Source organism: Acartia tonsa, chromosome 2, assembly GCF_053477335.1.
Source record: "Acartia tonsa isolate MP-2025a chromosome 2, ASM5347733v1, whole genome shotgun sequence".
Classification (NCBI taxonomy): domain Eukaryota; kingdom Metazoa; phylum Arthropoda; class Copepoda; order Calanoida; family Acartiidae; genus Acartia; species Acartia tonsa.
The window spans coordinates 21,525,035-21,597,123 of record NC_137261.1 but is presented as its reverse complement, the minus strand read 5'-3'; the positions used below and the strand labels follow the sequence as shown (position 1 = coordinate 21,597,123).

At 30.8% G+C, this 72,089-nt stretch overlaps 2 protein-coding genes across 2 annotated transcripts in view; both read left to right on the top strand.

Moving 5' to 3' along the window:
* Positions 1–4,587, top strand: part of LOC145312745 (clusterin-associated protein 1-like) — an 18,795-nt gene extending 14,208 nt beyond the window's left edge. The window contains exons 7-11 of the mRNA XM_080151993.1: positions 18–126; positions 2,058–2,126; positions 2,288–2,398; positions 2,794–2,873; positions 4,321–4,587. Coding sequence (XP_080008119.1) covers positions 18–126; positions 2,058–2,126; positions 2,288–2,398; positions 2,794–2,873; positions 4,321–4,416 — 465 coding nt within the window. The 3' untranslated portion in view covers positions 4,417–4,587. The remainder of the gene's footprint in view (positions 1–17; positions 127–2,057; positions 2,127–2,287; positions 2,399–2,793; positions 2,874–4,320) is intronic.
* A 31,493-nt stretch (positions 4,588–36,080) lies between these two features.
* LOC145306648 (uncharacterized) lies at positions 36,081–55,541 on the top strand. The gene is made up of 5 exons (XM_080148949.1): positions 36,081–36,203; positions 47,624–47,723; positions 51,482–52,582; positions 54,686–54,783; positions 55,002–55,541. Exons 1-5 carry the CDS (start codon positions 36,189–36,191, stop codon positions 55,098–55,100), a joined length of 1,413 nt encoding a protein of 470 aa, XP_080005075.1. The 5' UTR covers positions 36,081–36,188; the 3' UTR covers positions 55,101–55,541.
* The last annotated feature ends 16,548 nt before the right edge of the window (positions 55,542–72,089 follow it).

Genomic DNA, 72,089 nt, shown 5'->3' with positions numbered 1-72,089 from the left:
AAATTTTGTATTCTCAGATTGATGAATTTGAGAGAGTGGAACAGGAGAGAATGGAGGAAAGACAGAATGCTACAAGGAAAATCATTGAAAGAATGAAACAAGATGAAAATACAAAGGCATCTGAGGGTAAGATTATTTTGTTCTGCTTAAAAAATATATTTTTGAGTATAACAGCATTACAGCCATTAACTAATCCGTATCCAATCTGAAAGACTGAATTACAATAATATAGTACAAAGAAAAAATTAATATTTTGCCTTATTCCCAATTCTGATTTTAATTTTATTCATTTTCATACTTTCTTATTTGCTAGTTGCCTCGCCCATAGCCTTTAGGGGAAGGGGGGGGGGGAGGTCGGGAAAATAGCCTGGAACCACCCCATACATTTACCTAGCCTCCATGAATAGTACAATTTATTCAGACCAGAAATTTTCGAGATCTTAAGCTTCAGATAAAAAAAACTTACTACTTTATATTGAAACATTTCACCTATATATATATATCAACTTGGAAACTGTATAATAATACTAATCTATGTGTCTATTTGTGTATAACTGACACTTTCACTATTTCCTTTTCTCTTGATACTTTATTGCATTGAATTTTAAATAAAGTTTTAAGATTGGACAAGAAGACGGGATAAGTATTTTAAAAAGTATAACACATAATAAAGTGATAAAGAATTAAGACAAAATAATATTAACATAGTACAAGCATCTAACAAATATAATTAATATTGAAATTTTAAACTTTGTTCAAGTGGGTTGTGAAATCTACAAAAATTTCAAGACAAGATAGGATAAGAAAGATACTTATATGTCTGGCATTGATAAGTTAGTTAATTACATAATGAAACTTAATTTGCTTTTTTTAAGTTGAGAATTATTAAATATAGGAATAATAAATAAATTTTCCAAAAAAGTGTACTTAGAAATGTTATTTTAGAATACTTCTGTGCACATGTCCTTGAGGAAGATTAGGTTCTGCTGACAATGACATTTGTACCTGAGTTATATATCTTTCTATGCAATATTGAAACGTGTGGAAGGGGAGTGTAGGGTAGAATCAACTTTTCCATAAAATACAATTCTAGGAAGGACTGCTTTCCTAAGCTTCATATTTATCTGCAACAACTATTTTTTTTACACAGACTTCTTACTTTGATCACTTTATACTATTTATGCTATACTATTTTATTAAGTACTAGCGGCTACGCCCCTAGAGGCCTCTAGGGGGACTTGAGGAGAGAGTTGAATTTAATAATTAAATTTCTTATTTTAGATATGAAAAGAAAAAGTAAAAAAAAAATTTTTGGGGGGGAGCGAAATTTTTTTGAGGGGGGGATGCCCCCCCCCCCTCATTTTTCATTTTAGTTAAAAAAATTCAAAAAAAAAAAATTTGGGGGGGGGTTTTCATTTTTTGGGGGGTTGGGGGTGTCCCACCCCCAAGAAAATAGTTATAAACCTTCCCGAGACCTATGAGAAGCTACCCTGTTAAGGAGAACCCAATCGGTTCAGCGGTTAGCGAGATCCTTCATTACAAACAAACAGACAAACAGACAAACACACAAACAGACAGACATCGTTCTACTTTGTATTATAGATATACATCCCATAACATCTTATAAATACATAATTTTTCCTTAAACTTTTTCTCAAATATTTTTACATAAATTGTACATGTAGTGAATATATAAATACACCATACTTTAGCATAATAAGATAATAAAGTGAGGTATTACATACATGGGGAAATGTATCATTAATTTTACTTTGGGCAACATTTACAATTATGTTGTTAATAATATTATTCTACAAGAAATTATATATGACAACATTATGTAAATAGACTTTGTAATAAAGTATTAAGAAGTTTAATGAAATCGGTATGGCTATTGTATTTTTTATGCCCTGTATAATCAATACTTTTCAATCAATTTACAAAAGACTTTTTACGTATAACCTTTGACTTATAAACTAAAATATAGTTCAACCATAAACTATTTAGTTAATTGGGTCTTAAAATACTAAGATTAAGAATTAAATCAAACTATTCAGATATGCTCTCAGATGGAGAAGATCTTGATGACACAGAAGATGAAGAGGATGAAGTTGTTGATACTAGAGGTAGAATCGTTTATATAATTCCACTTATATATCTTAGTAGATAGAAAAAGTTTTCAGCTTTTGGCCTTTGATTTTTTTATAATTATTGCAAGATCTTTTATTTTAATTGACATATTTGTTAATTGCATAAAGGCTTATAAACAAACCATATTATTTATTAGAAACAAGAGTACCATCAAAACCAGAACCAGAGCAAAGGAGACCAGGAAAATCTGCTAGGAACAGGCCAGCTGGTCCAAACTCCAACAGGAGGGTGTATGGTAGTATGACAGGTAAAATAATTCATGGTATTTAATTATCATCATATGATGCATTATAGAAAACAAGTCTGATTGCATAGCAAAGCAGTAAGACATACATTTATCGAGTGAGATATTATGGACAAAAGAAAAAGAAATATCATACAGTGTTTTTAATTTTAGATTTCAATAATATCCTAATGTTGGCCTACTAGCCCTCATAAATCCAGAAAATCACTTTTATTTTTACTTACTTGCATAACAATGAAATTGGAGACAATGTATCTTTTAGGATATCCCTATTAACAAAATTCATAACTTTACATAAAATTGGTGAAGAAGTGTATTAAATTGTTTATCATTTTATGGTTATTTTAATTTTATGTTTGTTTTTTTACTGTACTTTAATGGAATACTGAATGTTATAGGTGGAGAGGATGATGACAGTCTTGATTCAGACAGTGACATGTTACTTGATGAAGATAGTGCAGATAGTGAGGAGTTAGAGGTAGGTGTTCATAATAATAATCTGGACACAGTTAGTGACATGCTACTTGATGAAGATAGTGCAGATAGTGAAGAGTTAGAGGTAGGTGTGCATAATAATAATCTTGACACAGACAGTAACATGCTACTTGATGAAGATATTGCTGAGTAGTTAAAGATTGGCATTAATAATAATAATCTTGATGAGGGTATAGTATTAGAGGTGTTTTACTTTATTAGAAAACCTGAAAATCTGGTGTAAGATAAAAGTATTATGTATTCATTTAGACCTATAACCTCTGAGAGAAAATAAATTGTGTAAAAAAACAGTTTTAAACTTAAGTTATTACATTTTCTTGAAAAATAGTTTATTAAAATCTTAAACAATAGCATTCATTAGGCTTTAGAAATATGCCGTCATAATATTGGCTTGATTTTTGATTGATTGATTTAAACGCAGTCGACAGAAAAGGAAAACATAAACAAACATATATAAGTTGTCTTAATTTCTAGCTTTTCAAAACTCTCCTCTTTACTTATTTTTTTATCAATAGTTGTTTAAATCACAACATCCAAAAATATCTTTTCAATAATAATTCTTTGACATCCACTACAATATTTAATCATACTGTTGCCATACACTTGACAAGAAAACAGTGATGTCCATATAAATATGTATTAGTACTCTGTAGTAATTAGATGAAGTAGTCCCACTTGGCACCTTATACATACCTCATATCCGGACTAGAAACTTAATTTGCCAGAGGTTAGAGCTTGTAGTGATTACACAAACAAACAAAGCCGAGAAATTTGAAATATTTTTTGACATTAAACAATTTATTTTAGGAATAGTAATTTTTTTACAATCAAGATATTTTTTGCCAAAATGAAGAAAATATATTATATTACAGAAGGAATCTATATAAATAGCTTCACATAATTAAAAATCTTTATAAAAACTTTAATGAATACAGGTAGAATATCTAAATAAAAATGTTTTACCGACTAAATTTGTTAAAATACAATTTTTGTTGTTTTGTTGGAACTCAAATATTGGCAAAATAATGTAAATACTGTTATTACAGGAAAACAATCCATAATTTCTTTTCATTTATGTCTGATTGTTGATTCACATTAATCAAAATATAAATTATTGTTGCTAAGGGTTAATCAAGCTGAGAGGCAAAGATGCCTGTAAAAGATATTTTTTTATATAACTTCTTTGATGCATATGATCTTTAATCATGAGTTGTATATCGCCTGTATGATTTTTATAACCATTTAATATGTATTTATCCAGGGAGGGACGAGACATTGGATTGTAAACGTGTCCTCAAAGTTTTACATAAACACGCTTTTGCATGCATTAGCTTTAAAACTTTGGGGCATTTTATCAAATATATCCAATACAATCTCTGTAAAATCATATTTCTTTTTATATCTTTAAATTTCATAAATGTTTTGTTAAGGTGAATGAGATGGCAGCCGCAGAGTTGAAGAATCGTAAATCAGCTAAAGCCAAGCTGGTCACTCAAGCAGCTGAAAACAGCGATGGCGACTTTTGAATTTTAAAAAGATATATTCTGCCTTTTTAATTATAAAGCAGCTACAGTTTAAAATTTTTAGTTTAGAATTAAACATCATTCTTTTTTTTATATTTCAATTGAAAAAAAATATCTCATTATATTATTAAACGTATTATTAAACATTATAACCACAATAAATTTTGATATGAATGTTTTCTCTTTTATTACAACTTAAGTATCTTTTTTAATGCAGGGCTTTTCTTGTACTTTTAGCGAAGCTACTCTATAGTTCTCTATGACCATCCATTTGTCCGTAACGCTATGGGGGAAATGCGATTTACTCAGACGTCATTAAAGCTAACCTAACTACCGCTTATCAATGTACTTTTGTGAGAAAGTGCCAAGAAATGTAGCATAATTATCGAGGAAAAGAAATAATATGAAAATTAAATGTATTTTTTTCATGTGATATATGTTTACATCTATTTATGTATTCATGTGGAATAATTGTATAATACCTTATATGTATACAAATGTCAGTATAGAAAAAAGTATATCTTTTATTATACTTTTAGTGACATTTTTATTCCTAGATCGAAAAAGAGTGCATATTTTTTAAAGGGGTATTATCTAGATACTATTTTAAATTAACCAATAGAAAAAAGAGTGGAGGAACAAGACGACAATATTATTTGTTAGAAACTATACAGATTTTGATACAAGGGCATTCTTTTTCATTTTGTCCTTATAATGAGTTTCTATAAATATCAATATTAAGATAAAGCTATGCTTGTGTATATTTTATCGTTAAAAATTTCTTCCCTTGTATAATGTGAAGATTAAACATTTATAATAAATTATCTATGAATAGTTTGATTTCTTAAGTTAAAATTGTCAAAATATTTGATCGCTCGTATTATTAGTATATGAATCTCATTGAACAAAAAAATGTGTTTTCTGCTAGAATTTCCCTTTTCAGTTTGACGGAATATGGAGCAAATTTGACCATCTATTTCTAAAAAATATATTGGGTTTACCAAAAATTATCAACTTCAATGCATTATCCAATGATGAGATGAACGACCCTTTCATTTTAAGATTAGTTCTTAAGAAAAAAAGTAAAAACCAAATTGAGGGGTGATTTTATATGGGCGATTTATCTTTACATAAACCTAGCGGCATACACATACAGACATCCTGTTATTCTATAAAAAGATGATGTTGCACTGACCTGCTTTGTTGTATCCAAATGCGCGGAGTGCAGGGGGTAAAGTTTCATCATCACCATCCTCACAGGAAACCCTTCACAAAATATTTCATTTAAAATAAATTAGAAATAGTAGAGGGGGGTGTTTTTTCCACCTACTTTTAAAATAAGATTAAACAGAGGATTATTTTTAATCTATGTATTATCCCCGCGGGGCTATAACTATATATCCTAACTGTACCAAACCTAAGGTAAAATACTAAAACACAAAAATATGTGGGGTTAGTGAGCTCTTTGAGGGAAGCCGCTAAAAGTATTTTCTTGTTTAATAGTCAAAAGAACTTTTCTGAATTATCTTAGACCTTTGCTGGCTTTTTAAATGTAAGAAGTTTCTTTTATTAATTTAATTTCAACAAAATAAAATTAATCTCATTATTTTTAAATTCCCTGAAATTATATAGATTTTAAAGAAAGAAACTCTATGAAAAGCTTTTATTTAAATTTTACAGTTAAACATCCAAAATTGCTAAAGCCAATAAATTTTCCAGTTCAAATTGATTTTGTGGGTCAAAAATGGATTTATACAATTGCACAATAGGACAGACAAAATTGGTTTGAATTCCGCAATTTAATGTTTTTTTTCGATTTAGAAAGATATATACGTATAGATTTAAGAAAAAAAAGTATTTTTAAAAATATTAACATTTAAGCATAATGACATAATCTTTAAATTGAAGAAAAGTTAATGCAGTAGAGAACTTTTATATAATGATATTAAAAAAATGAAAGTCGCACTTTGCAGTTTTGTAATAATATACTGTTTATGGAATTTTCTTAAGTATTCTTGTACCCTTTCTTTTAATTTATGGCTTCAATATACTTAAATTTGAAAAAGACAGAAATCCTTTACTTACATAATCTTTCATTTTCAATTTTAGATTTATGTCTTTAATTTTCAGTAATTTTCCTTTCTTAGTTTTTATTATAGTAAACAAAAATGTTTTAGTTTTTAAATGAAATTATGACACATGAAATTATGACACATGAAATCTATTTAGAACATCTAGCCTTCTTTCCCATTCTCCAAAACACTATTTCTTTCTCACATTTATGACTTCTGAACATTTGTGTCATGAAAATTAACTTTATTCTTTTTTTATTCGCTGTTAGAGATGTTGTCATCCTTGTTAAAATCATGTTTGGGTCTTTTTGAGCAGACAATCATCTAAAAAGTAAATACCTGTCTAAAACACTGGATAGCCTATTCAGATCTGCCCTTGAGTGTTGACTACCAAAACTCCGTCTCAGATTTGACTCTAGTTTTGCAGGATTCAGGACCAATTCACCATCATCCCCGCTACGCAAGTTTGAGTCCTGGCTCTGGGAAATACCTACAATTTGTTCCATATCTTCTGTAGATAGTTGATAATCATAAGGAGATCTTACAAGCTGAGGTTTATTTATAGGCTGTGCTCTCGCTAACTGTGGTGTTCTTGTCAAGGCTTTAGGAGCTTCTTGCTTTTCAACCTAAACCAAATTTTAGATAAAATTATTTGTATAGTCTTCAAAATTATTTGGAAAATGAAAATATACACATTATTCAAATTGATTGTGTGTGTACAGCATAGAGGCTTAAACATTGATCTTAACATTTTGATTTAGCAGTTATGCAATGAGAACAACATCCATAAGAAGCATAGTCTAAATAGTTTATGGATTAACAAACGGATAAAGTGAGAGCATATGCAACCAATCAAATAAAAAAAAATCACAAAACCTTTATGAAAAATAAGTATCTTTGTCTGTTAAAGCACGAACGACAGACAAATGGATATATTTTATAATTTACTGGATGCTTGATAGTTCAGGGATTCGTCAAAACTTTACATTTCCCCTATATGTAAATCTCAAATCCACTGTAAAATGGATTGAAAAAACTTACATAAAAGATGCTCTTGCTCATAAGTCATATTTAGATTTTTTTGCTTTTTTAAGCTTATCCCAAACGCTCCAGACATATGGATTTACATACGGATATTTGGAATAATAGAGTAGCTTTGCTAATATGTAATATATGTTAGTCCTATAATCTTTCTATCATGTGATATAATATAATCACCCTAAACAAACAGATATACTAACCCACTATGCATACAAACAAACATATTATATTATGGTAATTAAAGTTATATTTTACTAGACATTACTGTTGTTTTGTATACATTATGATGTGAATCATACATATTTAAGTCCTAAAAGCGTCCTTAAATTAGAAAATAAACTCGTGAAGCCTCCTATTAACAAAACAATTTTTCATCTCTAAAATGTAAGTTCTAGTTTCAACCAAAAATCTATAATACAAAGTAGAATGATGTCTGTCCGTCCGTTCGTCTGTCTGTACGTACGTCTGTCACTTAAGATCTCGGTAACAACTGAACCGATCGGATTCTATTCTTCAGGGTACATACCTATGGTCCTGTGGTGGTTTTAAGATATTTTCTTGGAGGTTGGGACACCTCCAACATCCTCAAAAATGAAAATTCCACCCCCCCCCCAAAAAAAAAATGTTTTTACTCAGTTACTTCACAATTAATGGCAGCACCAGAAATACTTAATTTAAAAAAAAATTTAAATCACCTCTTGGGGCGAAACCGCTTGTAATTTAAAAAGAAGGTGTAATAAACTATATTTTTCTTATTCCCTAATATTTTTCTCATTCCTCAATTCTTTTACACATAGCCAGAGATAAGTATCTTATGATTTAATTTATATACAAAAAAATTTAAACTTTGTAATAGCCACAACTACGTTCTCTTCCCAAGAAAGTTTTTTCTGTGTGCAAAAGATAGAAGACTTTTAAAATGTTTCATGCTGGCATTAAAATTATTTAAACAAGTTACTATCCTGGTGGGCATAACAGGCTAATAAAATTAAATACTGAAATATTCTAACATAGCACAAAATAAAATAAAGTATAGGTGTCAAAGGCAATTCTGGATTCCAGGTATGATTATGCTGGTCCTGATCCGATATGTTTGAAGCAAACTTTGTATTGCTCCCGTACTTATAGACTTACTAACATAGGCTTGTGTTTCAATTGCAATTTCTGTAAAAAATTCACAGCTGTTTTCTAGCCAAATGTTGGCTAGACCATCGGCATTTTCCGTTTCCACATGTTCATGAATATACATGCAAATGAAAGTTTTAAGAAAACATGTCCTTAGTGTGCAAATATATTTTTCTACAGATTATAGTCGTTTCCTCTCATGAATAACTTATCCACTACAATGGTGTACAAGAACAAAATTTTACATTCATGGGCATGACAAAGTTTTTTTAAAGGTTTTCTGCAAATTAATTATTTTTATGTAAACTACCAAACTGTATCATTTTTATGGAACATGTTGACACTTGTAAGAGCTATTTCATAGTTGCTACGCTTATGATATTGTTGAATACCATTAAAAAGCAGAATAATTTTGTATAGCCATAAAACTACAATATTATGTAATGCACTTCGTCGTATAATAATGTTCTTTAGCTTTCATCTTATACATGAAGAACGTATTCATTAAAGATTTGTCTCCCTCACTAAAATGGTAAATTATATTTTGAATATTTTATATTATTTTTTTCGGTGCTTTCTTTCAAAAGTTGTAGATAATACAGAACCCTCTAATTAGAAATAAATTAAAAATAAAGGGTGTAGTTCTTATTCTTTATGCACTTTATGAGTTTGGTGACTTAACACTGCTAGGCTACTGTGTGCTTGCTATGTCTTTACATTGTCATAGGCATCAATTGATACAAGAAAAAAACTTACTTTCCACCAATATTTCCAATTAATTTCGAAATAAGTTTGGAAGGGAGGGGAATTTGTTGTTGATGTTGTGCTGGACTGGAAGCCACAATATTTTGACATTTTCTCGTTTAATGCTATTCCTTCATTTACATCAATTAAATTAGTAACCATTTGATAATTGATTATGTATTATGAAATGCCTTTGACCTCTTTTTTTAATATAATGACAGTTGGTGGTCCTAATTGTATAAGATTGTATTCAGAATAAAATTGAAGTCTCTTTTACCAATTAAAGGTTGTAGGTCCTTAAATTGAAAATGTAAAAAGCATTACAAAAAAAGTAAAAACTTAAAAAGAATATGAAAATGAAGTCATTTCAATTAAAACCTTAAATATCTTACGGGTATGCTCTTCCATTCTATTTAAATTACACTATTTTTCTGATATGATTACATCGGATAATATTTACATGCAAAGGTAGGGAGGTTATTAAATATTCTACCTGTTCCAGTTTACTCTGAATTTGTTCAAACTTTGTGGAAAATAATTTCACTTGCTCTGATAAATCAGCAATTCTGACCAATATCTCATTCTAAAACAAATAGAAGTAAAGGGATAGTTAATATATTTTTTTTCTTTTTGACCAATCTGATTTCCATCTGAGAAACAGTTAGCCATTAGAGTCAATGTTTTATTTGGAATTATCAGAAAGAAAGGGACAGTTTTTAATTGTTAGTTAGAGGACCAGACTCTAAAAAATTTGAAAATTTTTCTCAGTTCCATTAATTTCTTATGTTTTGTAGATTCTAAGTTCAGAATACCAGGAAGGACTCAATGAATAGGTTTGAATGAATGAACAACAACTACAAGATGTTTTTGAATATCTAATGTTAAGGTTTGTAATTTTTTGCAGGGGAGGATGGCCATACAAATCCATCCTTTCATTCCTGGAAAACTAGTGAACACTAAATCAAAACTTGTAATTGACTTATATTAGATATCATAAAGAGAGAAAGATAGCCAGGAATACAGGGAAATGCAAAAAATAAAGTTAGGGTATGATATTTCTTTTCAATTTTTCTACACTTTTTGGTGATGTGAGGAATTTTTTCCCAAAGAGACAACTAAATACTTCCAATAGATCGATTCTGATCATAAAGTATTTTTTTGGTTATATAAAATAAGTAAAAATTTTACTTTACCCCTTAGCGACAGATGAAAATTACATACAGGTTTCGTATTTTTTTTAAAATTAATTTCGTTATAGGTATAAGCTGGTAATGTTCACTTTGATAAAAAAAAGTTTTGCTTTAGTTTCTACTTCTTTATGCTTCAACCTATTACACATTTAATGAATGTAATTGCTACACTAATAATGTCATTGAAGAAAATAAGTTTGTTTCCTTTCAGATTAAAATATATTTTTATTTCTTACATATATTTTGGTCAATTAAATTAACGGAAAATAACCTCCTTGAATTTTATATTTTTTGTTGCAATCTTTTTATCTTATCTAACTCAAAGTCAGACTATTTCTACCCTTTGGAAACTTTTTAGCTATACGTATTACAGTCTACTATACATATTTCTCATGAATATAATATTGACGTGAAATTTAATTGATTTACCTGTGTATCATTTTTTTCAACAGTTGGTTTATTTTCAACAAGATCAGATTTGATGGTTAGTTCTTTGGTTGATCCAGGTTTAGAAGTTAGTCCAGCAATGTCAGGCGTTGATCTATACACTGCCTTTCTTCGTCCATCCTACATTTAAATATGTCATGATTATTAAAAATTAAAAGCAAATTAAAGCTGAATTTAGTTGATTCCGAATGTTGTTAGGTTAGTTAGGGAAGTAGATAAAGGGACGGGAACTGTAAGGCTAAGAGATTCTAGAGAGATAGGAAAAAAAGTTAATTATCTGCAATTCTACAGAAATTAAGGCCATACTATAATTGAGGACCTACCAACCCAACTCCAGAGAGACATGAACACTTTTAAAGTAGCTTTGCTACTGAAAATTGTATCAATATTGTCTACTAAGAAAAACACATTATACTTGGTAAATAGTGGCCAAATTCAATGGAATTTATTATTTGTCGCACTGTTTTTATCTATTTATTTTTCATACTTCTGCAATCAATGATATTATGGAAAAGACTCAAATAAAAAGGTTTCAGCTAATTAATTGATATCTTAATACTAAATTTATAGTTTAGGTCTTTTGTTCTGAACATTAAAACACTGTTTAAAGGGTAAAAAGCTAAATTTGAGAAGTCTTCACTCCTTCATTCCTAAGATATGCAAATAAAAAAAATAAAAAACAGTAGGGAACTGTTCTAAGATGTTGTTTATATACAGTTAATTGTATTTCTAGGGAAAAATCTGCTGTACTTAATTTGAAGCAACCGCAAAAATCATCCAATTTAAGCTGCAACAATTTAACCTGTCATTTTATGCATGGTTATATTATTTTGTAAAAAATATATCTATTTTGAAATAAGAATATATATTTTCACTTAAACTTGTTGAGACCATAAATTTGCTTTGTGTCTGGCCAATACAAATTCTAAATATATTTAATATGTATTAGAGGGCTTCACATTTGGACATTTCTAATTTTTATTTTATAATTAGCTAGGTGTAGGATGTGTTTTATTATCGATTGTATCAGATAATTTTAATAAAAACAATTAATTTGTAATTCATATCGAATGTAAATCGAAGGGACTAAAAAGAAATAAATTAATATTTTTAAATTATATAAATAAACACGTTTCACGGAAGTGTGTATTGGATGTTTAACCTTATATAACTCTACTAGTTGCTTTGATCATCGCCTCTCGGGGTAAGGCCCGGGGGGGGGGGATAATGTAGAACCATCCTAATATATCTATAAAGCTTCCCTTATAAGAAAAACTAATCTGGACCAGCCTTTTCCAAGATCTAAATAAAAAATTATATTATATAATACTTTTTGTTCATGAAATTACTTTCGTGAAAAAATTTAACTTGGAATCTATTCATCCTGGCGGCCATCTGAGCCATCCAAATTTCAGGTGTATTTTGATGGAGCCTGAAAAATAACCAAACACACCTTTAGCACCTATTTGGTCAAAATAAAAATATTAAAATTCAATAAGATTTTAGACCTAAAAAAGGCGTTTGACAAGTATTTTTGCCTCGCTTATTGTACGCTGTTTTCAGAAGCAAGTGACAACTGATTTTGAATATTATTAAAAAATTGAGAAAAAAAAGTTGTGATGATCCCTAATTTGTATGTATATGTGTTTGTATAATATATTAACTTACATTGTCTTTGTTTATTTTAAATTCTATTATTTTATATTTGAACAATTCTGTAATTCACTTATGTTCGAACTTGTATTGAAAGAGGGGACTTCATGAAGGGTTATATGAAAACAAAGATTTTATACATAATCCTATAATGTTAGGTAGTAAATTTTTTTTTGTCTGAAGCTAAAGTTCTTAAAAATCTCAAATAAATTCTGTACTACTAAAAAAAGGGGGAATTTAATTTTGATATTATAATGGCCACAAAAAAACTTTGCAAATCAGACCAAAAGCACCAAAGATATGGGAAAATCATAAAAAAATAAAAGCGGCTTAAGAGTTGCTACAAAGCAGTCGGACTGTTATGTTATACATTCAAATATGCCATAGAATGAGAAAATGTTGACAACAATTCAAAGATATAGCTTTAATAGCATTTGAGTAAATCTAATTTCCCAAATAGATTACAGAGGACTTACTGACGGACGGACAACAAAATGAATTATAGAGTAGCTTCTCTACTAAAAATCAGACCCATAAAACATATTTTTATTTACTTGTTTAAATTGTCCATAACATGATACGATATTTTTTTTCAATAAACCCCAGAACCGGTTTGGATCCAGGGGAAACGAATCAGATTCAGATTCATACTGTAAAGAATATTACAATATGCCTATAAATGTCAAAAACAAATCCAATAAAATTGAGAATATACTGTTCTAGAATTTTATTGCTTTTCTACCTAAATAGTAAATATTACCAATATTTCAGTTTAGATTTATGACAGTAGGAATATATAAAGATTTTGTATAAAGATTAATATTGTTTCTAATAAAATAAAAATATGATAATTTTTTAGCATAATTTTCTAAAAAAAACTAATAATTCAATTTAATTTTGTTAATTAATTGCATTTTAGTTTCCAAAAGTTATAAGTTAAGGTCCTAAGTAGCGTGGAATAAGGTAAAGCTAACAAGCGAAATGAATCTAAAATTACATTGGGGGGGGGGGGGGGGCAGAAAAAAGGTAGTCAACTGCATTACTTTTTGGCTCATATATCAGTAGCAAATATCTTAAAACTAAGTACCTGATGTTGAATAAAGGGATAAGTACCATCTGTTACCATTGGAGCAAGAGAGAACAGTTTTCCTAAAATCATGATTGGTTTTTAATAAAGTATATAAATGCATAAATAATTTCAAAAAAAAACTTTAGTGTTTCTGAGACCGTTAAATTGTATATATACTAGGTAAAAAATAGCCTAAAACCACCTCGGGACCGTTAATAAGCTTCAATGTAAAGGAGAACCATATCAGTTCGGTGGTTAGCGAGATCCTTCGCTACAGACAGAAAAAAGCTTACTACTTTATATAATTGTATATATTTTCATTTTCTACAATTTTTAAGCTTCATAATGTTATGCTATTTCGATAAAGTGCCAGGTCAGTTTCATTCATATTGACTTTTCACTGTATCCATGATTTTGCAACGTGCCAGATCATATTTACATTTGTACCTGATTCTGCCCGAGGTAACTTTGGTGTTCCTGGTGTCCTGTGGCCGCCGCCAGTCTTGGGGGTAGTTGAGAATCCGGATGGAGGGTCAGGTGACCAGGGGGTGGCTAGAGAGGTCATTGTGGTGGAGGCTGATATTGTAGATAGTTCCTTCAATTCAAGGTCCCTAGAATCGAACAAATAATGGAAAGTGTTTATTTACTACAAGTATTGTACAAATTCTTATATGGTCATCACTAGAGCATGGTCGTTTTAAGAACCAACAAGTGTAAGCTTAGGTGATTTATTGATCTTAATAATTTCAAGAAAACGCACCTTAAAGTCTCACGTCAACTACAAAATCAAAAAAAGTTGTTAAAAATGGACAATGACATTTTGTTTTCAAAGGCAATGTCAAGTTAAATTGATACTTTTTTCGTTGATGGTTTTCAAAATAGCAGATATAAAATCTCTAAATAGTAAATATTAACGTTCCCCTTTAGCAATGACTATCGGATCTTTTTTTCTAAATCAAGAACGTTATCGGTTGAGTAGTTAGCTACATTTTTAAAGGACAAGTAAAAAAACTGACTATTCTATCTAATATAGAATTAGATGATACCTTGGTACCAAGCAAACTGAAGGTCGTCTTCCCAGTCTTATTCCAGAAAATGTGCTGGATCGAGACGAAATTATTCCCTAGAAAGAAATTAAAGCTTTAGAGAGAAACTAGAAAACTATAAAAATCATATTATTGTAAAAAGAACTGTGTAAGAAATTTAAAAGTCACAAATACAATAATTTTATGAAACAAAACTACTTGAAAAAAATTATGATTAATGAAAAATTGAATAAATAACGTTATACAATTTTGTGAATCCTAAATCTAAAACATTATAATTATGCAATTTATTGTATTATAGTTTTATGTTATAGTCATAAAAATGCCCAATAAGTTTCAGTGTTGTATATTATATTTAGATAAAACAAGGATGGCAACATCCATAAAAGCGAAGCACTGAAACAGTAGGACAAACGGACATTAACACTTGTATAGTGTCAGAACTGAATAATTATAATATAAATGTATAAGAGTCAAAGCAAAATTGTAAGTAAAATCGTTGAAAAACTGCTTGATTCAGGATAATATTTATGGACATACTTACATTTTTAGGACTTGATTATAGAGTTGCTTCGATAATTACATTATACTTTGTTGTCCCAGGAATCAATATACCAAAAATCAGATCAATCGGATAATTAGATCACATAAAAATTTGTTGTTAAAAAAAGTAAAAAAATCAACATGTTTAAAATGGACGTACGGACATTTTGGTGATGATTATAGAGTTGCTACGCTTTCTAAATCGTACCTAACTATTAAAGGAATCACCATGCAAAATTTGAAATCGATAGGACAATTCTAACATGCCTAAATTAACGAAAAAAGCTATCCGTTACGGACGTACGGACGGACCGACCCTAATTATAGAAAAGCTTCGCTTTTAAATACCTTTTCTTTTGGTTTATTTAAAGTTTGTTCAATTTCCATTTCCTCCACCAGATTAACAGAACTTCCATAGTCAATATATCTCATTGCATTCGGGCTTTTCATCTCCTAAAATCATTTACGTTGGTTAATATGTTTGTATGTTACTTAGAATCTCTAAAATGGGCCAACACCATGATTGTAGCCGTCAATAAAGCTTTTAATTTAACAAAAGAAAATTTAATGGAAGCAGACAAAAAATTCAACGTTTCCGATCTTCAAAAGTTTAACATTTTCTAGTTAGACGAATTATTATAATAACATACAGGGTAAAAAATCTATTTTATAGTAACTTTTACAATCAGGAACAAGGTATTGTAAAAAAGAATTTTTTTTGGGGGGGGGGGATAGCAGCTTATACCAACAATGAAATTTAATCGGAAAAAAATCATGAAACCTATAAGTGTTTTTCAGTTGTAGTTGGGAGACAACACATTGTAAAATTGACGACCACTCCATTTGCCCCCGAAATATTATTATATGTTTATTTCGCTTGTTGGTTATATCCTATACCTGGGGAGATAAGAGGAAAATAGGTCGTCATTCAAAAAAAAATCACTAAACCTTCCAATACCAAATTTATACCTTCTGATGATCCATAAATGATGATATGGGTTCCCTTTGGAGATTTGGTGTAGTTGGGGTCTTCACAAATGTTTCTGTCTGATGATGTCTTAGGCTACCTTTCAATTATTCAACGATTATTTTTATAATTTATGTTCTATGCTTACAATATAAATGCATTTTTGTTATTATAAAAGTTCAATGTTTAATGTTAATTATTTGACATTAGTAAGGGTTGTTTTATAACGACATATTATATTGTCGGTTATACATATGATCTTAAATAAAAGTTATCTTTATAATCTTAATAAAATTATTGATAAAATTACTAATTTTTCATTTATATATTCATTGTTTATAGATATATAGTGTTATCAATTTAATATCAGATATAAAAACTGTTTAAAGTCATAAATGTAGAACAATTTTATATTTCAAATTGGAAAAAGGATTTGAAAAATAGTTTTCCTACGTTACCAAATAATTCTCAAAATTATTTTCTCGTATTCATTCGAATCTGGTGGATAGGAACCGGTTCTCATCCATACAAAAAAAAACTATGTCTAGCATCGTATTATATCCAGCTTTCTACGAATATACTTCGGCACTTTGGGGCTAAAAAAACTGGTTTTAATCTTAAAATTGTACAACCTATATCCGCGAAAAGCTGTTTATAATACGATGCGAGAAATAACTATTAAGGGATCATAAGCGATAAGATAATGGTAATGGATTAATATTCATTCCTAATAATGATAAGGCTGGCCTCTACTGGTTTGGGACAGCCAAATAAAAAGACAATATAAGTACCCAAAAATTGTTAGCCTACGAATAAGATAATTTGGTTATGATTTGGGTACTAGTGTAATTTACAGTTAAATGTCCCTTTCTACTCTTTTCCAAACTTACCTGGCGAAGGTTCTTGAGCAGGTCTGTATATTCCAGGCCCATATGTTGACCTCAGACTACTGGAAGCAGCTCCAGATATCCTTTGACTAGTTCCAGGTATATTTCCAGTTGGATATCTATTCATTATACACAACTTATTTACTTAAAGTTCCAGAAAAAAGTAATAGTTAGTGAAAAAATTAACATACTTCAAAAATAAAAAAAAACAATGAAGAATTAAAAGTTCATTAGGGCATCCTCATTTAGTCACAGGGCTTAAATAAGAAAACCAAAACCCCAAAGTTATTGTCTTAAAAAATAAAATTAAAAACTTTATATAAACTTTATGTAAATAAACCTTGGTAGAGATAAATCCATTGACTTTTGAGTCCTAGGGTTACGCTTGGGTGCTTCTGGAGAATTACCGTGGTAACTGGTAAAGCTGATAAGTAAAAAGGGATAATGTTTTTAAACCTTTGAAAATACCAGGATATTGAATGGTAATGGTACAACAAAATTCTTATAGTTTTATGATATCGTTTTCTTGATCGTTAATTATGGCTCAATAACTTTGGGGACTTTTATTGGTTTGTGTCCAATCGTTTCAACCACTAATTACATTTTTCTATCAAATAATCTACAGAAGGGGTAATTTTGTGTATCATCATTGGGGATGTACATCAAATTATCAGCCATTGTCTTATCCCTCTAGATCCCTGGCATAATATGCGCCCAACCCTCTCAAAACAGAATTAACATCTTCTAAAATTGATTTCCTTACGGTGCAAACACAAAAAAACACACTAGAGTTATTTTTTACAATGGCTGTCAATCGTTTTTTATCCATTGGCAAGGATATTTGAATATTTATCCTTATCCCTGGTAGAAAGATGAACAGGAGCACTCATGAGTTGACCGGGGTAGGTAGTAGCTGCATGTGCTGGAGTACTGGTACAAGGTTCACCAGAGGAATATGTAAAGTAAACTTTGGTCTCTTCTTCACTTGTGTTAGCCATCTAAAAAACACATTCAAACAAGGATGACAACATCCATGAAAGCGAAGCTCTGAAACGATATGACAGACGAACATTAACTATTGTTGAGTGTCAGAACTGAATATACAAAATATGAAAATATAAGGTTTGAAAAAATTATACGTACATTTGTTGGAAAACTTATTAAATGCAGAATTCTGTTTAAGGATATACTGACATTTTAATACTTGATTATAGAGATGCTTCGCTCATAATATTGTACCTTATTGTAATAGGAATCAGTAATAAAAAAATCAGATCAATCGGATGATTTTATAACATAAAAAATTGTTATTAAAAAAGTAAAAAAATCAACATGTTTAAAATGGACGTATGGACATTCTGGTAACGATTATAGAGATGCTTCGCTCATAATATTGTACCTTATTGTAATAGGAATCAGTAATCAAAAAAATCAGATCAATCGGATGATTTTATAACATAAAAAATTGTTATTAAAAAAGTAAAAAAATCAACATGTTTAAAATGGACGTATGGACATTCTGGTAACGATTATAGAGATGCTTCGCTCATAATATTGTACCTTATTGTAATAGGAATCAGTAATCAAAAAATCAGATCAATCGGATGATTTTATAACATAAAAAATTGTTATTAAAAAAGTAAAAAAATCAACATGTTTAAAATGGACGTATGGACATTCTGGTAACGATTATAGAGTTGCTACGCTTTCTAAATCGTACTCAACTACTACAGAAATCACCATGCAAAATTTGAAATCGATAGGACAATTCTAACATGCCTAAATTAACGAATAAAAGCTAACTATCTCGGACGGACCGACCGACCCTAATTATAGAAAAGCTTCGCTTTTGATAATCTATAATCCAAAGTAATACGACTTTAGTATATTTTCTTATGGATGTGAATCGAAGAAAAATGTTCAGTATTTCTGTCATTCTAAAAATATTAACAAACATAATAATGACTGCTTAGGCGCACATTTTCATTCCTACACTTTGAGTATCTATGAAATTTAGACAACATGGCATTGATCAGTATTTATGCTTAATTTGCAAAAATATTACAGTACTATATACTAGCGGTTGTGCCACTAGCATCTAATGACACTAATTCAAAGGGGAAAGTAAGAATGAGACAGATAAATAGTTTAAAACTAAAAGGCTTTAACTAAAAATAAAATAGCCTAAACCATCCCTAGGACTAATAAGAAGGTTCCCTAAAAATGAAAATTCAATCTGATCAATGGTTATTGGAAGTTTGTTTCAGACAAAGAAACCTTACTACTTTACAAAATAGGATATCACACATGTTATTTTTAGTACAAAATTGTTCTTGTTTTAATGAGTTTGACTTATGTTTTACTTAAATCTAAAACTAAAAGTAGATAATGTAAATTTACATCCTGTCTGCCAACTTAATTTTTATTTTCAATAAATACAACCTTTAGATGATGCCAAACAAGGGAACAATTTTTTCCTTAAACTTTTTGGAGACAAAACATTTAGCTTTTAAATATTACAGTAATAAAATGTTGTTTTTTTTAAAGCAAAATATCTTAGAAAATGCTGGTCTGAAATGGTAGCACTTTTTTGGTAAGCTTTTTAAATGTCTAGGGGAAGTTTTAGGCTATTTTTCTGACAAACTTCGTCCTCACCTAGAGACAGGGGCGAAGAAACTAGTGTCATAACACGTAAATTTGTTGATGACGTTAAATTAATGAATTTATCCTTCTATATAAAGTTTAAGTAAAGGTATTTAAATTGAAATTTAGGCTTTTTTAAGGCTTGCCTTTTTAAAATGATTAAATTGAGTGAGTCAAAAAAAATTACTCGATCCTATAACTAAGCTAAAAGTACCAATTTAGTTTCTAGATTCTGATTCTATGTTTCATAGATAATTTTTTGTATTAAATAATTTGATTTTTATTGATATTGAGGTTGTTTAAATGTTTCAACCATTTTAAACCTCTTAATTTTAATGTCTTAAAAATAAATTAAAGTTTATAAGACAATTCATTATTCTGAAATTAAAGATTTCAGGTTTGGTTTGGCAGAATTTTAAATCTATTTTACATTTTGCCAAATATTTATTTTGAAATTTTTTGCAACCCTTGTTTCTTTCTTTTAGTTTTAGTAGGTAGGTAATTAATTTTGATTCATTATTATCTTAAACTCAATATTTTTAGGTCTAAGTATTGGTCTCGATTAAACCTCATGAATTGGAGCAAGGCTTAATTTGTTTGGGGAAGGGTTCAACTCAACCCCCCCCCCCTCCTCTGGTCCACCTTTTACTATATACATCTATGTGCTCCTATTAAAGCTAAAGGTCTAAACTAACATATTCTATACCCTTTTTCATAAAGTCAATGGCATAGGATTGAATTCCTAAAATATCCTTAATCATGATTAACTATGTACACTTAATAATATTCTTGTATTTGACAAGGAGACGAGTGATTGAGTGATTAAATAATTTTATTGAAAATTTGATATTAGAAAATTCAAAACTTTGTAAAACCAGACTAATAAATATAAGCAAAGAAATAGATAATTAGAAATTATAGAATAGGGTGGGTCGATTTTGGACATTTTTTTTCTGAGGCCAAAGCGGGGATCTGCACTCAATTTATATAGATATAATACACCTCTGGATGATTTAAAATTTATCCTAAGTCTTAAAACCGCTGACGACCAGACATTCAATTGTATAGCTATTTGTAAATGGGAGTCAAAAATTTATTGAATCAGAACTATGGCTTCATGGTGCTCCCTGGAAATGCCTTGAGGAGCTGAGTCAGGAACTTTTGTCCGTTTCAAAAAATCTCGTTCCTAGCCTGAGAAAATCTAAAAAACCTCTACAAATTGGACAATTCTCAATAAACCTTAAAAAATTTTGGTTTTTTAGTGATTTCTAAGGCTAGGAACGAGATATTTTGAAACGGACAAAAGTTCCTGATTCAGCTCCTCAAGGCCTTTCCAGGGGGCACCATGAAGCCATAGTTCTGATTAAAAAAAAAATTTGAATGTCGTCTTTGCATACTAATAAGTAATGAATTATATTTTTAAGTGGTCGTGTTCTAAAACTCAATTTTTTAAGATTCTTTTTCGGTCAGAAATGTTTTTAAGGTTAATTTTATCTGTTGCATATCCCCGCTTTGACTTATTCCGATATGAACCCACCCTATTATAGAATGCTGCAACACTGTAAGTTGCCATCAGATCTAGTCATTTAAACCAATTTATCATCTTCTATAGGTAACCATAAACAGGACTTAATAAAATATACTATGTGATATGATGTATTACTTATTTCAATTAATAAAGGTCGATTTTGCATTTTAAGTAATATTACGGTAGTACTAGGCATAGGCGTCCAAGGGGGGGGGGGGGTAATTGGGCGATTACCCCCCCCCCAAACGAATTTTTTTTCATTTTACCCCCCCCCCCATTTAAAATTTACCCCTACCCTGGGGGTGCCTACAGCACCCCCAACCATTTAGGAGGGGGTATTTACCCTCCCCAAACAATTTGGGGGGGGTAAATACCCCCCCCAAAAAATTTTACCCCGGGGGTAAATTTTGGGGGGGGTAAACAAATTTTACCCCTGCCAACAGATTTCAGGGGGGGTAACTACCCCCCCAAGCAAATTTTACCCCCGGGGTAAAAATTTTGGGGGGGGGTAAAAAAAATTTGCGGCGCGCTTCGCGCGCCATTTTACCCCCCCCAAAACCGAATTACCCCCCCCTTAAAAAAATTTTACCCTCCCCAAAATAAAAAAAAGCTTGGACGCCCCTGGTAGTAGGGGTGTTGTCATGTTCAATTGTTTCCATTTCTATGTAATACTCGAGTAATTTTTGAAAGCGAAGCTTTTCTATAATTAGGGTCGGTCCGTCCGTACGTCAGAGACGGATAGCTTTTTTCATTAAATTAGGCATGTTAGAATTGTTTCATCGATTTCAACTTTGCATGGTGATTCCTGTAGTAGTTAGGTACGATTTAGAAAGCGTAGCAACTCTATAATCATTACCAGAATGTCCGTACGTCCATTTTAAACATGTTGATTTTTTACATTTTTAACAACTAATTTTTATGTGATCTAATTATCCGATTGTTCTGATTTTTGATATACTGATTCCTAGGACAATAAAGTAGAATTTTATAAGCAAAGAAACTAAATAAACAAGTCCAAAAAATGTAAGTATTCCATAAACAATATCCTGTATCAAGAAGTTTTTCAACAAATTTACTCACAATTTCTCTTTAACTCTTACTCATTTATATTCTGATTTTGCAGTTATGACACTATGCAAGTGTTAATGTCCGTTTGTCCTACCGTTTCCGATTTTCGCTTTTATGGATGTTGTCATCTTTGTTTTTTTTAATACCCTAGTCTAGTTCAATTAGAATGAAAGCAGATTAGAGAAAATGATTGTTTTTAAATACATATTAATGATGTAATGTGTTAAGCACAAGGATTTTAAAATGGTAAAAAAATAGTTTTGGGGGTTCACAACATACATCCTGTTTTTAGTCTAGTGGTTGTTGAAGCACCCCTTTTGCATCAAGTATGGAATCAACATATTTAAAGGAACACTTTTTGACATTTATTAGGCAATAAAATGCAACTTTGTACATTACTAGTTATTACCCTATTAAAGATTCAATTTTCTAAATTAATAGTAAATTATCTGTCTGAATAGTCGAATGAAACTGTCGTAATAATCTTGACATTCTATCCAAACTCTTGGTAAACTTTTCAATTTAAACTTGATATAGATTATGTTGGTTTTTCATTAAGATTTTTTAATTCATGCTTTAATTTGTCTTTCTCTTTTTCCTTTAAAGAAATTTTTTGATGATTTTGAAACAACTTCAAATTTACTTATCGAAATTTTCAAGGTTTACAAGTAACAACTCTACCGTACCCACCCATACTTTAGTTAGCTGTTCTCTTTTTGTCTGCTGCTGTTAGAGTGTTTTATTTTTCATAATAATATTTAAATACAAAAAAGTCGGGGCAATTTCAAAATTTAACTGCATTTCTAGAGAATCTAAGCATTTAAAATCCGCAAACTTTATCTGTAATGTGCTAATCTTTTTTTCAAAATACAATTGTACGAAACCTAAAAAAATTAAGAGAAACAGATAAAAATTTAGTGAAGCAATGCATATGATTATAATTGACCTTGGCCTGGAGCTTGTTTTATCCTGTTTACAAATAATGACTCAAATACAAAGATAAATAACCTTTGCTGGCAGCTTGTTGTATCCTGTTATCCAGGTTTGAAAAGACTGACTCAGGGTTGATTCACCTGAATTTAGATATTTTATGCTTCTTAATTCCAAGAACACAGATAATTATTACAACGAAATATTTTAAATACTGAATATGATGATATGCCTTATTTTAAACAACCCAATACTAAGTAAAATATAATACATTTTGGAAAGTTTTTAAATTAATTTGAAACAATAATGGCTTTGCCCCTAGCCTAGCTTTCACTTTTAGTGGGTAAGGGAATAAACTCCTTCAATAGATATTTGTTAAAATGAAATAAAACAAGGATGACAACATCCATAAGTAGCAAAGCACAAAAGTTATGTATAAGATTTTAAAGATTAGTTGTCAAAAACATGTATATTAGGGAAAAATCACGAAACCTTTCAATATTTGTTTTTAATTTTTAAATACTTATATATCAGTACTATGACTAACAGACTGATGGTCAAAGTAAATTGAATGATCAAAACAACGGGAAATTTAATTTTGATATTTTTAATTCAAAAAATTTTGAAATTGGACCATAAACACCAAAGATATCAGGAAAAATGAGAAGAATATAAAAATAGCCAAAAACCTGCAAAAAAGCAGTCTGATCTCCATTGATGTTTCCTTGAAAAGACAGGAAATTTAATTTTGATATCTATAACTGACAAAATTTTGGAAATCGGACCATAAACACCAAAAGTATGGATAAAAATGTGAAAAATACAAAAATAGCCTAAAACCTGCTTAAAGGCAATCTGACCGTCATTTTTTTATGAAAAGACAGGAAATTTTATTTTGATATCAAAAACTGAAAAAAATTTGGAAATTGGACCATAAACACCAAAGATATGGAGAAAAATGTGAAAAATACAAAAATAGCCTAAAACCTGCTAAAAAGCGGTCCAACCGCCATTGATGTTTTATAGTTAATTGGGTTCCTTAATAATGGAAATGTTGTCAAAAAATTTCAGCCTTTTATCTTTTATAGGAGCCGAGAAAATCACGTTTCCCCCAAACTAAGACATACGGACATACAGACAGACGGACATTTCAAATTATAGAGTAGCTTCGCTACTAAAAATATCATTATATTCAGTTAGTTTACTAGAAGTGAACATTGAATATTTGTTTTGTTTTAATTGGGGGGGGGGGGATAAGAGCATAACCACCACCCCCATAGAAAATTTCTGAAATTTAACCCAATGAGCGCAACGTTTATATTCAACAAGCCTTGAATAAAGATATTTTAATTTAGAATATTTATCCCCTATTCTATGGAGTTGAGAGATGAAGGGGAAATGCCAACTTTTGGTTGTTTCAATATTAATTTTGTTTTGACTCGAGATAATTTAATTCCGCCAGTTTATCTTTCTCCACCATTATAAAATACAAGGACAATATTTGATGTTTCCCTCAAAGCAACTAGCGACCACAGGACCCCCCATCTTTATGTTGATGTAAATTGAAAATTATGGATGAGGGAGGGGGGTTCTTTTTTGCTTATGATTTACTCCTGTGATGGTTCCTAACTCTGCTAATATAATGAAATACACTGACACACAAAAAAACAACCGCCTTTCAATATTTGAAATAAGTGTTAGGGGGATGGGGTATAGTCGCCATGCATTTTCAGAAAAACTGCCCTATACTTACCACTCTTTGGAATATGAGTTTGAAAACTGAAAATGAACCTGAGACTTTTTTGGTAGGCCTACTTAAAGTTAGTGTTGGTTGATTTAAAGATGACTTTTTACAAAAAATAAACCCAAAATCATAAGTAAGGCATATGTTAATATTACAAATAAGAGATTTTCTATATTGTTGCTTGTCTGTCCGTTCATTTCTACGTTATTTTCTTAGTAAGGTTCTATTTGTCTTGACATAATGTAGTTTTCTTTTTCTAATAAAGAAATTATAATGTAGCTGAGTCAAAGTACCGTTTTGCTTTATTTAGTAACCCTTTTTTATGTTTTTTTTATGTTAATTTTACGTAAAATCTAATCAATTAGTGTAAAAGTACGATTTTGTTTCCTGCTTCAATATTAAAAGATTTGCTACACTGCACTATTCATGAATATTTCCGTTAGTACTTATGTATGATTTTAAAAGCTACCCTTAAGGAAATATTTTATCCTTTTGTTGTTTATTACAGCATTAAAATGATAATAAACTCACTTATTACCCAACTGTTGCTAAAATTATATGCACATACTTGATTTCAACACTCACAATTTACTTATTTGAGCAAATACTTATTTACGTCAAATATTTTTTGTTATAAAGATCATTATATTGATTATATGATTTTTGTTTTAATATTTGTAGAAAATTATATGTTAAACGATGCTATACATGATTTTACATTATGGCTGAGAAAAGAAGCTAATTATAGTGCCTTTAAAAAAGGGATACGTAGGCCAAAAGTTTTTAAATTCATAGGCAATCTAAAGAGCTTCTTTTGTTATTCAACATGTAATAAGAACCAAATAAGAACCAAATCATAACACCAGTTGTATTAGCTCAGGGTCTTCGATAAATAAGTATAATATTATCTTGTTTATATTCAAAACTGTTTGTTGAAATATATAAATTTTTGACAAAATCAGTAAAGTGTGTTTACAATTTACTTTGACAGTACGTTACAGTTGTTATAATCGAGCAAGTGCAACATAGGATTCAGTTATATGGCAGTAAAAAAAATAATTTAAATTAAGATCAAAATCTTGAAAACAGGCTAGCTATGTTGTGTTAGTTTGCGAGAGTTCTACCCGTGGCTTCGACCTTAGCCTCTACCGGTAATTAAAATATAGATATTATAACAGAATTTTTCTAATTAAAGTTACACTTTGGCCCAATTTGTAGTACACGTTTGTTTGAGAAAAAAATGGAGGTTGGGTGTGTCCCACTCCCCATAGAAAAAGCTTTAAACTGCAGGAGCAGTGGCTATATTTTTCGAAGAGTAGAGCTCAACCTTTTCAGTGTTTACAAATATTTTAAGCTTCAGACAGACAAACAGACAGCGTTCTACTTTGTATTATAGACAAAGAGTATAACACACTATACTTTAAATTATACAAACCCTCAATTTTATAGGTAGACTTGCAATGAAGCACTGGAAAGTTTCTAAAATACGTGTAAAAAGGAGGGATGAGAGGAAAAGTGAGAAAAGAAAACACTGAAGTAAAAAATGGATAATACACGTATTCTTATTACGTCATTCATGACACTTTCCAGCGCTTTCATGCAAATATACAAAAAAAATTCCTATTCAGGCTGTTTAATCATTACCAAACCTACCAGTTCAGTTCGTATCTTTTGTAAACATTATACTTCTTGCAATCTTATTAATAAATTAGCTAAAATAAATGTGTACAGTAAATTGCTTAAGGGTTTAAAACATTTAATTAAAATATTCAAAACAAGAATGAAGAAATAATTTAAAATATTAGGTTATTAATGGCTTGGTATCCGTTGTATAATAAGAATAAGCAATGAAAATTATTCTATGTTAATTTTTATGATAATTATATTGGCAGTTTTAGGAATTATTTATCATTATTTGGATCTTACACCAGATTATCAAGTACTTTAATAAAGTGAAATTTGTAGCTGTCTAAAATAACGATCCCTACCATTCATCCCCTTTACCCCATTCCCTCCCTTTCTACTGGATGTACGAACTAAAAAAAGTGATGTCCATGTATATTCTATATCATATTGTTACATGTCAGTTCGGACGAAGCCCAATCTGTACAACTTTTGCACCACTTTTGACGTCATATTCTCCATCTCTTATTAGGGATTTTCTTTTCAACTTCTCCTCTAATCTCGCTCATTTTATGACATCACAGGAATTAAAAGTGGTGCAAAAGTGGTACAGATCGGGCTTCGTCGTCAGTTCGCAAATGATTTTTGAAGAAAATAGCACATCAGGCAATATCGGCTGCATTTGCGTGGCCCTAAAAAAATGTTTTAAAGGTTAGATTGGCTGCAAATTACTGTTGACTGCTTCTAAATTTTCAGCCATTTGTTACTATCTTCGACTTAGATTTTGCTAAATTTATACAAATCAGCTACAGCTGAAGTACATCAAATTACTTGATTTGTGATTGTGGGTTTTTGAAAATTTGAGTGCGAGTAATGTTCTTTAAGAATGGAAACTTAATGTTTTTTGCTGCGATGCTGACTGAAATAATCATCTCCTACAGTTTTCGAGAAGGAACATTAATCTTATTTTTAAACAAGTTAATAAGTAGCCGAAACATATATATATATAAGATATTTACTTTCTTCTTTCTTAATATACAAATATATTTTTTGTGACAAATTTACCAATTCCTGTTTCCCTGATTTTTACTATTATTTAATATTTTCCGACTTTACTGTTTATGAAAACACAACTCATCAATCAATAAAACATTTCTTTTCAGACTAAATTAATTATTCTAGCTCTATTAAAAATGTCTTGGTAAGATTTTCATTGTATTTTTATCTCTATAAAAAGGTAGACATGAAAGTATGTAATTATAGGTCAAATAATATAAAAATTTCCAGGGCTTGTCTAGGCGTTAGGGTTACCCTAGCATTGAACAATCCTTATAATAAAGTAACAAGATGTTTGTTTGTCTGTGTGTCTGTATGTGTGTCTGTTTGTACCGAAGGCTCTCGCTAACCGCTGAACCGATATGGTTTTCCTTTACAGAGTAGCTTTTCATAGGTCCTGGGAAGGTTCATAGCTATTTTGGGGAAGGGTATCACCACCCTACCAAGAGAAATCGCCCTGCGGATACACTACATGTTAAGCCACGGTCACAGGTTTATATTTTTGAGTATCTACACTATCCTTTTACAAATTCTTTCTTAAATAACTGACGCATAGAAAAATATAGGGAATAACTGCGTTTCTAAAAATGAATTTAAGAATAAAACAATGAACATAAAAAATTAATATACATACAATATATTTCTGTGATTGTTTTATTAAATAATTTAAATCATGTTAAAACCCTGTTTTTTTTGCTGACCCCCTAATACACCCCTCCCACTAAACACATCTAAAACATAATGTAAGTATTATAGTAGTTAGAAAAAAATATAATTTTTACCTGAATATCATGTCTAACTTTATTGGAATTCTTAATACTTTTTTTCAGCCTATTGATAAAAACAACTCAAACTAATTGAAATTATTTCAATCATTTTTATTTTAAGTAATTTGAATTTTTTAAATTTACAAAAGTGGTCTTAGGTGGTCCATATCCTAATCATGGATTTTTCTAAAATTAATTCAAGATGGTTAGCCTAGGTTTCAAGGTTAAATAAGGAACAGGGACATATATTCAACAATCTTAATCCATTAAATATTTTATTCTTTACTTTCACAATTTCCAACAAAAGGAGGTAGGAAGAATGGATGGTCTCAGATGCCAGCCCTCTTTTTTGACAATCAGCAGCCGTATTTACACTTATATCAGCAAACAGCTGCAGGCCCGTCATACTATTTTGGGGGAAATTGGTAATATCCTTTTAGAAATTTAATTTTCAATTTTGAAAATTTGATTATCCCACAGAACTATGAACTCTGGCCGAAGCGCTCGGCTCCCTAGACTGCCTAGCCGCAGCGCTGGCCCCCCTTGCCTGCCTAGCCACAGAGCTCGGCTCCCTAGCCTATAACCTAACCTAACCTAAAATAGTTGTTCTCTGTCGGGAGGGGGGGGGGGGTACTAAAAAATCTAAGAGGATAACACAGGGAAATTTTAACTGTCACCAAAAAAAAGTTTGCGGACATTTAAATTTACAAGGAAGTAAGACAAGATATTCAACTAAATCATAAAGATATTGAATGTTTTACACGAATAAATATTTGTCTGAGTGCCTTATTATAGTTAAAAACCACAAATTTGTACTGAAGCAGTGAGATAACGGTTAATGCATGAGAGTTATAAATATTTTTTATTTTGATAAAAAAATGTGTACTATAAATATTTTATTTTAATGTTCTTAGCTCCTCAAATTTTTTAGCCTAATTGCCTTATATTAGCAGTGTATTCTAAAGTTCTCAATGACAAAATTAAGAGTTATAATAGATTCAGTCCACCATCCTAAATTTTAGTACCTTCTAGATTTATATGGATTCAGATTATTTGAAATCAAGAGATATAGCCAAGAGAAAGCATGAACTACTTATAAAAACAACATAATTTGTACGAAAACATTATTGAGAACATCTAATAACACCAAAATTTCAAAACAATATGGAAATTTAAGTCCTTGTTTTATATTATAAAAATATTACAACCCCTTGTAATACTTGATATATACTTTAAAGAGCAATTTTAATAAGATTTAATCACTTGATTGAATATACTATTTTTATAGGTTGATTTTACCGTTGTTTTATGACTGGTGGCTCCAGCCATAGACCCTAAGCCATCAACTAATAAAAAGAGATGGGGTAAACCCAGTCATATTATTTTTTGGTATTTTTATTGAAAATAAAGACATTTTAAGACAGAGGGCATTAACCAACGCGCTTTCTAAACTCTGCAATAAAACCGAAAAAATTAATTGAGTTTCCAGGATAATATGTCTTTAATATTATTTATCGCCTTGAATTATAGTCAGCTTTCCGCGGAAATTTTTTTTTATTTTCTATCGATACGAGTCGAGGCGTAACTCAAAAATATACATATAAGGCCCAAAACCGCTTATCATCCATCGGATATTAATCGGTTTCGAAGCTAGGCCGGAAAACAATTATCTTAAGTCTTAAGTCAGGACAGTAAGCATTAAAAATAAAATTCATCTACTTATGTTTGAGTGATTTGGAAAATTTAGTTCTACTCGTAGGACGACGATTTTTAAAATAATGACTTTGTATATTATCAAGTTTTAACTATATGTTCAAGGTATGTCTTTTTATTAATTAAAATTTGCTTTTGTAGATGTTTTTATCCTTGTTTATGGCATAAAAAATAAAAAGTGTACTTGAATTACTTCTATATTTTATGACATCAACCACCTCTCTAGTCATAATTAGGAATATTCGCGGATATTCAGGGTTGAAGGAAAAGTTATATAAAAAAAATTCAGGGGGAAAAACATTTTTTTAACACCTATTAAATGTTATCACACAGATTGTTGTTCATTTATATGAAAAAAAGATAAAATCTCAAAAGGGGTTGTCCAACAGTGAATGATTGAATCTTAAAATATCTAAATAATGAAGTCTAATGCATAAGCAAATAATTTCCTTTCTGTTTTCCGTTAAAATTTTAAAATTTATAATAATATTTACCTATGCCTTTATTCCTGATAAAAACCACAAATGGAGTTTATTATTGTTTCTTATATAACTCATATCTTTAGTACAAAGTATATTGATGTCTGTTCATCCGTCCCTTAAGATAGCGCTAGCCCCTCAAACGAAACAACGCTACGGCTTTGCTTTTTTAGGTTATATACCAATTGGTCCTGTGATGGTATCAAAAAAAAAAGTATTTACGACGCAAAAATTTTGGTAGCAGTGGCGATATTTTAAGTCTTTGAGTAAAAATATACATTAAGAGCCTTCAAAATTTGCTGGAGATCTTGAGAATCAAGACCTGCAGGACCCACTGGTCTGAATATCTTGTATTATTTTGGAAGATTTTTTTGGCCTCCAACACTGTATACCTTGGGATAACAATCTTATTGATAATAAATATTTATTACGGATAATTTGGAGGGAAAAGAGATTATTCTTCGATTGTTTTTATCTCTTTATTATATACTGATTGGTTTATTACTGTTTTCATATTTTAGTTGCTATCTAAAATTTATTTAAAAGTTGCAAGAACCATAAAAGTAAGCTAAGCAAAATATTACAACATCTGTAAGCAAAGCTCTTACATATTATTATATGACGTCATTCAATACAAATGACCAACGATAGGTCAGTATACATTTTTATTGGCCAATAGCAAAATGTATAGAGTCCTGTGATTGGTCATTTGTATTGTATGACGTCATTTTTATTAGGCACTAACGATAAGCTGCTTCTCGAAAAAGAGGAGGGTTTCATACAGACAATAAAGTTAAAGTTAAATTATCGTAAGGTGTTTGTATCCACCCACCTTGATTTTACCATAGTGATGGATAAACGTATATCCTCCTTCTGCACGATTCTAGTCTAGTGTAGTATAATTAATATATTAAGTTTTAAGTTTTTGGCTTAAAAGGAAAAACATCATTTACTCTCTATTGCTCTGGAATTTGCTCTGGAAAAAGTTAAGAGAAAATTTAAGAGAACATTTATATGAGTAGTCAGTTGCAATTGAGAGTTCACACACAGAATACTTCTGGTTTGGGGTCGAGTCTTACTTAGACCAATTCAGCTACCTTCAGACATCCTACTACTTCAACTAGTATAACACAGACAAATATTCCACCTACTTCAGAGTTATACAGCTAATTAATACCTTTGTATTAATTAGACAGACAGTCATCCTGCTACTTCAGAGTTATACAGCTAATTAATACCTTTGTATTAATTAGACAGACAGTCATCCTGCTACTTCATAGTTATACAGCTAATTAATACCTTTGTATTAATTAGACAGACAGTCATCCTGCTACTTTGGTGTTTTCACAAACAAACAGACATCCCGCTACTTCAGAACTTTCCAGCTTAATTAATCAGTAGTTTTAAATCATTCTAATATATTTAATCATTTCTAAATAAAGTATACATATTTAATCTTATTTACCCAAAAACTGCATTTAATCCAATATAAATAAATACTTAAAAAATCTGTTTGTATTTTGAATTAAATATTGAATCTACTCTATCATTAACTTGTGTAAGTCTGACTACATCTCACTAGATTTAAGAATTTACAATTTGAACTTAAAACAGATTGATATACAATTAAAGATATATAGTGATTTGCATTGTTCATGGGAATATTCAAACAACATTAATCTTTAATAGTAACTGAGAAAATAACGTTTATCCTTTGGCAATCCTATTTTCTTCACAGCTAAAATTAAGAACAGATCGACAGACCAAACAAGCAATTTAATATTTATTACTTTCAAGCAAGGAAATTTTAACTGAATGCTAAAGTCATCTATCTTTGATAACATAAGAGAAAATGAGTTCATTAAAACAAACATACTGACAACCCGACAGACGGATAGACGGACATACGAAGTAAGCCATAATTTATAATAGATATAATAGATACATCTTTCTAATGGATTACTTTTATCATATTGTAAAATATGCATCATTAATTAACAAATTAATTTTTTTGATTTTAATATTATTAATTTTATGGCTATTTAATTGCTTTTTATTTAAAAAAAAATATTTAAAAGAAAGCGCTGAGCTACTCCATCAGTTTTACATTTTTTAAAAAATTAGTAATATTTTGTATAGGCAAGGCATGTTCTTATATCACTTTTTAAAAGCAAAGCTTTGCATCTAACAGTGACTGCATTGTTTGTTGGCGAATCCTGAAATTGGACCTAGTAAAAGTGGCTGACTCAGATTATGACGTCAAAAAAATTAACCAATGACAGGACACTATAAATTTTACCATAAATTTACGATTGTATTAATTAATTTTGTTTCAAGATGTCAAATTCGATGATTTCAAAATATGAATTCAATCTGAAATTACAATGAATGATATATTTTACATTATCTCAAAGTACTTTCTTGCTAATTTTGGATAAAATTGCTTATTTTTATTGGAGTTTACCATAAAAATTTATTGAAATGATCATATACTATGCTCGAACAAGAACAATGTTGCACAAGAATACATTGCTATCCAAATGCCTAAGCGAAAGGACACAAATAAATGATGACATTCACCATAGTATAAGAAATAATATTTTGTTTTAGTTAGGAAAGTAAATACACTTTTTAAGGCCATATCTCCAAGGATGTTGTAATATAACTCCCCACCCCCCTCATCTTCTAAAAATTAGCCGGAACCTTCCCCAGACCAATATAAAACAATTATAAAAATTGTAACAGTAAAGCAAATACAAATCTTGAGGCCATATATATATCCGAGGAATGTTATACTCCCCCCATCTCCCCCAGATCAATATAAAAACATTTATGAAAATTGTATAACTATAAGTCCAGCCGTTTACGAGATCTCTAATCTAGGAAGCCTAAAACTCTTCAGAAGTCGTTTTTATTCAAATTAAGTTTCGAACAACACCTTATAAATCGGAGCCTAAAATTTAAATCAGCTTTGAGATAATTAGCAGTTTATATTGTGAGTAGTTTAGGAGGAAAAATGATAGTTATAAGACGTTTTTATATCATGCCAAATAACAATCTAAATAATAACCATAATATTTTATGTTTATTACTAAACGCGGTTATAACTTATTTTCTTTGTAAATATTTTGTCAATTCATAATGTAATTGGCTCTGAAATTGAAATGTTTTTGAAAATTAAAAATGAAATAACTTATTTCCTATTCAAAGTTTAAATAAAGTTTTCTTCAGAATATGTATTATATTTTTTATACATCTCTAAATACGATAATAATAATAAGAGATGTCGGACCTTTAGTGAACAGTTGCAGTCAAAAGTAAACACGGCTCCACACTTATTCAATGTGTACTGTATAGCCGAAGGAAGCTTAATTAAACATCTTATTTCCGTTGAAGCTAGTGCGATCCCGCCAAAGAGGTGCTTTAAATATAACTAGCGGGTACACCTCTAGAGGCCTCTAGGGGTACTTGAGGAGGGGAGAGTCGAATTTGATAACCCAATCTATTATTTTAGATTTAAAAAAAAACATTTTTTGGGGTTGATTTTTTTTGGAAAGGGATTGTCCCCCCCCCCCCAAACAGTAAGACAAATAGACACCCTGTTACTTTATCTTGAGGATTATATGTTTTGGACATAAATAACTTGGTAATATATTGTATACTAGCGGCTACGCCCCTAGAGGCCTCTAGTGGCCCTTTAAATGTTTTTGTTTGTTAAAGTTTACGATAATTCTTTATGTTACGGATACCTCTTAATGTTACGTTGAAGTCTCCCAGATTTTAAGAAAATTTTCAATTTTTTTGTCATTTCTTTTGGGAGGGTGGTAGTACCCTCCCCCAAAATAGTTAAAAACCTTCCCAGGACATATGAGAATCTACCCTGTTAAGGAGAACCCGATCGGTTCAGGTGTTAGCGAGATCCTTCGGTACAGACACACAGACAGACAGACAAACATCCTGTTACTTTAGTATAAGGATATATATTGTAATATATAGGTTGTTTTGAAACATTTAAACTGAATAAATATATCATTAGTCATTTTAACAATAATAAGTTAGATAATTAGACAGAATTACGTAAATATCTCAATATACGTAAATACAGGGTGTTTCTTGGTATTAACAGTTTTACTTTTTCAATCCGTTTTACTGAACAAAACGTTTTTCTTGAGTTATTTTCCATCTGGGTGCCGTTTTATTCCTTTTTATGAGCACTTTTACTGAAAGGCCCTGTAATTAGTTTGTACTGTAAAGTAGACTCTATTTCTCGAAGCCGAAGGGACAGTCATATTTCTTGAATTTTCAGCAACTATTTGTTTATTTTAAGCTAGCGGTCCCTAGGGGGGGAAGTGAAGTAAGTCAACACTCCATTTTAGTTTCAAACGGAAAAGTAAAAAATTGGAGGGTATTTTTTTTCAGAAATTATTCCTTTTTGAAGGATTGGGGTACCCACACCACCTTAAATAGTATAAACATTTTCTGGAACTAGGGTCTTAAGCTACAAAACAAATAGACAAACACAAAGCTTTCATTTTACTTTTATATAAGGATTCAAATTTAGTTTTGTCTCAAAGAGAGAAAGGGGATAACTCCAATAAATTGAATTTCAATCCAAAAAATGTCAGAATTCAACAAGAATGTTTTTGATTAAATGGTTAGATTGTATTATTCCTTTATATAAAGATTAATATTGAATTTAAACTACCCCTGTTTCCCTGACGCGCGCATATCATTATTTTATTTTATTATATGCAGACAAAATCTGACAGACAAACGATCACTAGGACATTTTCTTTGAAAGTAGCGCAGCATTAAGCCTTCAGGTTTTGAGTTTTTTTTAAATTTCAGTCATGGAATGGTTTTAGACTATTTTTGATATATTGTTTAAATACAGAGCCTCTTAATGCTAGGTTCGCGGCCGTTTTTAAGTTATATTTTTAAAGTAAATTTTTCACTTTATAATTACCTTCTATGAATTAAAACTCATGATTTAAAATTTTATTATTAAATTTCCTGTACAATACTATTTTCTATAGAGTAGCTACTCTTCTAAAAAGCCAACACATGCACACACAAAAACGTATATAAGCAACACCATACTTCTAACAAACAAACACTCAAAATTAAACGTCATATGCACGGCAACAGCAAAAACGCACCAACGCACGAACAACCAAACGCCATGACAACGCGCACACACACACATATCCATGCATAAACAGAAACCAAATGAATATATTATCAGAGTGGTCTTGATGGTTATAAAAGAATATTTTTGCGTGCGCTGGTGCTCCGACGGCTTGAGTGCGCCCTAGCTATATACCCTGACAGAGAAGAGTGACGCACAGCCAGTAATTTGCGTCAGTTGTGCGGATATTCATATTGAATTAACCAGTGCAAGATATTGAATATTAAAATTCATCCAACGCAAGACAACAACATGTTGCTTATGCCGGTATGCTCTGCTTTTAAATGCATGGATTGAGATGATTTTTATAGAATTGATATTACAACAGTGCAAGTGATTCGATCGTTTTAATTAAATGAAAGTGTTTTTTTTCAATATTCTAACCCTTATACCCCTAATTTTTTTTTCTTTAAATGTATAGGATCGGTTGAGTTTCTTATGTTTCATAAATCATAAAAAAATATTCTATAATGACTTTTGATGAAATATTACTATAACAAATGGTTGGGTTTCAAAAATTAGGCTATGTTTTTAATTTTCTACTGGTCCGACACATTTTTACAACAAAATATATTCTTAAATATTTATCTGTTCTGTTAAGGTTTACTAATGTTTTATCTTCATCCTAGATCATTTGTTGTTTCATATTTGTGTTTGACCAATCTAATTAAAAGTGACAAAGGTTGTAGAAAAATAATGCTAGTTATTTAAAGTAAAATTTGAATTTATTGTGAGGATTTCCCTGAAGAATAAAATCCTCATGCAATTTGATGTGTCTTTTTATCAGAATAAAGAGCAATAAAATAATTCATACTTGGCTTCTACATCACCTAGGCTTTTGAAATTTTATTTTGGGTTCTTCCATGCCATGAGCATCTATTCTGTAATACAAATTGTCCGTTTGTGTGTCATTACTTATTAATATTGCCATTAGTTTTCCTACTAAATGCTTAAAGAAATTTGTATATCACTATCATAGAAACATATAATCAATCAATTACTAAACCAGATAAAGATTGATAGCATATGATGACTTTAAAAATGTGCATGTATTAATTTATATGACATTGACACAAGCAGAGTTGACTAAAATTATAATTTTTATGTAATTAGACTAATAATCTGTAATCAATCCTTATAATAAAATAAAAGGGTCTCTGTCTGTTTGGGTGTGTGTACCAAAGGATCTCGCTTACCACTGAACCGATATTGTTTTCCTTTACAGGGAAATCTACTTTCTTTTAAAATCTACAATCGAAAGGGAGAGGGGTCGTTAAGGGCTTCTAATGGCGTAACCGCTGGTGTTATAAATAAGCTGCATTTAAGCGTGATGGGCGGCCATACGTTCGTACGGACATACTTTAATTTTAGAGTAGCTGTTACAATTATAGAGTTTGAAAAGTGAGTGAGTGTACAAATGAGTAAAATAATTTTGTGCTCGTGATATATTAATAGAAATTCCTGACCTAATGTGTGAATTTTGGTTTATAATTGACATTCAAAGTATTTTAATTTTCGTACATACAAGTAATTCAAAACAAATTGGGATATTACGTAAGAAGTAAAATTATTTTGCCTCTTTATTTTATGCTCGTTGAAAATAAATGTTAACCTTTTATATAGTTTAAGGAAAAAAACATACATTTTTAAAAGCGAAGCTTTTCTATAATTAGGGTCGGTCCGTCCGTCCGTCCGTACGTCCGTCCGTCCGTCCGTACGTCCGTCCGTCCGAGATAGTTAGCTTTTATTCGTTAATTTAAGCATGTTAGAATTGTCCTATCGATTTCAAACTTTGCATGGTGATTTCTGTAGTAGTTAGGTACGATTTAGAAAGCGTAGCAACTCTATAATCATTACCCAAATGTCCGTACGTCCATTTTAAACATGTTGATTTTTTACTTTTTTAAATAGCTTTTATTCGTTAATTTAAGCATGTTAGAATTGTCCTATCGATTTCAAATTTTGCATGGTAATTCCTGTAATAGTTAGGTACGATTTAGAAAGCGTAGCAACTCTATAATCATTACCCAAATGTCCGTACGTCCATTTTAAACATGTTGATTTTTTACTTTTTTAAATAGCTTTTATTCGTTAATTTAAGCATGTTAGAATTGTCCTATCGATTTCAAATTTTGCATGGTAATTCCTGTAATAGTTAGGTACGATTTAGAAAGCGTAGCAACTCTATAATCATTACTAGAATGTCCGTACGTCCATTTTAAACATGTTGATTTTTCTACTTTTAAACAACGAATTTTTATATGATCTAATTATCCGTTTGATCTGATATTTGGTATATTGATTCCTGGGACAACAAAGAACAATATTTTAAGCGAAGCAACTCTATAATCAAGCCCTAAAGATGTAAGTATGTCCCCATAAACATTACCCTGTATCAAGCAGTTTTTCAACAAATTTACTTACAATTTTGCTTCGAATCTTATACTTTTATATTCTGATTATTCAAGTCAGACACTATTCAAGTTTTAATGTCCGTTTGTCCTACAGTTTCAGTGCTTCGCTTTTATGGATGTTGTCATCCTTGTTCAATTATAATTCATTATGTGGATCAGATATACTTTCCTCAACTTTATGCTTAAATAAGTATAATACTGAGTTCAAGGGAGTTTGTTTTATATTTTTTTTTTGCTATGGGATAAGTCAGCTCTTCAAATGTAAAACTGTTTCACAATACAGAATAGTCCTATTATCCTTTTCAAACTTTTTAACCTTGGTTGTTTAGTTTTTTGTCATGCCTTAGAAACAGTTTAGTTTAAAATTTGAATTTACTTTAAAGACAAGATTTATAAAGTCGTGGCGTATTCCCTCAAAAAGCCTGTTTATCGCCGAACCCTCCCCAAACCCCCACTCTTTAAAAATAGATTTAGGGGGTGGGATAGTTTATGTTTATTTGTTAATTACTTTGATTAGATTATATTATATTGAATGTGTAATGGGATAATCCCGCAAGGTAAGGACACCGAAGGTATAGGCACCGAGGAATTATCTACTCCACAGGGGTTAGGCAGAGAAATAAACACAGTGCTCAACAGGTACTTTAAGGGGAAAGCATAAAAGTCTTGAATATGATGCAAATAGAATATCATACTTTCAACTAGAAGACAGACACTTTATTATTTTGACAATGAACTCTGGTTTATTGGAACCACAAAACATATAGAAATTATTGCAATAGATATATTGAAAAGACAACACACTTGTAAAAATATACAGTTTTCTAATGTTCCTCTACGTACATTACTTTAAAGTAACAGCAGTTTTTAAAGTATGGTAAATGGAAATTTTGGTAAATTGTCGTTAAAACTATATTTAAGTTTGAAGTCGACTAACGGTCAAGTGACTAAATATACATGCTACGTCCACTCATCGTTATTATGGTGTAAGGTAGAAGTAATATGTTATAAAAAAGACAAAATAATGTAAAGTGAGCCCTCCTCAAGAATGAAAAAAGGAATAAAATTATAAAATAGGCATTTTTGGACGTTAAAATATGCACACAAACCTTATACAAATTCGCATATGTACCCAAATCCAGCCGATATGGTGTATTTTAGAATAGAGTTCTCTAAAACTTAATAAAAGTCATTTTAAAATGATTGATTAGCTATAAATTTAAGCATAAATATTCAAGTTATGCACTTTATAACGAATTTAACAGGAAAATGATAAGTTTTCTGAATCCTATATTTCAAAGTAGCATACTTGTTTTACTTGTATGTGTGTCGAACATGTTCACATAATCGGCTAGACTATCGAGTCAAAATTATCAAGAAATCTTAGGCTGGGATAAATAATAATATGATGCTTAATTGCTAATAGTTTTTAGGAGCAAAATCTTAACAATGGGTTTGTCGACTTTTTTTTTGTCTGTGAAAGTGTGGTCACAAAATAAGGAGATATCAAGAGTTGGTACTGTTTTTGTCTATTTTGTGAGTTTGTTGATTTCTATTAATGCTCGGTAGCTGCGCGTCAGCCGCATCTAAGCCTTTTGAAACCATTTTAAATGCTTTGGATTTTTTAAAAAGTGGGATTGTCATATTTTGGTTAGGTTTGGAATTCTAGATATTTTTTTTATTGAAAATGTTGATTACCTGGAGGCTTACAGGCAATTGACACGCGGCTGCCAAGCCCTGGTTTTCATTACCAGAGATTATATCGAATGTAATTTGCTCCTTAACTGCTTTATAGTCAATTTTATTATGATTATTTTTGTTACGTTTGGTTGCTGTTCCATATAATAAATAGTTATTGTAATTGCTGCGCTACTGCGAGCTATTATTCTTGTTATGATATACCGAATGCATGGAATTGTTTTCTGAACATTAGTCTGTGTTCTTAATAAAAATTTCTCAATGTTAAGTATGAATATTAGCGTAATTAATGATGGGTCTTTTTATAAAAATTGTATGAAAATTGCAAAATATGATGAACAATTATAAAATCAATATTTAGTACTCTTTAGTATGATTAGTCACGATACTAGTCACTTTGAATTTTAGACAATTATAGACAGTTTTATTAAATAAAAAGCTTTTTATTTTTATTATTTTTTGTATTAATTGTCGATCTTCGCCTTATGTTTTTGTATGATATTATATAATTATTATATAAATGAAGGCCACTAAATCCAAACGTACAAACAATTAGATCTAGCTTTTGATCATCTAATCTTATGTCAAATCGGTATTGAACATTCATTTTGAAACACAAGGATATTTCTATTCATTATTAGGTAAAGTTAGTGTATAATTTCCTATAAGAATACAATACTAAAGATAATGAGAAAGCTATAAAAGAAAATAGGAATGCGATTGCGAAGGACTGAGGGTACAAAAATTTATGTTTTTTAAACGTACATGCACAAACTTTTGGCAGAAAAGGGTCATCACACAAAAAGTTTAAAGATTATTCAAAATCATAATTGCAAAATAGCTGTACCTATAATTGTCATAAAACAAGGATGACAACATCCATAAAAGCGAAGCACTGAAACTGTAGGACAAACGGACATTAACACTTGTATAGTATCTGAACTGAAAAATCGGAACATAAATGTATAAATGTCGAATCAAAATTGTAGGTAAATTTGTTGAAAAACTGCTTAAAAACAGGATAATATTTATGGACATACTTACATTTTTGGACTTGATTATAGAGTTGCTTCGCTTATAATATTGTTCTTTGTTGTCCCAGGAATCAATATACCAAAAATCAGATCAAACAGATAATTAAAACACTTGAAAATTTGTTGTTAAAAAAGTAGAAAAATCAACATGTTTAAAATGGACGTACGGACATTCTGGTACTGATTATAGAGTTGCTACGCTTTCTAAATCGTACCCAACTACTACAGGAATCATCATGCAAAGTTTGAAATCGATAGGACAATTCTAACATGCCTAAATTAACAAATAAAAGCTATCTATCTCGGACGGACGGACGTACGGACGGACGGACGGACCGACCCTAATTATAGAAAAGCTTCGCTTTTAAAAATGTAAAACAGGTCAAAATGATGGTTAACAAGGATGACAACATCCATAAAAGCGAAGCACTGAAACGGTAGGACAAACGGACATTATCACTTGTATAGTGTTAGAACTTAATTATCATAATATAAAATTATAAGAGTCAAAGCAAAATTGTAAGTAAATTTGTTGAAAAACTGCTTGATACAGGAAAATTTTTATGGACATACTTACATTTTTAGGACTTGATTATAGAGTTGCTTCGCTTAATATATTATACTTTGTTGTCCCAGGAATCAATATACCAAAAATCAGATCAATCCGATGATTAGATCACATAAAAATTTGTTGTTAAAAAAGTAAAAAAATCAACATGTTTGAAATGGACGTACGGACATTTTGGTAATGATTATAGAGTTGGTACGCTTTCTAAATCGTACCTAATTACTAAAGGAATCACCATGCAAAATTTGAAATCGATAGGACAATTCTAACATGCCTAAATTAACGGAAAAAGCTATCCGTTACGGACGTACGGACGTACGGACGTACGGACGTACGGACGGACGGACGGACGGACGTACGGACGGACCGACCCTAATTATAGAAAAGCTTCGCTTTTAAAAAAGTGATCTAGTTGGGGTTGCAAAAAAACGGGGGGAAAAGTAGGATAACGGATAACGTAAAAGGTAAAAAAAGATAGAGATATACTTTCAACATATAGAAATACCCGAGTTACATATGCATAACTACAGAGTAAGGAAGGCTATACATTACAGAACTCACTTTGAGTAAATGCATTTCAAACATAAGTTACATACTTATTATAATGTTAATGTCTGAAAATATAAATTATAAAAAAATACAGTACGATGTCTGTCTGTCTGTCCATCTGGCTTTCTGTCTGTCTGTCTGTCTGTCTGTCTGTCTGTCTGTCTGTCTGTCTGTCTGTCTGTCTGTCTGTCTGTCTGTCTGTCTGTCTGTCTGTATGTCTGTATGTCTGTCTGTCTGTCTGTCTGTCTGTATGTCTGTCCGTCTGTCTGTCTGAATTTTAAGATCTCAGTAACCACTTAACCGATTAGGCTCTATTTTTCAGGAAATACCTCCTGGTCCTGGGATGCTTTTAAGCTATTTTCTTGGGGGGTGGGACATCCTCGACCCCCCCAATAAATGTAAAATACCACCCCCCCAAATTTTTTTTTACTTTTTATTTTTATTTCTAAATAACACAAAAAAATGGTTGATTAAACCTCTTGGGACAAAGCCCCTAGAGGCTAGAGGTGAAGCCGCTAGTAATAAGGATAAAGTACCAGTAAAGTTATGTAAATAATGATTTAATTAGATAAATAGTTTTCAAGTTTTATTAACCTTATCATGTATTTGCATGTGAGAGTACTTTCTATACTTTTTCAGTAGCAAAGCTACTCTACAACTCACTTTGTCCGTCTGTCGGTCCGTCCGTAATGTAGGAAATATTTTTAATGAAGATTCCTAATATCAATGAGTATTAAGTGTTTAATTTACTTTGTTAGTCAGTTTATCGGTTATGCAAAAAATACATTCAAAATATTTTTTAATATTTTCAGAAAGGTTTCGTGATTTTGATGAATTATTGCTAATTATCAACTGAACATCTTCTCTGTAATTCTTTTTGTCTGTTTGTCCTTTCTTGAAATTTGAGGGCTTTGCTACTGTCACCCTTGTTCATCATTGAAATTGCATCACGAAGTTCAGCAAAGGTTAAGCTCATTGCAGTAGCGAGTGACTTAGTTGTAGAAAATTAAGGATTGGGATTCGTGTTTTGCAACATTAGCTTTATCTTAAGGATCTTGTTTAAATTTGACAATTGATGTATAACCCAGTTGATGAATAACAATTCAACCCTGGCTTTACAAAATAAAAATTATAATGTTATTCTAATAGTGACACATAAAACGGTAGTCTCCCTGAAATAAAAAAGTACCAACAGACCATTTTATCCTTGATAAAGTTGTAAATTAATCAGACCTATTTCATAACTAAGATATAAAAGGTTAGATAATATAACATTGCATTGCAAAAACTCGTAATTTGCAAGTTGAACAATACCCCCCCCCCTCACCCTTTAACACCTCCTTTTTGTTTAATCAATTGAACTTTTTTATAATCATTTGTATATACCGTAAATTTTACTATACCCTATACCCATATCCTAATTTAAAAGAAAATGTAATAAAATAGATAGGGATTATGCTCCAATTACAGAATTATAAATTATTTTGGAAGATTTTTTGTCCTCAAATGAAACATGTTTAAAATGACAAGGTTCTTGTAAAAGATTGTGTTTTGTACTAGATAACCATGCAATAAAAAATCAGTTTTTTTTGTATTTTTCTGAAATTAATTTCATACAATAAAAAAAGGAAATTTAGAGAAATTTGCCTTTTTATCAGTATTAATATGGACTTTAACACAAAGTGCCAGTTGAACACTGATGAATCCTTTCTTTTTTGGGAATAAACTAATACTAAGGGATGATTTCTTTCTTTGCTTAAAACTTGCGGACCAACCAAGCACTTACAATATAGCCTATCCTAACTTGAATTAAAATAATGAACAAACAAATAAAACTATACCCATCTTAATCAATTTATTTTTAAGATTCTTTGTATTTTATTGAATCAAAATATTTATGGGAAGGAAAAGAAAAAGTTAAAAAAAAATATGAAAACAATAAACTGTATTCAGTAAGTATGTTGAATATATTCGTGACAATTTTTCCCAAGTAAAATCAATGTAAAACATTTAGTTGTTGCATAGATTATTATAGAATGGAAACCAAGTAAGTGCACATAAATGTTTTATAACAGTATATTGATGCATAGAGAGAGATGGACAATGGGCTCCTTATTACAAGTCCCCAAATTTTATCATAACATTTTCCTATGCGTTAGCTTAACAATTTTTGAGACTTTAGTGATTTTTGATTGGTTAGATAAATTAAGTTGAGTGTTCAAATGTTTTAAACAATAATATGACTCTTCATAAGGGGTAATTCTGTATATCATAAGTGGGGATGTTCATCCTTTACCGGCCATTGTCATATCCGTTTAGATCCCTGATATTTATGTAGAGTTAGAAAGACTTTCCCCTTTATTTTGATACTGACATCCCTATATAGTATACTAGCGGCTACGCCCCTAGAGGCCTCTAGTGGCACTTTAAATGTTTGGTGTTTTAAAAAAATAATACGATACATTGCAATGCATGTTGCAGAGGAGTCTCTATCAAATTGCTACGATACTTTGCAATGTTACATATTTAGGAGTCTCTATTCGAGGGAAAAAAATCGATTTATTGTGATTTCTCTTGAGAGGGTGGTGGTACCCTCCCCCAAAATAGTTATAAATCTTCCCGGGACCTATGAGAAACTTCCCTGTTAAGGAGAATCCGATCAGTTCAGCGGTTAGTGAGATCTTTCGGTACAAACACACAAATAGACAAACAGACATCCTGTTACTTTAGTATAAGGATAGCTGTACATTTATAAAACTTTCCCCCATTAAAAAAAAGTAGAAAACTGGAATGAAATTTAAGATATTGTCGGATTTAAAATTTATGTTCTCTAAGGTTAATTTAAATTCCAATATATGTGTGCTTTTCAGAAAGGCCTTTTCCTGTTACTATGCTATTTTTCGACATATCGTTTTAATCGTTAATCACTTTTCAACGTCGAAGAGTTTTTTCTTCTAAAGTTAACTGAGAAGAATAACTACTTGACCAACAATATACAGTTATCTATGGTAGTTAGCTTGCAACACCAAATAACGTTGCAAGCTTTTTTTTCTCCTTTTTTCTTGATATTTTTTCAAGTGGCCAAATGTGATACATTCATAAATTCATTTTTTAGGTTCCCATGTTAATTAGATCTCGAAATCAATGGCATGGATTCAGAATCTTGAAATTTATTAGTCAATCAAAGCAATGATTAAATTATAGGAATAAAATTTTATCCAGCGTTATAAACAGCGATTCACTATGGGAGTGTTGACACCATCTAAAGGGATTCTAAATAACGCATTTTTTTACATAATACTTATCCTTGGTTGAAGAATATTGTAATTGTTCATTGTATTTAAATTTGAATGCAATGTTATATCAATATTAATTTGTTTGGTCAAAATTGTCACTAAATAACAGGCATATGCGAGATTTCTGAAACTTAAAAAAATATTAATGGTGCAGAATGTCTGCCTGTTTGTACCTTAACCTTTAAAGAGAAAAATTAACTTCGAAGAAAGAACCATCCTCTGTAAAAAAAAAATGTAAAGCTATTTGTTGACCTCCATCCTGTCCGTTTAGGTTTTACAAAAGGCCTTTTGCCGCTGGTAAAAAGTGAAGTTTTAGTTCGATCATTCCAGACATTATCAAGTTTGTATTCTGCAGCATTTCCTTTTGTTTTCAGTCAGGAATGAGTTCTTAGTGCTTTCTTGCTGCCAAATAACCACGAATCGAATTGTTGTATAATGTCCTTACAATGTAAATTTTCTAGTTTATAGTTTATTAAACGATTTGAAAGGAAATACCTTATGCTTGTACTTTTTAAATGAGAGTTAATTATTGTTTTCTTTGATTGTGGTCTTAATAGTATTCTTTTTCCTTGATATATTATCTTTTGTAATTTTTGTACAGAATAAATAAAAGAGTACCAAAAGCATCCATGTTTCCAATTAAACAACACGTTTTTTTTCGATCGAGGGGGTTAAATTTTTCAATAGAAAATTTACTTTCGGGGGGATTTAAATGTGTTAAACATTGAAGGTAGGTTAAGCTGATAAATTACGTTTCAAATTTCACATACACTCTTCTGATTTTTTTTTCTTCTACACTTTGACTATTTATGATAACTTAACCACTACAAAAATATTGATCCTAAAATCATTCATTTTTTAAAAGAAATTAATTTTTATTTAAAAGTCTTTGTTAAAATTTTATTAAAGTATAATAAAAATTTTATGATTTAATTAGAGTCACACAAAATTTAATTATATAACTAACATATTTCTGTTGCTGTATATAGTGCGAAGTTTTTATGACTTTATATGTACGATGATTTTATGAGTTTGGCTTTTTTACATATGTACACCTTAAACCATAAAAAAAAATTAACAAGGACTAATATATCCAAATAGTACATTAACAAATAACAATAAAATCTAAATTGACATAAGATAAAAAGATTACGACCAGGGAAAGGGGGGGGGCATAGACGTCCAAGGGGGGGGGGGGTAATGGGGCGATTACCCCCCCCATTTAAAATTTACCCCTACCCTGGGGGTGCCGTAGGTACCCCCAACCATTAAGGAGGGGGTAATTACCCCCCCAAATAGAAAATCTCTAACAAAATTTTTTTATAAATCAAGAACTTTTATACCATTCATAAATTTTAAAATCTATTTTATTAATAATTTACATCTTTTTGTTTTCTGCATTTGATTGTTTTATTTTTCTAGTAACCAGAATATCTGTACTTGATTTTTATCTTTATCTAATCTTGTTAGTTATGAATTATTTTGTGCAGACATAATTACAGTTTTTATTTGTAGAGTGGCACTGCTTATGAAAATTGCATTCAATTATATTTAAACAAAAAAAAACAATACACGTACTTTATTTTTTTACATTGAATATAGTATAATATATAATTTTATTTGCTTTTAATTAAAATTGTATGGAGTCTCTTTTTAATTTTAATTAATTGATTTTACAGTACAGGTGTTCAATTTATCATAGGAAGTATTAAACTTAAACAGTTCTTTTTAGTTCCAAAAATTTGTTCAAGATATGTGAATTTCTTAGCTGCTGTTAAATATAGAGTCATAATGTTATGATAATTTATATAGTTTTAAAATCTATTTTTCAATAAAATGTAGAATACAAATGTCGCCATAATAAGAAACATTATATTTTTTTCTGTCAAATCACAATGTGTGTTAAGTAAATTTGATGGCCATTGTCTGTAAGACCAAACTATTCACCCTTTTTTACTCTTACAAAACTAGACCTCGAGGTGTGTATCCGTCCTAATGGGATAATTGCAGTTCAATAATAATAATATTTAACATGATTACTTATGAAAAATAGTAATAATAATAATTTTATCTTTTCTAACAGGGCTCGGCTCCTGTAATACATAAATCTATTAATTTCTATATTTAGGTATTGTTCTGGGTTGTGTTGTTGACTGAAGGAGGTGAAGCTGGAATTTTACAACCTTTCTATAAATTTGATTTATTTTCAATCTTTGGAAGTGCTTCAGGTTAGTAAACAAGTATTATATTTTATTTTTAAACTAAACCTCTGTTCGTGTCTTTTTGTATGTTCTCTTTTATTGTGAGTGATAAGTTGTTTTACTATATGCTTTTCCGATGCCATACGAAGTCTAGGGTTTCCATGAGCATCGTAGATATTACGGCTTGGTTTTGAAACATTTTCTAAGAAGGGTGGTGGAGAAATAACCTTCTACTAATATTATAGACCCTAAAACAGGTGTTTCTTTTTTAAAAGCGAAGTTTTCCTTTAATTAGGGTAATATGTTGGTAACCGTTATTTCTTTTCGTTTATTTAGACATGTTGTAATTGTCCTATCGATTTTAAACTTTGCATGTTAGGTACGATTTGGAAAGCGTAGCAACTTTATAAGTTTATTATGGGCACAAATCAATGATGCCAGGAACTGATTACATTTTGAAGATTTTAAACTACCCAAAATGTCATTTTAAGATGCCTATTACTTTTTTGTTATTGTAGTTTGGTTTACTTGTGGCAGTCTTTCATCAGTTAAGGCTGTGTATTTCCTGCTGGCTTCCTTTAAGTACAGACTATCTTTCCTTCAAATTTTCTATGTGTTGAAAAAATGCAATTGATAAATTCTATAAACACATGCAATACTGCCATGCATTTAAAATAAAGTGCAAAGAGAAATTATAATTCACTAAAAGAGTACATTTAAAAAACCATAGGTGTAATATTTCATACAAAGTGTTGGTAGTATAAACATAGAATACTAAACTTAGAATAAACAGTAATGTTCAATATTTATAAACCGATAGTAATTTGAATTATGGAAACTTAGAATATAGTCATTCAATTTTTTTTTAAAAATTCCCAACCTGAATTTGCTGTTCTGATTAAAGAAAACAATGTTTTCCCTGTTCTTCAATTTTTTTTATCAAAATCTCAACTATTCAACTTTTATCGTACTCTAAGGTTAGGAAACTTCAAAAATAGCCTAAAACCTTCCTATGATTATTATTTAGGTTTCTTAACGAAATGGTTTACTTTGCATATATATTTATAATGATTATATTTATTCTATACAATAATTCTTAATAAAATTCTATCCTTAATATTCCATGCACCAAGTAAAAAGTGTTAAAGAGTTATTTGAATTGAAACATTCCGCAAATAACCACTAATAATATAATAATAATAACCAAAGTGTAGCCTAATTATCTGACTGCCCCCTTGCATTTATGTAAAGACGTGCTATATCCGTAACAAGATACAAAATGTCCATAATAGTACACTTTAGCAATTTTAACCTAGTGCAATCAAGGAAATGGCAACGTGCCCACGTTCTGTCGCAAAAAGATTTTTGATTCCAGTTGTGATCAAACAATTTTCTTTATTTTTTTTATGAAGTAAAAGATTTAATTTGTTAATAAATAGGAAAAAAATCCTTGAATTTTGTATAACAATAGGTATAGCCGTTGACAAGATCTTCTTGACAATCAAACAACCATTTCAGTACAATTATTTTTTTTATTGTGAGTGAAGGAAACGAAAACTTGCAGAAAAAGTTTGCAAATTTTGTAAAAGCTGGCTCTTGTAACCACAAATTATTTGAGGAAGAATCTATTTCCTGGAAAATGTATTCATGTATAAACATGGATGTACATGTAGTCACGGACTTAGAGACGTACAATCAAAGATTTACTATAAAGGAAACATTTTTATAATTAGGGTAGGTCCTCCGTTATCAGCGAAGCATCTCTATAATTAAGTTCTAAAAAAGTAAGTATGTCCTTAAACAGTATCATATTTTTATGCAGTTTTCAAACAAATTTACTCATAGTTTTTTAGTCTTTTATATTTATATTCTGCTCATTCAGTTATGACACTTTTAAAGAGTTAATGTTTGTATGTCCTACTATTTCAAATCTTCACTTGTTGACATCCTTTTTAATGAAAATCATGATTTATAAGCCCAATTTCAATTCTCAATTTACCAGTACAATTAAATGCAACCTAACTTTGAGAAGTAGATCGACTTTAATTGGCCTTAGAATCAAAGAACTGAAAAAAAATTCATAGAAACAGGAAAACAAGGAATTTTTATATAAATTTAAAGAACAACTTTGTAGGTTTCCTTTGAAAACCTGAAAAAAAAATTGTAAGTGAGAATATATATGTAGGTGAATATTGTAGAGCCGTGCTAAACAAATATTTTTACAAATTAATCCTAATTAAAATTCATTTCATGGAATATACCTAATTTCCCTGTAGAAGATGTAGTTTAGTCTACAGAGAGAGATGTAAATATCAGAGTTGTATATTATCTATAGCTTTATATTGAAAACATAATTCTTATTTTTGATCTTAAAATTTCATAATCTCATAAGCTCAACGCATTACCATAAAGGGCTATTGTTAAGATAAAATGCTAAAATAGAGACAGCATGTTAATCTCCAGAATGCTGATCTAATACTTAAATAATTTTCAAGGAAGAATTTTACTACAATTCTGTATATAAGGTAGTAACGTTTTTTATGTCTGTATCCTATGATTTCGTTAACTTCTGAACCTATTGAGTTCTAAATTTTATGAAAACTTCTTATGGGTCCCTGGATAGTTTTAGGTTATTAGCTCTAATATCTACTTCAAAAACATAGCTCCTAGATGCTCCACAGCCGCTAGTAATAAAGTATTTCAAGACTTGTTTTTATTAGTTAAAACTAAACCTTGTTGCAATACCATGTACAAGTTTTAAATGTCTTGACCTTGGTTAACAACTTGAATTTTGCACTTTATACAACAAATTTGCAACGTCGCGATCCAAAACATTTTCAAGCGATGACCAACACTAGCCTTTCGTTTTTTGTTTGCTGTGAATATCAGTTTTTATTTCTTGTTCCACATTTTTACGATGTAGGTTTTGTGTATGTTCCTTAGGATCTAGTAAATGTCTAAAATTTTTAGGGAAGCTTATATTCTTTTTGGGCAAGTTAAGGCTCTTAAAAGGTTACAGAACTAAATATTATGCGAAACGATTATTAGAAAAAAACATATACATTTACAAAAACTAAATGACAATTGTTGATCATCATTTAAAATATTTTCTCCGTGTATTTCCTGTCAAAAAGATGCCGTTTATGTAATTCATTTGTAACCCAGGCTATATAAATAATAAATAGCAAAAAACTTCCCTAAGAAGCAAAAAAAATAATTTAGATTATAAAAAGTGCGAGATCTTAAGCTTCAACCCGAAAGTTTTAGATCACAAAAGTACGTATATAACTTACGATTTTACTTAAGTTATGCTTCATTGAATATTGAATTTTTTAACAGGGTTCCTTAGATTTTCTAGTACATAATAAAATATGCTTTTATTTTGTGTGTATGCTGTGTTGTCTCGAACCATGGCTGTATTGAAATTGTACATTGTCTGGAAGTTACACAGCAACAAAAAAATATAATTGATAAATATAAAATTGTCATTTCAAAATTATATAAAGAACAATGTTTCAATATCCTTTTATAGTGTTGATGAATAATTATTGAAAGTGTAGAAAATAATTTCAAAAGCAAATTACAATTATAAATAAACTTTGACCCACAGAAACTTTCCCTCAAGTGCTTCTAGAGGCATATAAGGGTGAAGCCGCATCGCGTGAATATATTGAAATGATGAAATCAAATACTAAAAAAAGAAGTTTATAAATTTCTTTAAAAACCCCTTAATCTAACTATCATTAAAACCTTATTTCGTATTTAACTATTTTATTTTGTTTCAGATGCCACAGTAGAACAACCATCAAAATTGACTCGTCCTAATGATCACGCAGATAGTGTTGCAGTTGAGGCACAGCGGCGACCTCCGGTGGGCATCCATGAATCTCCACGAAGACCTTCCCAACCTTCACCTGTCCATTCCATGACAAATGATCTTCTCTCCATGATGCTCTCTCACATAATTCCTTCTTCTGAGGTTATTCAGCCCGAACCTGTACCATCCAGGCCTGTACAGGCAACAAGGCCTCGCCTCCCAGTCCAAACTACAACCCAAGAGCCCCCTCGAAGGCCAACTGAAGCACCCAGACGGCCTCAGGAGGTCCCCAGAAGGCCACAGGATTTTCCTCAACGGCCAAGCATTATTGAGGACGATTTTAGTTTTGATTTTGATGTTAAACCTTTAGATACACCCAGAAGACCTGTCGATACAACCAGACGACCTATAGAAACCACAAGAAGACCTCAGGAACCCCAAAGAAGACCTGTTGATGATGATTTTAATGTAAGACCACAAACACCACCTAGAAGACCTGTGGTTAATGACGAATTTGATTTTGATGTTGTGCCATTTGAGTTTATGAGGCAGCCAGTGACAACAAGGGCAACAACAACCACCAGAAGACCAACAACAACAACAACTACTACCACAACCACAACAGAGCAAACTACACCTGAGTCTGTTGATGCCACGACTGATGGCAAAGACTTTGAAAACTTTTTTGACTTTTTCCCCAACTCTATGTCATTTTTTAATCCTCCTGTGAAAATGGAAGATTCAGACTCTACCACCCTGCCACCAAGTGAAAATTTTGAAACCACATTTTCTCCTCAAGACCTCGTACCATTAGTCTTGGAGCAAAGGCCTATAGCCACAACTAACAGACCAACTACATCAACAACTACTAGGCCAACAGAAGCGCCAACAGTTGCTGTTGTCAACCAACAGAAGTTGGCAACAACATTGCCGTCTGTCTCTGAAGAGACTACAACATTTTTTTCATTTGATGATGATGAATTTTCTACAATGAATCCAATGAAATTATTGCTGTTGGCAATGAAGAAATTGAAAGAAATGGAACAAAGTCAAAATTCTTCTTTTAAAGGTAATTTTTTAACTAGGTAAGTATTTTCCTTTTGAGAGAAATTGTCGAAGCAGCTTAAAGTGCCTAATAAAAATGAAGTAATACGATACAAATGACCACCACTGATAGCCGAGCATATATTTTACCATTGGTCAATTACAATGTATACTGGCCTATAATTGGTCATTTGTGTTGTATGATTTCATTTTTAATCAGCCGTACAAGCTGCTTCGAATTTGTCGTGTCAAATTTTGTTACAAAACCAAGTTAATGTCATTTTATGGCAAAAGTAACAATTATAAATCAATAGAGAAATATTATTCTATTTTGAGAAACATAAGTTTTTACTTCTTGATTGAGCAATAGAGATAGAAGTAACTTTCATTGATATATATTGTGACATAATTACTTTTTAAGCTAATTTTAACATTTAAATATTATCTTAACTAAATAACATTTTAATAAAAATGTCATCGTCATGCAGCATTTAAAAATTAGGACACATGCAATTATTTATTCGCCATGCTTTATGAAAACATAATATTTACCAATGTGAATATTTATTAAAATTACATCCTTAATTATAATAATTATTTGCATCCTACACTTAGCATCATATAAAAAAAAGTAACAATAACATTAATTTACTTTTTTGTTCAACACTAGTTTAAGTCAATATGTTAGCGCTTCAAATCAATATGCTCTTAACTACTTTTTAAAATACTTCGATGCTTTTTACAGTTCCCATAAAAATAACGTTGTACAAGTCTCCCATTTGTCAATTAAAATGTATACTGGTCTGCCATTGGTGATTAAGTATGTGTATCGGCATATCATTGATGATTTGTTTTAAATGACGTTAATTTTTATAGGCACTATATATAGAGCTTACCCTTTATGATTTTTATGATTTCAAGACAAAGTACGTACTATCAAAGTATCTGTTATCATTTGACCAAATAATTTAAAGGTTAATCAAAATTACAAAATTTTTCTACTCTTCAAAGTATAAATATTTTGTACATGTTGATAAGTTTTCTGTGTGATTATCAAAGATAAATATTGTGTCTAGCCTTTTTAAAATTTTAAACAAAAAATATTTTATCAAACAATTATAAACAATTAAAAATGCAATGGGAAGATGGACAAACAGTGCACAGTTAGGAAACTATTATTTCAACTGCATATTACAAAAGAATTGACCATTATGATTGGTTATGACCGGCGGATAAAATGATAAAATTATTTAATTAGGTTGTATAAAGATTATGGCTCAGGTTATAAAATTGTTTTTTGTTTCCTTATTGTAATACTTGCTGCTTCGCCCCTAGCCTTTAGGGGCTTTGCCCAAAGAGGTATAATTACATCTTTTATTACCTGGAGATCCCCTACTCCACCACTATTTTAAATAATTGAAAAAAAATGGCAGGGGGATTTTTTTGTTTTTGGAAGGGTTTGAGGTGTCCCACCCCACAAGAAAATAGCCAAAAACCACCACAGGACCAGTAGGTATATTCCCTAAAGAGTAGAATCCGATCGGTTCAGTGGTTACTAAGATCTTAAGGGACAGACGGATAGACACCATTATACTTTGTATTATAGATAATCTCAGAGGGAAGGGACATTAGACCTCAAAGTACACTGGAACTCAAAGTTATATAACCACATTATCGTTTTTTTTGCACAAAAACTTTTAGGTATTTCTAATGAACTTTAATTGGTTGGTTCCAAACTAGATGTGTCCAAACTTCTCGACCAATAAATATAATATACAAAAGGGTTAATTTTGTTTATCATTATAAGGGATACATATCAATTTATCGTCCATTGCCTCATCCCTTTTGATGAAACATTCAAATTATTAATAAAAAAATGTTTTAAAAAGCTTATTTATTTTATTTATTTAGAGACATTTTTAATAAAATTTTTGCTTATATTTTAAAACAATATCCTGTTTCTAATATATTAAAATTGTATTCAATAAATGTTTGCCAATGTTCATCTGTCCAATTGCTTTGTTATGCTCGGCTTTTATGAATATGATTATTCTTGTTTTTCTTTAAAGGTGCCTATCATCGCGCCACAATACTTTTATTGTTAATAATCAATTATTTTAAATTCTAGAGCTTGATAACATAAACGAGGTGGGTGATGAAATAGCTGAAGTAATTCCCGAGAGTTTAAGTGCCTCAGATAACCTTATCATGCTGGAACCTGTAAAGGTAAATGATTCTCAGTTTAATTTGTAGTTGGATGTCTGTCTACCAGAAACCAATTGCAAATTTATGTAAAATATTTCGTTTTGACTTAGCAATTAATTTTCTGCTTATTAAGTTCTGACATTCTTTAAATGTTGAAGTTTGTTTGTCCTTTCTACAGATAAAAAAATAATACCAACTGAACAATCGACAAATAACTACTCATAGATCTTAATATTTAGAAGGGACCAGTAATAAAAGTGGAGACCAACCCTGAACTCAGAGAATCCCCGCAGGGAATGAAAATCATAGATTTTTCATCTCCAAGATATTATAAATAATTTTCTTTTGTGAAAATATTGATTATTACATAAAACTTACTTTTATAAATTTATTTACTTTTAATTGAAATCTAGTCATGTTTAGTTTTTTATGTAAAGCTGTTCTTGATGTTTCAAAACTGTTCATGATAGAGTATGGGCCTTAAAAAAATGTCAATAATTAAGTCAAAACATAATACACTCAACTTCCAATTCTTAAAAGATAACTGTGTATTAAAAATGTACGTTTGTTTTAAAAGTGTTTGTTTAAAATGAAAATTAAAATGATTTTCCTATAATTCATAATGTTTAAAAATTTATTTGAGAAATAGTTAAATTATAGAATTAATAGTTTAAGTAGTTCATGAGAATCAATCAAAACATACTTTTCCGACACCTTTTTAAGGATCATACTGTATAAAATCTTTAAAAATGAATTGTTCTGATTCTATTAGAAAAAAATATTTTTTTGTATCTTGTCGAGGACAGCTAACTGGTATTACAGAAAAATGAAATGCAACGAATGAATTAACTAGAAATCTTATTATCTTCAATTACTCTGCAATATTTTTTCTCCTGAGTTAGTATTTTTTCCTTTGGTGTTGTATTGTTCTCAAACATGCATTATTTGAGTGAAAATTTGGTTGCCATACTGTAGCTTTCCTTGTATGTACAGCATAATATTGTATTGTACGCCAACAAAATCCTAATTATTGTAAAATATTTTAGAAGCACCCAAAATTAGGTTTCTGCTGTTAGAGTATATTTGATTTTATTAATTTACATACCTTCTTATCCCCAGTCAAAAATCATGTAACTTTGTGAAAAGATGATTTGTTGCTCATTGGACAGCCTGAATCATGCTAGAAAAAATGTTCCCAAAAACGTTGTATCTATCTTTAATAAAAGAATTTTTTCCCATAGATGTGACAAACGGATAGCTAACAAATTGATTTATTAAATAGTTGTTTTTATATGAATAAAGAATGCAGGCGTCTTTGCATTTTTAAGCACAAATCAGTAAAGCTACAGTATGTTGACCAAAAAAGAAAATGAACGAATAAAGTGTCCATAGACATTAGTAGAAATTAAATATTTATTCTGAATAATCTTTAATTTTACTGTCAAATTGAGTATTATCCCCTAGTAGTTTTTAAATCTGACAAGTAGTGACAAAACCTTGTCTAATCTGAGTTTTGACAGGTTTTCCTCAGGTTTTAATCTGCCCGCCCCTCATCAATCAACTCTGACATTTGATTACATTTCGTCAGATTGTAATCTGACGAAACCTGTGTTTTTGCGCAAAAAGGTACTAAAACTCAGATTACTCAGGATTTGCCGCCAAATTTTTAATCTGTCAGGGGGGATTTCAGATTATAATCTGACGAATCTGACTCAATGTGAGCAAAGTTCAGGTGATTAAGATCGTAATCTGTGATTAAATTGACCCTCAAAATTTGCCCAGTTAATCCCTTATCTGACATTTGATGACAAACAGTCATACTCTAATCTGACATTTGATGACAAACAGTCATGCTCTAATCTGACAATTGATGACAAACAGTCATACTCTAATCTGACATTTGATGACAAACAGTCATACTCTAATCTGACATTTGATGACAAACAGTCATACTCTAATCTGACATTTGATGACAAACAGTCTTACTCTAATCTGACTTTTGATGACAAATGGTCATACTCTAATCTGACATTTGCAGACAAACAGTCATACTCTAATCTGACATTTGATGACAAACAGTCATACTCTAATCTGACATTTGATGACAAACAGTCATACTGTAATCTGACATTTGATGACAAACAGTCATACTCTAATCTGATATTTGATGACAAACAGTCATACTCTAATCTGACATTTGATGACAAACAGTCACACTCTAATCTGACATTTGATGACAAATTGTCATACTCCTATCTGACTTTTAGTGACAAACAGTCATACTCTAATCTGACATTTGATGACAAACAGTCATACTCTAATCTGACATTTGATGACAAACAGTCATACTCTAATCTGACATTTGATGACAAACAGTCATGCTCTAATCTGACATTTGATGACAAACAGTCATACTCTAATCTGACATTTGATGACAAACAGTCATACTCTAATCTGACATTTGATGACAAACAGTCATACTCTATACTGAATTTTAGTGACAAACAGTCATACTCTATACTGAATTTTAGTGACAAACAGTCATACTCTAAACTGACTTTTAGTGACAAACATTCATACTCTAAACTGACTTTGAGTGACAAACAGTCAGGTTAGAATATGACAGTTTGTCATTAAAATTCATACTCTAATCTGACTCATAATGATAAATAGTCATACTCTTTATACAAATAATGATAGCAATAAATTCTACAAAATACAATATTAATTACACAATATATATAACAACTATAAAATTAAGTGATGGTACTCTTCAAAAAATTTGTTTGTTCTAGTTGTGCAAATGGGTCAACAGAAGTGACTATCATAAAAGATTTTTTTATGGGACAATCTTTTAATTAAGTTATCCTATTGAAAATTGTCAAAATTATCTCTTTCTTGGTTTCTCATTTCTTTGTTTGTGAGTTGACTGCATCAAAAATTTTTAATGTAGTTTTATGATTTTCAAAACCACTTCAACATCAGACAAAAAAAGTTATCAACAACCTGACATTGAAGTGATTCTAAAATTTTGTGGTTGATTATTTTTTGGCAATAGAAAAACTAATTAGAAATAATTACATATCATCAAATAATATCTAAAGGTATAGTTGCATGAAGTGCATTTAAAAAGTATGATGGCTAGCATAAGTAACAAAAATACCATCTAACATGTATAATTTTGTATTAAAATGAATAACAATCAATTAGGCACCACCCAAATACTGTTTTTGTTAAAGCAGGACAGCCATTTATGTTGCATATATCCAAAAAATATGATTTTCAAGTCTTGATATTTTTAAAACTACATGGTAGAAAATTGAAATTATTTCAAATATATGTCCTATAAATGAACTATTAAACATAAAAAATAAGCAGTTCACAAAATTCAAGTTTAAATGCAATTAGTGCAACTACACCTTTGATGCAAAAAAATAAGGAAAAATTAAATACTATTAATTAGACATCTATGAATATTAGCTAACATTAACTAAACAATTTATTAAACTAAATAATAATAATATATCTGAAATTAGAAAACTAACCAACAAAGAAAATACACCATTTTTTTGTTTGTTTTTGTGAATGTAGAAAAGATTAAGATTTACATAGTGCTATATTTTGAAGTAGTTTCTATATCTTTTTAATGCTAATCCATATTTATCTATTAAAATTTTTAAAACTTTCAGTCTGTATGTAAATTTTTTATGTCCCTATGACTGTCTCATGTCTTTATATCTGCCTGTCCATCATATCTGACCCTCTGGCTGTCTTATGTCCGCCTATGTATGTCTTGTCTTTCTGTCAGTCTGTACATCTGTCTAAATATATGAATGTCACTCTGTCTGTCCTTCTGTCAATGGTCTGGTTGTCTATCAATCTGTCTTTCCCCTTTCTGTAAATCTGTTAGCTCATCTGGCTGCCAGTCTGTATCTCTGCCTGTTTGTCTGTCAATATGTCTATTACCCTGTCCCATTTTAGAAAAATTTTGTTAAAATTTTTGCCCCCAGCCATAATATGGTTTATTTATGCAACATTATGACCCATGCAAAATATTTTTTCTGTAATGCAAAAATTGCGATGGTACAAGCACTGCAAAATTTTTAAAATTTGCAAAAAGACCTGTTTTTAAAGCTCTTGTACTATCTCAATTTTAAAGATTTTTTAAAAATTTCAATTCTAGTGTGTCAAAATAAACCTGAAATTTACCAAAAAAAATGGGGGCAGTCTCAATTCTAACATATGAAGGACAAAGGTGTAGCAAGTAATCTTTCAAAGTAAAAATTGCCAGATTTCATACACAAATAATAGGGTTAGGCCGGATTGGATGGATACAGATATCCAGCTGATCTATAATTCTGGATATCAAGTATTTAGGGTTATATTGACACACTAGAATTGAAATTTCATAAAAATCTTTAAAATTGAGATGAAACAAAAGCTTTAAAAACGGTCTTTTTGCAGATTTATAAATTTTGTACCATCTCAATTTTAAAGATTTTTACGAAATTTCAATTCTAGTGTGTCAATATAACCCTAAATACTTGATATCCAGAATTATGAATCAGCCGGATATCTGTATCTATTGATTCCAGCCCAACCCCATTATTTATGTATGAAATCTGGCAATTTTTACTTTGGAAAATTACTTGCTACACCTTCTTCCATTATATGTTAGAATTGAGACTGCCCCCATTTTTTTTGGTAAATTTCAGGTTTATATAGTCACACTAGAATTGAAATTTTGTAAAAATCTTTAAAATTGAGATGGTACAAGAGCTTTAAAAACAGGTCTTTTTAGCAAATTTTAAAAACTTTGCAGTGCTTGTACCATCGCAATTTTTGCATTACAGAAAAAATATTTTGCATGGGTCAATATTTTGCATAAATCAACTATATTATGGCTGGGGGCAAAAATTTTAACAAAATTTTTCAAATCCGGGACAGGCTAATGTCTATGTATATGTTTTTCTGTCCATATGTCTGTTTGTCTGTATATCTTTCTGTCCATCTATAACTGTCCTTCTGTCTTGTTTTTATGTATTTATGACTTTTTTTAAATTGAAATTTATTTTACTTTCAGTCTGTATGTTCACTTTTTCTGTCCCTTTTTCTGTCTCTACATCTGTCTGTTTGTTAATATGTCTGTCTGTCTGACCATATGTATGTCAGTATGTCTGTCTGTCTTACCAGCTATCTGACCATATGGATGTCAGTCACTCTGTTTGTCTTATCAGCTATCTGATCATATGCATGTCAGTCAGTCTGTTTGTCTTACCATCTGTCTGACCATATATGTAAGTCTGTCTATTTCTTCATATGTCTGACTGTCTGTCTTAAAACCTGTCTGACTTAAAACCTGTCTGTCTATTTGATCCTTTTGTATGGCTGTCTGTCTATTTGTGGATCTATCTGTCCAGGATCAAACGATAGATGATAAAGGGAGAAATAGGTTGTGCTAAAAATCCGTAATGTTGAGAGTTTTAAGGTTAAAAAATAGTAGTAGAAAACCGATAATATTTACTAAATATATGTATTTCTTATTGAAAAGAACTATAGACAATTTTTTTAAAGTTAACATAAATTTTTATCATTCTACTACTGTTTTTTACTTAAAACTACTCACAATCTTTACAGATTTTTAGCGCAACCTACTCTTCCCTTCATGTAAACACCTCAGTTACAACTGAACAATAACCCCTTTTATAGGTTAGTATTGTAGCAAATAGGTTTTGATACTGATACATTTTTACACTAGGATGTGTAGCGAGGATCTCAAAAACTGCCTAACAGATATTGTTCCACTTTGCAGTTAATAGTTTTAGGTCTAGGGAAGAATTTTAAATATTTGGGAGGAGAGAATCTCCCAACTTTAGATAAAAAAGAGCCCCCCCCCCCAAAAAAAAAAAAAAAAGAATATTTTAGAGTCTTCTAGGGGCATTTTTACTAGTTCTAATATTAAAGTAAAAGGATCTCTAACTATGTATCTTTCAGTCTGTTTGTTAAAGTGTAGATTCTCAGAGGTCCTGGAAGTGTTTATAACTAATTTGGGGGAGGGTACCAACACCATCCCAAGAGAAATGCTCATCTAAAACAAGGATGACAACATCCATGAAAGCGAAGCACTGAAACGGTAGGACAAACGGACATTAACACTTATATAGTGTCTAAACTGAATTATAAGAATATAAAAGTATAAGAGTCGAAGCAAAATTGTAAGTAAATTTGTTGAAAAACTTCTTGATACAGGATAATGTTTATTGAGTTTATGGACATACTTACATTTTTAGGATTTGATTATAGAGTTGCTTCGCTTAAAATATTGTTCTTTTTTGTCCAAGGAATCAATATACCAAAAATCAGATCAAACGGATAATTAGATCACATAAAAAATTTGCTATTAAAAAATTAGAAAAATCAACATGTTTAAAATGGACGTACGGACATTCTGGTAATGATTATAGAGTTGCTACGCTTCTAAATCGTACCTAACTACTACAGGAATCATCATGCAAAGTTTGAAATCGATAGGACAATTCTAACATGCCTAAATTAACGAATAAAAGCTATCTATCTCGGACGGACGTACGGACGGACGTACGGACGGACCGACCGACTCTAATTATAGAAAAGCTTCGCTTTTAAAAATAACTCCTCACCCCCCTCAATTTTTTTAAAAAACTATAACTAAAAGTGGTAGGGTTGACTTCCCGCTGGCCTCTAGTGGCGTAGCTTCTAGTATATTGTTATTGCAGAAAGACAGAATAATTTAACTAGTATTGATCCAATACTGTATCCTTTGATTTTTCGAATTTTAATATATTTTTTCAGGGATAAGACAATGGCCGAAAAATTGATGCACATAAATCCCAAATGATGATACACAAAATTACTCCTTCTGTAGATTATAATAATTGGTTAAAACATTAGGACACAATAAACCAACCAATTACTAATTAATAAAAGTCCCCAAAGTTGTTGTGCCAATGAATGAGAATAGTTATTTCTTTCATCGTATTATAAACGGCTTTCCGCGGATATAGAATGTACAATTATAAGATTAAAACCAGTTTTTTAGCCCTGAGGTGCCGAAGGCACAGGCTAAAAAAAACTGGTTTTAATCTTATGATAGTACATTTTTATATTTGTAGAAAGCTGGATATAATACGATGCTAGACATAGTTTTTTCGTATGGATGAGAACCGGTTCCTATCCACCGGATTCGAATAAAAACGAGAAAACGTTATTAAAAACCTTTGGGGACTAGTGTAATAAACAGTTAAATGTCCCCTCCTACCCTTGTATGCACCTCATAAAGTTTTAACAGGAATTCAAGGGATAGGTCAATGACAATACATTTATTCATTTTCCCAATGATGATAAACAAGATAAACTACCGTAGAATGAGTTTATTGGTTAAAAAGTTTTAAATGTACTAGTTTAGAAAAAAAAACATCCAAATTCAAGTGTTTGAGCCAACGGTAGAATACTTTGGGTACCAGCATAATTTAAAGCCCAATGTCCCCTCCCTCCTTATAACAATTATACTAAAATTTTGTAGTACGATTTCTTATTAATTAGCTCAACACTTTGGGTACTTTAATTAAATTATGATTAGTCAATTAATATACTAGCAGTGTCCAAACATTTCAACCCTACTTTAGAATAAAATTATTTGTTGAAAAATTTAGACTCTGCTAGTTAAGAAAGAAAAAAATTCAAGTGTCTGAGTCAACAAAAATAACTTTGGATACTAGCATAATTTTTAGCCCTATGTCCCCTCCCTCCTTGTCACAACAAAATCAAAATTTCATAGCACAATTTCTATTCGTTTCCTCAATACTTTTATTAAACTTTGATTAGTTAAGTAATATACTAGCAGTGTCCAAATGTTTTAACCAATAACTATATAATATAGAAGGGGTATATTAATGTATCATCCATTGTCCTATCCCTTGATACATATATTTACAGATGACCTCGTATAAAAAAGGTCACTTTAAATGTTTAGAAGTTTCTTGAAAATAGGTTGATTCTAAGCTGTGAGGGATTATTTATAGTTTTAATTATAGACAGTTTACCAAGGATATTTGTTTAGCTTCGCTTCTACAAGTAAGAGCATCCTTTAAAACTCAGCCCCTCCCCTTTTTTTAAATTATAAAATCTTTTTATCCCCTGAACATTAAAAAAGGACTTTTTTTCTTATTTTTGTTGTGTGTGTTTTATAAAACTTATCATTTATGTATGGACATGCATACCCCAATTCTATTGAAGCTTCGTTTTTAACGAGAAAACAAGGATGGTAACATACAAAAAGCGAAGCTTCAAAGTGACAGGACAAACGAACATTACCACTTGTAGAGATCTAGAATAAAATTGAATGTAGATCCATAGGATTATACTATGGACGGCTGAACAAACCCCAATTATACAAAAGCTTTTCTTTAAAAAAAACAGTAATAATAGCCAGGGATCTAAAGGGATAAGACAATGGTACATAAATTGATGTATATCACCAATGATGATACACAAAATTACCCCTTCTGTAGATTAGAATTACAATTAGATTACAATAAATATCTATAAAAGTCCCCAAAGCTGTTAAGTTAAGGAATAAAAAATGTATTGTTAAACGTTGGGGATTAGCACAATGTCCCCTCCCTCACTAAATAGTAGAGTATCTTTGCATTAATAAAAATTTTATAAAGGAAGCTTTTCTGTAATTTAGGACCGTGCGTCCAAACTTCCATAATGGATAGCTCTTTAGGTTAGTTTAGTCATGATATAATTGTCCTATCGATTTAAACTTTTCTCCTTACGATTTCAATGATTAATGTCGTCGACTATATAGCTCTTAAAATGATACTCTTGGCTGACATATTATCTACAATCTATTTGCCAGGGATATTAGAGATTCAATTTAAATTCCTTTTCCACAAACTAAATATTATTACTTTATGTTTATCCAGGGATCATAGGGGATAAGACAATGGACGGTATATTATGATATTAGAGGGAAATTTAGACTGTCAATTACACAAATAATCAAAGTTTTAAAATCACGTTTATCTATTCGTTGGATAAAAACTTTAGGTACTTTTATTTGATTTTGATTGGTTATTTCTTTAAAAGCTTCAAATGTTTCAACTAAAAGTTAATCTTCAGAAATGGTAATTTTGTTTATCAATTAATTGTGTTCGTCTTATCCCTTAAGATCCCTGACAAAGTTACCCCTTCTGTAGATTAAAATTATTGATAGAAAATATTTTTCTTGTTAAATGCGTACTTTGCTCTTAGTTTGATTATATATGTTTTAGGTATATGCATTACCCCGTCCCGGATTTGAAAAATTTTGTTAAAATTTTTGCCCCCAGCCAAAATATAGTTGATTTATGCATAAAAATGACCCATGCAAAATATTTTTTCTGTAGTGCAAAAATCGTGACGGTACAAGCACTGCAAAGTTTTTAAAATCTGCAAAAAACCCTGTTTTTATGGCTTTTTTGGGGCTTTTGTACCATCCCAATTTTAAAGATTTTTACAAAATTTCAATTCAAGTGTGTTGATATATACCTGAAATTTACCAAAAAAAATGGGGGCAGTCTCAATTATAACATATGAAGGTGTAGCAAGTAATCTTCCAAATACAAAATTGTCAAATTGCATACATATATAATAGGGTTGGGCCGGATACTTTTTTGGACGGATACTGGATATCTGGCTGATTTATAATGCCGGATATCTGGCAAATATCCGGTAATTTGGCCGGATATCTGGTTATTCGGCCGGATATCCGGTATCCGGCCAAAAAAGTATCCCGCCAAAAAAGTATCCGGCCTACCTCTATTATATAAGTATGAAATTTGTTTGATACACAAAACTATCCCTTCTGTAGATTAAACTTAGTGGTTGAAACGTTTATAAACTTAACTTAATAAACCAACCAATCAAAGTTCAATAAAATTCGCAAAAGTTGTTAACCAAATGAATTAGAAACACAATTATAAAACTTTGGGGACAAGTGAAATAAACAGTCCAATTTCCCCTCCCTCTCTGAATTATACCAGAGTGTACCAAAAGTCTAATAATAACTAGGGAGGCAGAGCACAATGGGCTGTTAATTACACTAGTCCCCGAAGTTTAAAAAACTTTTTCGTTTGTTTGCTCAACAACTTTTTAGATTGTTTGAAATTTTAATTCGTTTAATAAGACGTTCCAACCACCTATTGTAATCAACAGAAAGGGTAAGTTTGTGTATTATCATGGGGTATTTATCAGCCATTGTCTTTTCTATCTAGATCCCTGTACCCAAAGTTATTCAAAGTTATTCAAGAATCTAAAGGGATAAGACAATGTCTAATAAATTGATGTACATCCCCAATAATGATGCAAAAAATTATCCCTTCTGTAGATTAAAACTAGAAGTTGAAACTTTTAAACACTCAACTTAATAAATCAACCAAATAAAATTTACTGAATTTCCCCAATGTTTTAACCCAAATGTAAGAAAACACCGTTATAAGAAAACACCGTTATAACACTTTGGGGACTAATTTAATAAACAGCTCAATGTCCCCTCCCTCCCTGAACTATACAAGAGTGTATCACAAGTCTAATAATAACTAGGGAGAGAGGGCGGACATTGGGCTGTTTAATACACTAGTCCCGAAAGATATATAATAACATTTTTTTTATTTCTTGGCTCAACAACTTTGGAGACTTTTATTGAATTTTAATTGGTTGGTTCATTAGGTTTAGTGATCAAACGTTTCAACCACTATGTAATCAACAAAAAAGGGTCAGATTGTGTATCATCATGGGATATACCAATAAATTTATCAGCCATTGTCTTATCCCTCTAGATCCCTGTACCCAAAGTCTTATAATAACTTGAACACTTTCATTTTTATTACATAACAAGAAATAACATGTTACTGAGGGATCTAATGGATGAGACTATGGCTAATGAATGGATGTACATCTCCATTAATAATACACAAAATTAACCCTTCTGTAGATTAAAATTATTGGTAGAAACGATTGAACACTCAAATTAATAAACCAATCCATCAAAATTTATTGAAAGTCCCCAAAGTTATTAGGTCAACGAATAAGATTTTCAAACTTTTGGGACTAGTGCAGTGTATTAAACGGCCTATTTCCCATCTATTTCTGATACTTATTAAATGCAAATCTTTTCTATAATATGAGTCTGAACGAACTCCGTAAAGGTTAGCTCTTTTATTAAATCTAAGCAAGTTGAAATTCTTTGATTGAAAACTTTGGTTGATGATTCCTGTAACAATAAGGGTTTAGAAAGTGTAGCAACTCTGCAATTGGTACTTCTGCTTTATAGCTTTCGTTTTTGATATATTGAAGACGTAAGTTTAATGGAAATTATTGCCAGTTTCCCAAGTGCCAAGTCGAGCACATACCTCCCCTCCCCCCCATCTCCCGACCTTGAAAAAAGGGACCCTTGCAAGTTAATATATGGAGGGAGCGGTTATCAGGGATCAAAAGACACTTTGAGGGAAAGCACCAAACATCTTTTATAAGCTAAGACAGTTCTTTCCATTAGGTCAGTACAAAATTAACAGAGATAAACAATGAATAATGACACATAAAAAGATAATGTTAAAAATTATCTAAGTTTCACAAGAAGAGCTTCTCTATAGTACTTTCTAGCGGCAACGCTTCTAAGGGACTCTTGGGCACCTTAGAGAAGGGTCGATCCTCTAATTTTATCTAAGTGGTAATAACTGAAACATTCCCTGGATCTATCAGAAACTTTACTGTAAAGAAGAAACAATTGCATACATATATAATAGGGTTGGGCCGATACTTTTTTGGCTGGATACCGGATATCCGGTTGATTTCTAATGACAGATAATCGTTAAATGGCAAATTACCGGATATCTGGCCGAATAAAAGAACATTGGCCGAATAACCGGATAACTGGCCGGATTACCGGATATCCGGCCAAATAACCGGATATCCGGCCAAATAACCGAATATCCGGCCAAATAACATATATTTGCCGGATATCCAGCATTGTAAATCAGCCAGATATCCAGTATCCGTCCAAAAAAGTATCCGGCCCAATCCTATTATATATGTATGCAATTTGACAATTTTGTATTTGGAATATTACTTGCTACACCTTCATATGTTATAATTGAGACTGCCCCCATTTTTTTTGGTAAATTTCAGGTATATATCAACACACTTGAATTGAAATTTTGTAAAAATCTTTAAAATTGGGATGGTACAAAAGCCCTAAAAAAGCCATAAAAACAGGGTTTTTTGCAGATTTTAAAAACTTTGCAGTGCTTGTATCGTCGCAATTTTTGCATTACAGAAAAAATATTTTGCATGGGTCATTTCTATGCATAAATCAACCATATTTTGGCTGGGGGCAAAAATTTTAACAACATTTTTCAAATCCGGGACAGGGTAATATGCATATTAAGAAACAAACTTATTTTCTTCTCTTTCAATTACTTTAAACTATAAAATATACCAGCGGTTGCGCCCCTAACATTTAGGAGCTAGGGAAGGGAATAAAATTGTATAAAACCATCGCAGGACTAATATAAAGCTCTCCAAAAATAGATAACTCGATGGGTTAATAGCCCTAGAAGTCTTAAGCTACGGATAAAAAAAAGCATTACTTCTTTATATAATAGGTTACGTCCCCAAAAGGGGGAGGGTGTAGTCCCAAATAGGACCTATGAGAAGATACACTTTAAAGGAAAATCATATCAGTGAAGTGGTTTGGGAGATCCTTCGGTACACTAAGACAGACACATAGACATCTTGTTACCTTTACATGACATAATCAAACTTGTTGATAATATATATTCTTATTGCAAGTTTGAATTTTAGTTTTTAGAATGTTTGTCTCTGCAGAAATAATTACAATAAATGCTTTTTGTCAAATGGTCACAAATAATGTGAAAACCTAGTCTAATATTAAAACAGCTAATTATAACAAAACTTGTTATTAAAACATAATCAAAAATACTTAACTTAGATTATGGTTATTAATATGGGAGCTGACACATTTACTGCAGATACTCTAAACTAACCTTATTAAATCAATATGGCTATTTCAATTTGCCTAAAAATTATCAGAGTAAAATGTTACAGTTGAAAGGGCCTACCTTCAATCTAGAAAAGGTTTGATTTAAAATTAATTAAGATTTGTGACTTTATCTAATTTACTCTAAAACTTTTTAAAATAGTTTATGTTTAAGGTATGGGAAAGACAATGGCAAATTATTTTCCAGTATGGCTTCAATACCAATTAATATCCAGTGGATTTGACCCGGTTTTCAGCCATACTTAAAAATCATGTATCATATCGTATTTTATCCAGTTATTCTACGAATATGAAAATATGCAATCATAATATTAAAACCAGTTTTGTTAGACCGCGCCTTCGGCATCTAAAAGCTAGTTTTAATAATATAATTGTACATTTGTATACCCGTGGAAAGCTATTTATAATACAATGCGATAAATAACTATTATTGCTTTACATATTTACTATAGAATCAAGTAATTTTGAGTACATTTTGTGGCCTTAAAATTACATAAGATATATTACATTATTACGGCGGATACGTGATAAAAAGTATTAATGATTGCATGATTTACATTACTGCGTTCAAATGCATTGTAGAACCAGTTTTAATTCTTTTATAATACCAGGTTCCTATCAACCCCCCCCCCCCTTCTCCATGGTTACGAATTTAATCTGGTAATGCTCCTCCCATTTTCTCATAACTATACCTTTATTTACGTTATTAAATGTTTTGGTTAGCATTATATTATAATATAAATAAAATTTCAACAAAAGTAATAAAATTCTAACCTTAGGATTCTTTCAGAAATATAAAGCTTTGCTTTCTTTTTAGTTTGTATATTTATTATCATTTTTGATCTTTGGTGAAATGGTGATTTATAATTTAGCATTAAAAACCCCGACATTTAATATTCAAAGATTAAATACATCATATTGATCATACAATGTCGAGATTATTATTGCTAAAATATCTTTCATGTAACTGCAAAATAAATCAATTAACAACTTGTTATAACATATATGTTTAAATTAACTTTTATTTTAAACAAAACACATATCACATTCTTCGAAGTTCACGCTATGCAGGTCACGCCATTACTAGCCGCTAGCGTCATATGCCTCCCTTTTTACATTCCCTACCCCCATTTAAAATCAAAGGTAATACATAAATCAGAGAGAAATCCAACTATTATCAGGGATCTAAAGGGATAAGATATTTATCGCATCGTATCATAGACAGCTTTCCGCGGTTATTTAGAATGAAAAAAATATACAAATAAAACCAGTTTTGTAGGCCCTGAGGTGCCTAAGGCCCGTGCTAAAAAATTTAACATTAATTTTATAATTTTTATTAAAATAATTGTGGAAATTTGCCTGTAATACGAAGCTAAACATGAATTTTCAGTATTGCTTAGAGCCGGTTCTAATCCAGGGATATAAATCGGTTTGGAAGCCATACTGGAATAGATATTTATTGCATCGTATTATACACAGATTTCCGCGGTTATTTAGAATAAAAAATTATACACTTTTGTTGGCCCTGAGGTGCCTAAGGCCCGTGCTAAAAATACAACATTAATTTTATGATTTTTTTAATAATCGTGGAAAATCGCAGATATAGAAGCCATACTGGAATAGATATTTATCGCATCGTATTATAGACAGCTGTCCGCGTATATTAAAATGGAAAATTATAAGATTAAAACCAGTTTTGTGGGCCATGAAGGGCTGAAGGCCTATGCAAAAAAAACTGACATTATTCTTTTATTTTATTAATTGTGGGAAAATGTCTGTTACCTTGTTACCTTGTTACCTCGTACGGGCGGGAATACAATCCAGGACCTTTTCGACTTGGTGTACTGTCTAGGTCCTGGTCCAGCAATCCAGGAGAACTAAGGATGACTGTTACGCACCCTTCTCTGTCCAAACACCCAAGGATATTAGGTTAAGTAACATCCAACAGACATCTAACTCTCTGTGATGCACAACCTTTGTCTGAGAAGTTCAACTGTGCATGGTAACGAGTTGCGCCTGTTTTGGGCCAAGGCATTCCCCCTACTCTAACTATTTATGTCGCGCATCTGACATAGCAGCAGTAGGAACCATTTTTACGTCTTTAGTTATGACGCGGTGTCGGTCCGAGATTCGAACCTATCACCTTCCCGACGATGAGCGGATGCGCTACGTGTTGAGCCACGGTCGCGGTGTCTGTAATACAATGCTATACTTTTTCAGTATGGCTTAGTACCGATTCTTACCCAGCGGGTAAAGATTGGTTTGGAAGCCATAAGGAATAGTTATTATCGCATCGTATTATAGACAGCTGTCCGCGGATATAAAAATGAAAAATTATGAAATTGAAACCAGTTTTTTAGGCCCAGGCTAACAAAACTGGTACTAATTTAATGTTCGTGGAAAATTATTTAAATTTGATGCTATTCATGATTTTTCATTATGGCTGAGAACCGGTTTTAATCAAGTGGATATTAATCGGTTTAGAATACTGGAAAATTAATTAAAAAATAATTCAAATGCTATTCATGACTTTTTCAGTATGGCTTAGAATCGGTTCTAATCCAGCAGATATAAATTGGTTTAGAAGCCATATGGAATAGTTATTTATTGCATCGTATTATAGACAGCTGTCCGCGGGTATAAAAATGAAAAATTATGAATTTAAAACCAGTTTTTTAGGCCCAGGCTAACAAAACTGGTACTAATTTTATAGTTTTTATTTAAATGTTCGTTGGAAAATTATTTCAATTTGATGCTATACATGACTTTTTCAGTATGGCTTAGAACCGGTTCTTATCTAGCGGATATAAATCGGTTTAGAAGCCAAACTGGAATAGTTATTTAGTGCATCGTATTATAGACAGCTGTCCGCGGATATTAAAATAGAAAATCATAAGATTAAAACCAGTTTTGTGGGCCCTGAAGGGCCTTAGGCCTGTGCTAAAAAAAACTGACATTATTCTTTATGATTTTTACTTTAGTAATCATGGGAAAATGTCTGTAATACAAGGCTACACTTGACTTTTTCAGTTTGGCTTAGAACTGGTTCTTATCCAGCGGATATAAATCAGTTTGAAAGCCATACTGGAATAGTTATTTAGCGCATCGAATTTTAAACAGCTATCTGCGGACATTAAAATGGAAAATTATAAGATTAAAACCAGTTTTGTTGGCTTTGGAAGCCAATTCGTATAGTTATCATTTATCGCATCGTATTATAGACAGCTGTCCACGGATATTTAAATGAAAAATTATAAGATTAAAACCAGTTTTGTGGGCTCCGAAGGGCCGAAGGCCTGTGCTAAAAAACTGACATTATTCTTTATGATTTTGATTTTAGTAATCATGGGAAATTGGGTGTAATACGCTGCTATACATGACTTTTTCAGTATGGCTTAGAACCAGTTCTTTTCCAGCGGATATAAATCAGTTTGAAAGCCATACTGGAATAGTTATTTAGCGCATCAAATTTTATACAGCTATCCGCGGACATTAAAATGGAAAACTAAAACCAGTTTTGTGGGCCCTTAGGGGGCCTAAGGCTCATGCTTAAAAAACAGAACATTAATTTGTCTTTAATACGATGCTATATATGATTTTTAAGTATTGCTTAGAACCGGTTCCAATCCATCGGATATTAATCAGTTTGGAAACCATACTGGAATAGTTATTTCTAGCATCGTATTATAGTTAAATATGGGATCGTATTTTAGACAGCTTTCATTTAACCCTTAACGGTTTGGGGGGGGGGGGGGTGGGGGCGGGGAGAGTGAAATGGACACAAACCGGTAAGAAAAAATCCAAATCAATTCAGAAATATTTTACCCAAGACCGTTCATCGCTTCCTTCCCCTCTTTATTAAGCAACTTTATTAAAAGCAAAGCTTTTCTATAATTTGGGTAGGGCTGTCTGTTCCAAACTTAAGATTATGATTCCTCTAACAGTTAGGTACAATTTAGAAAGCGTAGCAACTCTATAATTGTTACCAGAATGTCTGTACGTCCATTTTAAACATAATAATTTTAATCTTTTTTAACAAAAAAATTTTCTGTAATTAAATTATCCAATTGATCTGATTTTTGGAATGCTAATTCTAAGGACAACAAAGTACAATGTTGTACGAAATGCATTTCTATAACCAAGTTTTAAAATGAGACTTGTATACTTATATATTTTGATTATTCCATTCTGACACTGTTAATGTTCGTTTGTCCTATTGTTATCA

What these genes read in the sequence shown, in the direction of transcription:
- LOC145306648 (XM_080148949.1), top strand. An exon ending in TCAAAATTCTTCTTTTAAAG is followed by an intron (nt 52,583 to 54,685) that starts GTAATTTTTTAA and finishes TTTAAATTCTAG; the next exon opens with AGCTTGATAACATAAACGAG. An exon ending in TCATGCTGGAACCTGTAAAG is followed by an intron (nt 54,784 to 55,001) that starts GTAAATGATTCT and finishes CTTAATATTTAG; the next exon opens with AAGGGACCAGTAATAAAAGT.